The sequence below is a fragment of the Hordeum vulgare genome, chromosome 2H, assembly GCF_904849725.1.
Source record: "Hordeum vulgare subsp. vulgare chromosome 2H, MorexV3_pseudomolecules_assembly, whole genome shotgun sequence".
Lineage (NCBI taxonomy): Eukaryota > Viridiplantae > Streptophyta > Magnoliopsida > Poales > Poaceae > Hordeum > Hordeum vulgare.
The window spans coordinates 34,165,637-34,237,725 of NC_058519.1; the positions used below are offsets into that span (position 1 = coordinate 34,165,637).

General features: G+C 44.8%; 2 protein-coding genes and 1 non-coding gene across 5 annotated transcripts; all 3 read left to right on the top strand.

Annotated features, from left to right (window-relative positions):
- Window positions 1–870: 870 nt before the first annotated feature.
- Window positions 871–1,012, top strand: LOC123433777. The gene has a single exon (XR_006625091.1). It is a non-coding gene; the product is annotated as a small nucleolar RNA Z247 (small nucleolar RNA).
- A 30,543-nt stretch (window positions 1,013–31,555) lies between these two features.
- On the top strand, window positions 31,556–36,556 carry LOC123424675 (centrosome-associated protein CEP250-like). Of its 3 annotated transcripts, none has more exons than XM_045108335.1 (6): window positions 31,556–31,732; window positions 32,255–32,668; window positions 33,136–33,159; window positions 33,258–34,966; window positions 35,499–35,705; window positions 35,872–36,556. In XM_045108335.1, exons 2-6 carry the CDS (start codon window positions 32,509–32,511, stop codon window positions 36,187–36,189), a joined length of 2,418 nt encoding a protein of 805 aa, XP_044964270.1. In that variant the 5' UTR covers window positions 31,556–31,732; window positions 32,255–32,508; the 3' UTR covers window positions 36,190–36,556. The 3 variants fall into 3 exon arrangements, with proteins under 3 accessions (XP_044964270.1, XP_044964268.1, XP_044964269.1); XM_045108334.1 differs by having other exon boundaries at window positions 31,602–31,732; window positions 33,298–34,966; XM_045108333.1 differs by having other exon boundaries at window positions 33,136–34,966.
- A 753-nt stretch (window positions 36,557–37,309) lies between these two features.
- LOC123425220 (E3 ubiquitin-protein ligase ATL41-like) lies at window positions 37,310–38,385 on the top strand. The gene has a single exon (XM_045108893.1). The coding sequence runs from the start codon at window positions 37,310–37,312 to the stop codon at window positions 37,826–37,828; it is 519 nt and encodes a 172-aa protein (XP_044964828.1). The 3' UTR covers window positions 37,829–38,385.
- Window positions 38,386–72,089: the final 33,704 nt, after the last annotated feature.

A 72,089-nucleotide genomic window follows, 5' to 3' on the forward strand; every position in this document is an offset into this window, starting at 1 on the left:
GCGTGATGTTGTGATCCCTTCTCGACGACAACGACGATGGACGTACCCGTCCGCTGACGCGGAGCGCGGGTCCAAATGCACGTTCCAAACACGACCAACCGCGCTGGGCAGGCAGTGTTAAACATTGTATCGGTATTGTATAAACCGATTCCTGTTAGGATGCGTGCGTGTGTTGTAAACGTGTTGGGTTGTTAGGATTAGATCTTCTTTAGCTGTTTATATTTCTTGGAGATCAATCTTAATCCCAACCACCTTGTATCTATGTTCTATATAACACGTATCGCGTCCCTGCACATCGCATACGCTTCTAGCCTTTATTTTTTACATGATATACAGAGCCTTCTCTTTCCACCGCATCTACTAGATATGTCATCCTCCTCCTCGGTTGCCATGGCCGTTCCTTCCCTCGCCTCGCTAGGGCATACCGTAACAGAGAAGCTAACCAGGGACAACTTCTTGGTGTGGAAGACCGAGGTCATGCCGCATGTTAGGGCTGCCGGGATGACCGGCTTCCTCGACGGCGCCATCAAGGAACCAGTCCCAATCCTGATGGTGGAGAAGGAGGTTTCCGGCAAGAAGGTGGTCGAGGAAGTTGTCAACCCAGAGCATGCCATCTGGGTGACCCAGGACCAGCAGGTTCTCACGTTTCTCCTCGCCACCATGACTAGAGAGGTATTGCTTCTGGTGAACAACCTTGACACTGCAGCAGCTGTTTGGGCGGCTGTTCTGCAGAGTTTTTCATCCCAATCTCGAGCCAAGATAAGTCAACTCCGTTCCCATATTGGTCGCACCCGCAAGGGGGATCTCTCTGCTGCTGCATACTTTTGCAAGATGAAAAATATTGCTGATGAATTGGCGGCTGCTGGTAAGCCGCTTGACGAAGATGAAGTAGTCTCGCACATCCTGGAAGGACTGGATGCAGATTACAACCCTTTCGTCTCTGCCATATCTATGCGTGTAGATCAAGGCGTTGGCCTGAATGAGGTCTACTCTCTTTTGCTCTCGGCCGAGGCACGCGTCGAAGCCTAGAGCAACTACAGCAACCCCAGTGCCAACCTGGCCTCCAAGGGAGGAAATCGTGGCGGTTTCAGCCGCCCCTCTGGGAGCAATTCCGGAGGAGGCCGCGGCAACGACAACTCCGGAGGAGGTCGTGGCAACAACAACAACATCCCCAACAACTCCGACACCCGCCAAGGTGGAGGAGATGTGATCAAGTGCCAGCTCTGCAAGATCGAGGGCCACGGAGCTTGGCGCTGCAAGAAGAGGTATGATCGCAACTTCAACAAAAATTATCAGCGCCAAAAGGGAGGTGGAGGTGGTGGTGATCGTTCTGCCAACACTGCTTCAAACTACTACGGCGTAGATACCAATTGGTATCTTGACACTCGAGCAACAGATCACTTGACAGGTGATCTTGAAAGACTTGCAGTGCGTGATCGCTGCACCAGCAATGAACAGATTCACACTGCAAGTGGACAAGGTATGGATATTGCACATGTTGGTCATTCGGTTTTAACTACTCCCCAAGGCTCACTAAAATTGAACAATATTCTCCATGTCCCATGTGCATCCAAAAATCTTCTTTCTGCATATCAGCTTATGGAAGATAATCACGCTTACCTTGAACTTCACCCTCAATTCTTCTCTGTCAAGGATCAGGAAACACGGAGAGTCCTCCTTCAAGGCAAGAGTAAGAGGCGCTTGTTTCCTGTCACGGGTCATCATGTGGCCCCTAAGCGAGAAGTGCTTGGCGCAATCAAACCCTCTACTTCTCGGTGGCACAAGCGTTTGGGACATCCTGCTTTTCCGGTGGTCCAACAAATCCTTCGCACCTTTAGTCTTCTAGTGTCAAATAAACAAGATCATCTCTTAGTTTGTGATGCATGTCAGATTGCTAAAAGCCATCAGCTACCATACCCTCGATCTACTAGTGAGTCAAAAGCTCCTTTAGAGCTCGTTTTTTCTGATGTTTGGGGCCTTGGGCCTCTCTCTGTAGGCAGACAGAAATGTTATGTCAGCTTTATTGATGATTTCAGCAAGTTTAGTTGGATTTATTTACTTAAACATAAGTCTGATGTGTTTGAGAAATTTCATATTTTCCAACCACATGTTGAACGTCTCTTTGATCGCAAACTTATTGCTATGCAAACAGATTGGGATGGTGAATACCAAAAGCTCAATTTCTTTTTTGAGCGTATTGGGATTACTCATCATGTCTCCTGTCCCCATGCTCATCAACCGAATGGCTCTGCAGAGCGTAAGCACAAACACATTGTAGAAGTAGGCCTATCCCTTCTTGCTCATGCATCAGTGCCATTGAAATTTTGGGATGAGGCATTCCTTACTGCAGTCTATCTTATTAATCGCACACCCAGTCGTGTTATCAAAAATCGGTCTCCTCTAGAAAAGCTTTTTGGCACTCCACCAAATAATCAGTTCCTTGGCATTTTTGGGTGTGTGGTTTGGCCTAACCTTCGGCCTTTCAACAAAACATAAGCTTGAATTTCCTTCCAAGCAATGTGTCTTCTTGGGGTATAGTACACTTCACAAAGGTTACAAGTGCCTAGACGTCTCCTCTGGCCGTGTATACATTTTCCGTGATGTGGTCTTTGATGAGCATGTTTTTCCCTTTACCAGTCTCCACCCTAATGCCGGTGCTCAACTTCGCAAGGAACTAGCTCTCCTTCCATCACATCTCCTACCATCTGCTCATATTATTTCGGGAGTAGGGGATAACCGTAATGATCACATGTTGATATCTCATAATGCCTCTGACCCTGTTTATGAAAGTGTATAGGCCACAACAAGTCACACGGAAGAAATAGGCAAAAATTCCCGTGATTTTATGCAGGATCCAGCGCCAGGAGCCACGGCCACAGAAAATCCGAAGTCTGCGGATCCCGGAGCTGATCTGGGCGAGATTCCTGCCTCGGGATCACAGGCGTCAGGGTCTGAAGGCGGATCCCCTACGGGATCTGTGCGGGCCGACACGCCCCGTCTGTCTCCCACCCCGGGCACTGCGCACACTCCACGTGCGGACCACAGCGGCGACGGGGCCCGTGCGGGTCCTCCTCGGTCGGCCGACCCAATTGGTGGGGAATCCTCCTGTGCGTGTGGCCGAGGCCCTGGGGCCCGCCTGTCTCCCTCCCTGGCCGACAGCTCGGCCGGCAGTACCCCACGTTCCAGGCCTGGCTCCCTGCCGTCACGCCACATGGCAGTTTCTGATTCGGTTGACCTGGCTGGTACTGAATTTCATGAACAGGAGTCCCCTAATACTGCTATTTCTGCTGCATCTGATATTTCTCCTGTAGAAAACCGTATTCAGCTCCAGGTTGATCGTCCGGCACAACCTCCACCTGTTCGAGCTCATACCAGGTCACGTAGTGGTGTGATTAAACCCAAAGAGTATACCGATGGGTGTATTCGATGGGGTTCTTTTTGTGCCACAGGTGAACCAGAGAACTTAAAGGAAGCACTCAGTGATCCCAAATGGAAAAAGGCCATGGATGAAGAGTTCCACCTGTCAAAGGAAGCAATATCATTGACTGCAAGTGGGTATATATGGTGAAAAGAAAATCTGATGGCTCCATTGACAGGTACAAGGCTCGTTTAGTAGCCAAAGGTTTCAAACAGAGGTATGGCATTGATTATGAGGATACGTTCAGTCCAGTGGTTAAAGCTGCTACTATTAGGATAATTCTTTGAGTTGCAGTCTCTCGTAACTGTTGCATGTGCCAATTAGATGTGAAGAACGCGTTCTTGCATGGTGTTCTGGAAGAGGAAGTCTTTATGAGGCAACCACCTGGGTATGAAGTTTTGGACTCACCTCGACAGGTTTGCAAGCTGGATAAAGCAATTTATGGACTGAAACAGGCACCTAGAGGTTGGTACTCTAGGCTATCCTTCAAGTTGCAGTCACTTGGTTTTGTTCCCTCCAAAGCAGATACCTCTTTATTCTTTTATCGCCGTCATGGCACTGTCATTTTTATGCTCATCTATGTTGATGATATCATTGTTACAAGTTCCTCCACAAAGGTTGTTGATGCTCTCCTCAAGGACTTGCATATGGACTTTGCACTCAAGGATTTGGGGAATTTGCACTTCTTTCTGGGCATTGAGGTAAAACAGGTAGATCATGGACTTGTGTTATCTCAAGAAAAATATGTGCAGGATATTCCTCAGAGAGTGGGTATGAACGGTTGCAAACCATCACCTACACCCTTGTCCACCTCTAAAAAACTATCCCTCCATGATGGTGCATTACTTGGTGCCATTGATTCTACAAGATATTGAAGTGTGGTTGGAGCATTGCAATATTTGACCCTTACTAGACCAGATATTTCCTTCTCAGTCAATAAGGTTTGTCAGTTTCTTCATGCTCCTACTAGTTCTCATTGGACAACTGTCAAGAGAATTCTTCGGTATCTTCAAGCCACAAAAGGTGATGGACTCAAACTTGCCAAATCAGACTCTATGTTGGTAAGTGCTTTTTCTGATGCAGATTGGGCAGGATGCCTAGATGACAGACGGTCCACAGGTGGCCTTGCAGTCTTTCTTGGTGGTAACTTTGTTTCTTGGAGTGCACGTAAGCAACGTACCGTTTCTCGCTCAAGCACTGAAGCTGAGTACAAAGCACTTGCCAATGCAACTGCTGAAGTTATTTGGGTCCAGAACTTGTTAACTGAGTTGGGTGTTCCTCATCCAAGGCCGCTTCGTTATGGTGTGACAATCTTGGTGCTACTTATCTCTCTGCTAATCCTGTATTTCATGCGAGGACTAAGCATATTGAAATTGACTACCACTTTGTTTGTGAAAGGGTAGCCAATAAGCTTCTTAATATTCGTTTCATCCCTACTGGAGATCAAGTAGTTGATGGATTTACTAAACCATTGTCAGTACGGCAGCTAGAGGTATTTCGTCGCAATCTTAACTTGGACACTCGTGACTGAGGGGAAGTGTTAAACATTGTATCGGTATTGTATAAACCGATTGATGTTAGGATGCGTGCGTGTGTTGTAAACGTGTTGGGTTGTTAGGATTAGATCTCCTTTAGCTGTTTATATTTCTTGGAGATCACTCTTAATCCCAACCACCTTGTATCTATGTTCTATATAACACGTACCGCGTCCCTGCACATCGCATACGCTTCTAGCCTCTATTTTCTAGAGGCAGATCTTCCACGCCGCCGGCTCAGGTGGCCACCCGCGGTGGACAGATTGATCCAAGCACCGGCCGCGCAGCACTAGTTCAACTGCATTTTCCTTGGACAAAGATGCTCATCTAGCTTTTCCCGTAGATTTTCCAGTAGTCTGAGTTCTCTGTAAACCAATGGTTTTTGAATATGGCACACGGACAACACTGCGCCACGGGGGAGCACACAGAGACAGAGGGCAGGTAGCGATCCATATTGTTATGCTCGTCCCACCAGAATCAGATCGATCGCCGCGCGAAAGCTAAGCAAGGTTGACGGGTTCGGCCGGTTTGTCAGCGCTGAAAAATACACCAGCAAACAGCTGCTACAACACCCAGGCCAACCACCCCAATTAAATTACAACCGCATCGCTATTCGCTACACACTACAGTAGTCAACACAGCACGGGTATCACAAATCGATCGCAAGCTTACTGACTGTACCGATGGACTAAACTACGTGCAGTGGCAGCAGCGGCAATCGAGACGACGACATGCACATATGATATGATATACAGTATACTGCCGACAATTCGGCATGGGGTTTTAGATTAATCAGATGGCGAGACGACATCCCATGAGGGCATTCCCTCGTAATCGAGTGCCCCGCAAGACTTCCCGCGTCACCCCGATGGCGATGGGCTCCAGCACGCACTCGATTGCCTCCACTAAACACTCTGCAATAATCTACTCCTAATATATTGGTGATGGAACTATGCATGGATCATGGATGGATAGGAAGATCTTTGATCTGTTCTTTTGCATAGGTCAGGGTCCACTGGAAAGTTGAAAAGGGCTTGAAAGTTTATGCTGCCGGTTCAAATGATCTTCTTTTAGGGGAACCTCATTGATCTTTATAACCCAGTCATGCATCCAGGACGCAGTCTGATCATAATAAAGCAGTTTGATCACGTAGACAGTCAGCAACACTTTCCATACATGAAAAGGTAGTAAATTCAGTTATGCTAATTGGGCATAGTAATAAAAAAATTGTTTCTGTCGTTTCAACCGTCCTGGTAACATCATAGCTGAAAACGCACGTCCGTGTTCAGGTCAAATTACCCTTCCCGTCCTGCTGACTACTCTAATTTGTTTACTCTAAAAAAGGGACAATTTGTTTGGCATGAGCTGGAAAATTAAATCAACCGGCGATTTATGATGGCATGATGGTCTCACCTTGCGGTAAGCACCCACCCTACATTTGTTTAACAGTTCCACGCCAGATATAGAAAAAAAATATAAAGCTCTTCATGTGATACTACGCCGTTTGACTTTATCCCACCTGCTCCTCCCTCATCCACTAGCTCCCTTTATCTGTACCAGCATGCATCGGTCGTACACGATCAGGAATAGATATACCACGAACTGGTCTAGCTAAGGTCCAAGGACAACGACGCAGTTGAGTTGAGATTAGCTAAGCGGGCACAGTTAATGGAAATAAACTAAACAGTTTGTTCTCATCGCATGCCACCATCACCATGCACGAAGACGGATTCCTACACGGAATAGTTGTATATATACTCCATTTGTTCCGTGATATGAATCATTTTGGAGATTTCAATATAAACCAATACATACGAAATAAAATGAGTAAATCTAAACTTCAGAACACGTCTACATATTCAGGGACGAAGGGAATAGTTAATAAATCATCTGACGATCGAGGCTCTTGGACCATCTCCCTCGTCGCTTACTTAATTCCCTTTGACATCACGGGGAACAACATCCCCATCGAACCAATTGATCCTACCCTAGATAGATAGATAGGTCAATGCTCGCTCGCTGGGTACGTAGGGTACGCCCCGGGGCTTTGTTCTCTCTGCATGCCGCTGGCTGCGCATCTCGCTGTCCAAAGCCGGCTAGTGTTCAAATTTCGAAGCCCCTTCTGTCCTGTGCAAAGCACCGTGATGCAAAGTGCACCGCAGTTCAAGCGTTAAACTGCGCCTGGTCTCTTCTTCTTCTCGGATGCATGGAGATGGTGAGAAAGGGAAGGAGCATCGATCCACCGCCGTGGAGAGGCATCATTGCGAGCAGAGCGCGATGCAAAATGGCGGCATGTTTCAGTGGGCTTTTGACTTGGGCCATGGGACTGAGCTGCCGTTTGTCCTTGCCCATGGATGCATGCATGCCTCCTAGTCCTACAGAGTCAGGATCCTGCTACCGTACGTAGGTAGCTGGACGTGCTTGTTGGTTTCCCGGAGGTCAGATTCGTGCCTCCGATTTCCTCCCGGTTTACCTATATAATAGTCGCAGGCAGGCGTAGCTAGCTAGAGCATCTCCAATAGTTCGAATGTTCAATCGTTGGTATAAGTGTCCACGTCAACAATCAACAACACATCATACAATCTCTTTAATGGAGTGTATGTTAATCGTATGTAAAATAACTAAACGAGTTCATTAAGTATTGAAGAAATAACCATGCTAGCCTCGGAGCTTATGCGTGAACCGTTGCTTCAAGTTTATACGATGTCATTCTTTCTCTTCTTTTGTTATACGTCATGTCATTAAAATCATCTACGTGGCAATTTTACCAACGATGGCCATCAAAGATGCCGTAAGAGCCAAACTGTGGTGGCAGCGAGACTCCATTCAATGCTAGGCTGACCGGTTACTGCTCAATTTCATGCATGCGTATGCGTACGTGCCGTTTGTTAGCCTGTCAACCGTGTCTAATGTCAACGGGTTGAACGTTTCACCTGCCCCATCTGACGGATACGACACCGTATGCCACGCCATCTCCAAGGAGATAAGATCGCACAGTGCTGAGTTTTTATTCTGGCATATACATAGTTCCATACACGGAACAGTAATTAATTTGGAGGATACCTGTTACATTTTTACCTCCTCAGTTCTTAAATACAAGTTTTTAAAAAGATTTTCACAAAAAACGGAGGGAGTAGCTGATTACATCTCTCTTGGAAGATCACCATTTTAAACCATGTTTCATCGGCCATGGGGCTTGCCAAGAATCGACTGACGCGAAACAGAAGTTCAGTTGCTTTTGGAATAGCAAATATATGCATTTTAAAACGTGCTGCCGTCAGACTTTACTGTCTCCGTTGGACGGAGAATGACATGTTGTACTGATGTACATATTTTGGTCACGCCGAGCAGGCTATTTACACGAGGAGCAAGCATTTATTTACTTTCTTCACTTGCAAAGAACTTGACAAGGATGAAGTTGCTGCGTTCACCCAGCTGAGATGCTTGCAGTCGCAGTCGCAGTCGCTGCTTCAAGCCTCTTTCAGAAGCTTTTTTTTAAACAAGGCAAAAGACTTGCCAATTTCATTGAATAAGGAGAAGGTTTAGACATATGCCGTCGCACGGTAAAGAAAAAAAGAAACTACTCTCACGACATAAGACTACTGAGATGCTTTGCTCCCGCTAACTTCCAAAGCTGGGCCTCCTCTTTGATTCTCGCGACGACGACGGTGGCTAGGGTGGCGGTGTTGCTAAATACTCTGGCGTTTCGCTCCTTCCATATTTCCCATGAGACCAACATCATCACCGAGGCAGTGGCCTCTTTTATTTGGCCTCCAGCCTCCACTGAACGGAGCCACCAGTCGTGGAGTTTTCATGCTGCCAAGTCATCGGCGAGTGGCCGTGCAAGCCAAGCCAAATGACAATCTCACTCCAAACTCGGGCGGTGAATTGACACTAGAAAAGGAGGTGAGCGGCAGTCTCCGGGGCCTGCTTGCATAACTGGCATAGCCCACAATTTGGCCACCCTCTCCATTGCAACCGATCTGCTGTCCACACACGATTTTGTAGGATTAACCACGCAAAAAAATTGCACTTGGGCGGCGCCCACGTCTTCCAGTTAACAGTAGAGGTGGCACTCAGAACCAGCCCTGAAAATTGAGCCATGTATGCCGTGGAGGCTGAATAATTCCCGCTGGTTGTGAACTTCCACGAAATCATGTCCTTCCTATCAAGGTGGAGAGTGACACCAACCATCATCTCTGAGAGAGTGGCAAATTCCTGGATATGTGTCAAAGTGGGGCCCTGTGTAGTGTTGATCCGATGGATGCACAAGTTGTTGTCAAGGGCCTTGCTAACCACACACTCCTTTCTGGAGATCTTGAAAATGTTAGGCGCGATGTCTTTGGGCCGGAAGCCATTTGGCCATGGGGATTCCCAAAATTTAGCCTTCATACCATCACCTAGTGTCACTGTTGTGGCCACCACAAAAAGATCTCTGTCACTGTCACAGCATGGCGTTTCCATTCCCACCCAAGTCTTGGGAGGATCAGCCCAGTCGAACCAAAGCCAACGGAGTCGCAGAGCGGTCGCAAATTTCTCCAGATTTAGCACGCCCAGTCCTCCAAAGATCTTGGGTTTGCAGACAAGGTCCCAATTCACCTTACATTTACCTCCAGGAACTTTATCACAACCAGCCCAGAGGTACGCACGTCTCAATCTGTCAATTTTCTCTCTCACTTCGACAGGGAGCTCAAGGGGCGTGAGGTGATAAATCGCGATGGCCGTGAGGACCGCCTTGACCAAAACAATGCGTCCATGGGTAGCAACGTGCAGCGCCGACCAGGGCGGAAGCTTGTCCGCTACCTTGTCCTCAAGGTACTGGAAGTGAATGCGCTTAAGTCTCATGACCGACAGGGGTAGCCCGAGCTATCGCATAGGGAATGAGGTCCGAACCGCTGGGAAGGCCTGCAGGATGTCCTCGAGGTCAACATTAGTGCAACGGATTGGGGCCACCAAGCTCTTGTTACAGTTGGTGACAAGCCCTGTGACCTCACCAAAGGACTGAAGAGTCGCAGCCAAGAACTGAATATCCTCCTTGATAGGCGCAACAAAAATAGCCGCATCATCGGCATATAGGGATGCCCGGATAGGTTGGCCACGCAGCGGATGGAGTTTGCCTTGTTCAGTAGCCTTGGCAAGGATCTGATGGAGAGGGTCAATAGCAAGGACAAAAAGGAGGGGAGAGAGGGGACCCCCTGCCTAATACCACGTCCATGTTTGATCGGGTCTCCTGCAATCCCATTAAGCAAAACTCTGGAGGATGTCGTTGTTCGAAATATGCCCTAGAGGCAATAATAAAATGGTTATTATCATATTTCCCTGTTCATGATAATCGTCTATTGTTCATGCTATAATTGTATTAAGATCACAATGTGTCCCTAGCAAGTCTCTAGTTGGCTAGCTCGTTAGTCAATAAATGATCATGGTTTCCTGGTCATGGGCATTAGATGTCATTGACAACGGGATCACATCGTTGGGAGAATGATGTGATGGACAAGACCCAATCCTAAGCGTAGCACTAGATCGTATTTTTCGTATGCGAAAGCTTTTCTAATGTCAAGTGTCTTTTCCTTCTACCGTGAGATTGTGCAACTCCCGGATACCGTAGGAGTGCTTTGGGTGTATCAAACGTCACAACGTAACTGGGTGACTATAAAGGTGCACTACGGGTACCTCTGAAAGTCTCTGTTGGGTTGGTACGAATCGAGATCGGGATTTGTCACTCCGCGTGACGGAGAGGTAACTCTGGGCCCACTCGGTAGAACATCATCATGAGCTCAATGTGACTAAGGAGTTAGTCACACGATGACGTGCTACGGAACGAGTACAGAGACTTACCGGTAACGAGATTGAACAAGTTATAGGTATACCGACGATCGAATCTCGGGCAAGTTCTATACCGACACACAAAGGGAATTGTATACGGGATTGATTGAATCCTTGACATCGTGGTTCATCCGATGAGATCATCGTGGAGCAAGTGGGAGCCACCATGGGTATCCAGACCCCGCTGATGGTTATTGGCCGAAGAGGAGTCTCGGTCATGTCTGCCTGTCTCCCGAACCCGTAGGGTCTACACACTTAAGGTTCGATGACGCTAGGGTTATAGGGAATTGTTATACGAGGTTATCAAAAGTTGTTCGGAGTCCCGAATGAGATCTCGGACATCACGAGGAGCTCCGGAATGGTCCGGAGGTAAAGATTGATATATAGGACAGATGGTTTCGGACACCGGAAGTGTTTCGGGCATCACCGGTAACGTACCGGGACCACCGAAAAGGGTTCCGGAGGTCCACCGGGAGGGGCCACCAGCCCCAAAAGGTGACATGGGCCAAAAGGTGGAAGGGAACCAGCCTAGAGTGGGCTGGTGGGCCTCCCACCAGGGGCCCAAGGCGCAGGGGATAGGGCAGGGGGGCAAACCCTAAGCCAGGTGGGCCAAAGGCCCACCACGGGTGCGCCACACCCCTCCTCCCCTCCTGGCCGCCACCTCCTGGCGCAGATGGGGGCTGCCGCACCCCTTGGGGGCGGGAACCCTAAGGGCTGCGCCCCTCCCTCTCCCCCTATATATAGTGGATGTTTTGGGTTGTTTTGAGACATAGTTTTCCCTCTCCCTCGGCGCAGCCCTGCTCTTCTTTTTCCTCCTCTCTGTGGGTGCTTGGCGAAGCCCTGCCAGGAGACCTCGTCTCTCCATCGACACCACGCCGTCGTGCTGCTGGATATCTTCCCCAACCTCTCCCTCCTCCTTGCTGGATCAAGGTGCGGGAGACGTCACCGGGCTGCACGTGTGTTGAACGCGGAGGTGTTGTAGTTCGGCACTAGATCGGAATCACACCGCGATATGAATCGTCGCGAGTACGACTCCATCAACCACGTTCTAGTAACGCTTCCGCTTAGCGATCTTCAAAGGTATGAAGATGCACTCACCCCTGTCTCGTTGCTGGTCTCTCCATAGGAAGATCTGAATATGGCGTAGGAAAATTTTGAATTTATGCTACGTTACCCAACAGTGGCATCCGAGCCAGGTTGTGACAGCCCGATGCCGACGTTCGAGAAGATTCCCTTTTCTTTCCGTTTTTGTCGTGGGGGTATTTTCATTTGTCGCATCATTCACATCATCTGCATTGCATCGGCGTCTCCGTTGCCGCCCGTTTTCAAAACTTGCATCCGTTGTTAGTTGCCGGTTCTCGTCGTTGTTCGTTCCGAGCCTGACCGCACACGCACGCGCCCGCGGCACCGTCGTAACTCTGTTTTTAAAGCGTGTATAAATCTTTCTCCGATTGAGCTGGAATTTGTCGTGCGGTATTATTTATTTATAGCTAGGCCGCCTGTCGAATTTCGTCGCGATCGGAGTCCGTCTGGTACCCGAACGGTCGACCATAGCGGCACCGTATTTGGTCTACCATCGGGCGTCTTTTGGTGTGTTATAAATCGTTGCCGCGCCGCCCGTTCTCCCTCTCGTCTCCGGATATCCCCTCTACACGGCCGCATACCCATACCCGCGTTCGGAATCGTCCGAATCCGGCCCCGCGGTTGGATCCGGAACACGATTCCGGTTAACCGAGCCCCTATTTTCTCTATAAATACCCCTCCACCTTAATTTTAGACAGCCCCCTCCCTGTGCCTCAAAATCCGTGCCAACCCCGAAACCCTAGCCAGCCTCCTCTCTCCCTCTCCAGCCGCCGGGCCCGCGAGGCCCATCTGGAGCCCGCCGGACCCATCTGCGCGCCGCCTCCCCCGCGATCCCGCAGCTCCTCCTGCATCCCGTGCCCAGCGCCGCCGGCCATCCCGAGCCGCAGCCCCGCCTCGCCCCTTGCCGCCGGGAGCCTTGCCCGCCACCGGCCCGGATCCGCCTTCTCCGGCCGCCTCCCGCCGCCACCGGAGCCTTGCCCTCGCCGCAACCCGAAGCCACCACCAGGACCCCGAGAACCTCCCCATGGTGCTGCAGCCCGAGCTCCGAGGAAGGCCGGCCCTAGTTCCTCGTCGCCGGGAACGACGCTCCTCGGCGAGATCCGGGCAGCTCGAGGCCGGATCCGCCGCCGGCTGCCGCGGCCTGGCCGCCCCCTCGCCGGTGCCGCCTCGTCTCCTACCTGTTGGCCGCGCCGCCATGGCCTCTCGACGGGAGGTCGTTGCCGTCGCGAGCAGCGCTCGCCTGCGCCTCTTGGGCCGCCCCGCGTCGAGGCCAGGAAGCCGCAGCGGCCCATCTCCACGCACCCCCGAGGCCCAGTCGCCCCAAAGTCGGCCCGAGTGCCTCGGCCTCCTCTCCTCCGACCGGCCAGGCCAGATCCGGCCCAAAGGTGAGCCCCTGCCCTATCCCACACCCATGGCGTAGCTTAGTTTTGCTGCGCCCCCTGTACGGCCCGTTAGAATTTTAGGTTGTTTTTTCAGAATTATTTATATTCCAGAAAATAGGCATATCTTAGAACGTCCGTAGTTTTTAAACCGTAAATCGGAACGACGCGTATTATATATGGTTTTGTGGTAGTTTCGCGCGTAGAATACGAATTTGAAACATGCATAATTGTTTGACGTCGCTTGGCGTGCCGGATGCCTAGAATAACGTGCTTTTTTTTATTGGTTACGTCTCGTATATATATTTTCGCGCGTGTTCGGATAGCCCGTATGCCTTAGATAAAATGCCTATGTTTTAGGGACCATTATTCCAGGTATTTTAGAGCGGTCATTTGTATTTTTTTGTGTAGGGATTTGCCGGTAGTTTATTTTCCCGTATATAGGTGATTATCTCGCATTAATGTGTGGCATTATTTGTGTTGCAAACCCCACATATTTTATATGTTTCCGGGGTAGAAAAATCCCATGGATTTTTCTGTGCAATTAGTTTTAGCATTTGAGTAAATTAGTTCACGTGATATTTTGCCGTGATGCCCTTTTGTTTATTTCGTAGGATTTATTCCGTGCGTCGTTTGACGGAGTTGTCAACTAGGAAGTTGTTCTTGGGTGTTTAGACTAGCCTCGGGTATTTTTAGTTGCAATAGAAATGCATGTTTAGGTGTGTTTTGTTTGCTCTTAAGTTGCTAGAAATAGTGCTGTTTTAGAGGAGCTGAAATATTTCTAAGTCTGGAATTTGTTATTATTTTGTTGCTGTCTTGTCTTGCTTGCATCTTGTGATGTGTAGATCTTGTGAGGTTGGTCCAATGGAGTTAGTTGTACCCCTTGTGTTTCTCTAGCATGCTGTAAATTTTCATGCCATTTGGAGTCATGTAGTTATAGGTTTTGCTGCTGTCAATATTGCTTCAGATCGAAAACTGCACTTTCATGAGGTGTAATTTTCACTAAGTCTGAAATAGTGAGTGGGATGCCATTTTGTGACTTCTTTCTCTAGTGATCCTTGCTGCCATGTTAGTTGTTGTTAGTAGTTTGTAGTAGTGCTTCTTGCCCTCTTCAGTGACATGCCTTTCTTGAGCATATCGGAGTTGTGTAGCCATAGTTGTGGGGCGTAGAAAATGCTATGTGGCTGATATTGGCAGATTGTAGTCATTTCTTGTTTTGCTCGTAGTTGTTGAACCGTAGCTCCGATTTGATTGTGTCCTACATGAAACTTGCTTAGAATCTCGTGTAGTTTCATTTTCCCTTGCTGGTTGGATGTTTTGAAGTGCTCGTGACCGTCATTGCACACATATTGCATTCATGTCGTCATATCTTGCGGTGTCCGTATCTTTTGATCTGTAGCTCCGTTGGAGATGTTCTTTATGTGTAGATTGCTTGTCTTGACGCGTAGATTCACGTGAACCTATCTGTTTTGCTGTTTAACAATCAATTAAATGCATTAGTTCAGATCTGGACAGAATTGTAAATTAACATGTGAGGTCGTCTCGGAAATGCTATATGTCATTTCCGACCTCACTTAAAATGCCTAGATAGGTAGTTTAATTTCCACTTCACCTCTTGCATGTTTGACAACATTAATATTGCCGTGTAAATAACCGGAGTGAACTAAATAATTAACGTGGAATTTCGTCAATATGCAACTCGTTGCATATTGAACTTCACTTAATGTGTAGTGTTTGATTGTGTGGATTGTCATGCCGTGACTTGCATGTTTTCAGTACCTCATGCATCATATGTGTTGTGCATCGTGTGGTGAATTTCGTGTGTTGACTTGTGTTTCCGGTTTGCTTCATCTCGATAGAGTTCCGCAGCGTGTCGGATTGTGAGGACCCGTTCGACTACGTCGGTTCGTCTGCTTCACGGAGGCATTCTTCTTCCAAGCGGGATCTCAGGCAAGATGATCATTTCCCTAGATACCATTACTATCATTGCCATGCTAGTTTTATCGCTTCTATCGATTATGTCTCGTTGCCTACCACCTGTTAAATATCAGCCTCTCAACAATGCCATGAAAACCTTCAACCTGCTCAACCTAGCAAACCACTGATTGGCTATTTTACCGCTTGCTTAACCCTGTTGTTCGTGTTGCTAGTTGCAGGTGCAGTTGCTTCCATGTGATAACATGGGTTCCTTGTCATATCACCATATTAATGCTATTTAATTTAATGCACCTATATACTTGGTAAAAGGTGGAAGGCTCGGCCTTTCTAGCCTGGTGTTTTGTTCCACCTTTGCCCCCTTTAGTTACCGGCTATCGGTGTTATGTTCCATATTTGAGCGCTCCTAACACGATCGGGGTTGTTATGGGGACCCCCTTGATAATTCGTTTTAGATTAAAGCTGGTCTGGCAAGGCCCAACTTTGGTACTACATTTGCCTAATAACCTAATAATAATGCATAGGGACCCGCCGGCACCCGCGGACTATTTTAATCAACCCCCGGGCCAGTGCTCCTCATGAGTGTTGGTCCAAAACAGAGCACCGTGCGGGGCCACCGCGAGGAAACTCGAGGTTTGGCACTCGTACGCTTCGCTTATCCGTCATGTCCTGAGAACGAGGTACGCGACTCCTATCGGGATCGTCGACACGCCGGGCGGCCTTGCTGGATTAGTTTTACCTTTGACGAAATATCTTGTGCATCGGGATTCCGGTGATGCTTTGGGTAATCTCAGAGTTGAGGTTTTCCACTAGGGAATCCGACGAGATCACGAGCTTCGTGATTGAGGATTTCTATGCGGCTTGTGGTAATTTGTGATGGACTAGTTGGAGCACCCCTGCAGGGTTAAATCTTTTCGGAAAGCCGTGCCCGCGGTTATATGGCAACGTGGAAACTTTGTTTAACACTGGTTCTAGAAAACTTGAAGTTAACTTAATTAAAATATGCCAACTGTGTGCGTAACCGTGATTGTCTCTTTCGTGAGTTCCTTCTCCGATCGAGGACACGGTGGGGTTATGCCTGACGTAGGTAGGTGTTCAGGATCATTCATTTGATCATCAGTAGAAACGTCCGTTATCCGTAGATCTTCCCCCTCTTATTTCTTGTACTCGTAAGTTAGCCACCAAATATATGCTTAGCCGCTGCTGCAACCTCACCACTTAACCATGCCTCACCCATTAAGCTTTGCTAGTCTTGATACCTCTCGAAATGAGATTGCTGAGTCCCATGTGGCTCACAGATTACTACAACACCAGTTGCAGGTACAGGTAAAGGTTACTTGACGCGAGCACGTTGATTGTTCATTTGGAGTTGCTTCTTCTTCTTCTTCTTCTTCGATCTAGGAAGGGTTCCAGGCCGGCAGCCTGGGATAGCAAGGATGGACGTCGTTCTTCTTTTCTCGTTTGTTTTCGTCCGTAGTCGGACCCTGCTCTTACGCTTGATGATTATGTAATGTACTGATGTGACTCTGATGTAGCTTGTGGCAAGTGTAAGCCAACTCTATATATATCTCTTCTTTTTCAGTACATGTACTTGTAACGATATCCATTCTTGCGACACGACGAGATGCGCTTCTATCCCTGACGAGGCCCTCGTGCCAAATTGAGGATAGGGTCGCGTCTTGGGCGTGACACAGGTTTTCCATGTGTAGATTCTATGCACGAGTAGAACACAAAAGGTTGTGGGCGATGATTTGTCAATTTCTTGCCGCTACTAGTCTTATTCTTTTCCGGCGGTATTGTGGGATGAAGCAGCCCGGACCGACATTACACGTACGCTTACGTGAGACTGGTTCCACCGACAGACATGCACACCGTGCATAAAGGTGGCTAGCGGGTGTCTGTCTCTCCTACTCTAGTCGGATTGGATTTGATGAAAAGGGTCCTTATGAAGGGTAAATAGCTTTGGCATATCATCGTTGTGGCTGTCACATAGGTAAGAAAGCGTTCTTGCTAGAAACCCAAATCAGCCACGTAAAACTTGCAACAACAATTAGAGGACGTCTAACTTGTTTTTGCAGGGTTTGACATGTGATGTAATATGGCCAAAGTTGTGATGTTGCATGTATGATGTGTGAGATGATCATGTTATTGTAATAGGTTTCACGACTTGCATGTCGATGAGTATGACAACCGACAAGAGCCATAGGAGTTGTCTTAATTTATTGTATGAGATGCAACGCCATGTGCTTACTACTTTTACTTCATTGCTAACGCTTAGCTATAGTAGTAGTGATAGTAGTAGTTGGCGTGACGACTTCACGGAGAAACGTTGATGGAGATCATGATGATGGAGATCATGGTGTCATGCCGGTGACGATGATGATCATGCGATGCCTGAAGATGGAGATCAAAAGAGCAAAGATGATAATGGCCATATCATGTCACTATATGATTGCATTGTGATGTTTATCATGTTTTTCATCTTATTGCTTAGAACGACAGTAGCATAATAAGATGATCCCTCTTAAAATTTCGAGAACGTATTCCCCTAAGTGTGCACCGTTGCGAAGGATCGTTGTCTCGAAGTACCACGTGATGATCGGGTGTGATAGATTCTAACGTTCGCATACAACGGGTGTAAGCGAGATTTACACACGCGAAACGCCTAGGTTGACGCGACAAGCTTAGCATGTACAAACATGACCTCGAATACAAGAGACCAAAAGGTCGAACATGAGTCGTATGGTTGAATACGATCAGCATGAAGTTTCTCACCATGGTGACTAGTCTGTCTCACGTGATGATAGGAACACGGGTTTAGTCAACATGGATCATGTATCACTTAGATGACTAGAGGGATGTCGATTTAAGTGGGAGTTCATACTTAATTTTATTAAATGAACTTAATTGTCATGAACTTAGTCTAAAAGTTGTCTTTATAAATATTGTAGATGGCCAACGTCAACCTCAATTTCAACGCATTCCTAGAGAAAAACAAGCTGAAAGATGATGGTAGCAACTATGCGGACTAGGTTCGCAACTTGAAGCTCATCCTTGAAGCAGCTAAACATGCTTATGTCCTTGATGCGCCGCTAGGTGACCCTCCCGTTCCCGCAGCAGCCTAGGACATTCTGAACGTCTGGCAAACGCGGAGTGATGACTACTCTCTGGTTAGGTGTGGCATGTTATACAGTTTGGAAACGGGGCTCCAAAGGCGTTTTGAGCAACACGGTGCATATGAGATGTTCCAAGAGCTGAAGCTAGTTTTTCAAGCTCATGCCCGTGTCGAGAGATATGAAGTCTCCGACAAGTTCTTTAGGTGTAAGATGGAGGAGAACAGTTCTGTCAGTGAGCACATACTCAAAATGTCTGGGTTACACGGTCGTCTGACTTCACTTGGAGTCGAACTTCCGGATGATGCTATAATTGACAGAATCCTCCAGTCTCTCCCACCAAGCTACAAAGGTTTTGTGCTGAACTACAACATGCAAGGGATGGATAAAACCATTCCCGAGTTGTACTCGATGCTCAAGTCTGCAGAAGTAGAAATCAAGAAAGAGCATCAAGTGTTGATGGTCAACAAGACCACTAGTTTCAAGAAGGGCAAGGGTAAGAAGAACTTCAAGAAAGACGGCAAAGCCGTTGCCGCTACCGATAAGCTAGATACCGGGAAGAAGAAAAAGAATGGACCCAAGCCCGAGACTGAGTGCTTCTATTGCAAGGGAAAAGGCCACTGGAAGCGGAACTGCCCCAAATACTTAGCGGACAAGAAGGCCGACAACGTTAAAGGTATATGTGATATACATGTTATTGATGTGTACCTTACAAGCGCTCGTAGTAGCTCTTGGGTATTTGATACCGGTGCTGTTGCTCACATTTGCAACTCAAAGAAGGAACTGCGGAATAAGCGGAGACTGGCCAAGGACGACGTGACCATGCGCGTCGGGAATGGCTCCAAGGTCGATGTGATCGCCGTTGGCATGCTACCTCTACATCTACCGTCGGGGTTAGTTTTAAACCTTAATAATTGTTATTTAGTACCAACTTTGAGCATGAATATTGTATCACGGTCTTGCTTAATGCGAGACGGCTACTCATTTAAGTCAGAGAATACTGGTTGTTCTATTTATATGAGTGATATGTTTTATGGTCATGCTCCGCTGGTGAATGGTTTATTCTTGATGAATCTCGACCGTGATGTTACATATATTCATAGTGTGAGTACTAAAATATGTAAAGTTGATAATGATAGTCCCACATACTTGTGGCACTGCCGCCTTGGTCATATCGGTGTTAAGCGCATGAAGAAGCTCCATACTGATGGACTATTAGAGTCTCTTGACTTTGAATCATTAGACACATGCAAACCGTGCCTCATGGGCAAGATGACTAAGACTCCATTCTCAGGAATAATGGAGAGAGCAACCGACTTATTGGAAATAATACATACTGATGTGTGTGGTCCAATGAACGTTGAAGCTCGCGGTGGCTATCGTTATGTTCTCACTCTCACCGATGATTTGAGTAGGTATGGGTATATCTACTTGATGAAGCACAAATCTGAGACGTTTGAAAAGTTCAAGGAATTTCAGAGTGAGGTCGAGAATCAACGTGACAGAAAAATTAAGTGTCTATGATCTGATCGTGGAAAAGAATATTTGAGTCATGAAATTGGCACACACCTAAGGAAGTGTGGAATCGTTTCACAACTGACGCCGCCTGGCACACCACAACGCAACGGAGTGTCTGAACGTCGTAATCGCACTTTATTAGATATGGTACGATCTATGATGTCTCTTATCGACTTACCGCTATCATTTTGGGGATACGCATTAGAAACTGCAGCATTCACTTTAAATAGGGCACCGTCTAAATCCGTTGAGACGACACCGTATGAACTATGGTTTGGCAAGAAACCTAAGTTGTCATTTCTTAAAGTTTGGGGTTGCGATGCTTATGTGAAGAAACTTCAACCAGAAAAGCTCGAACCCAAAGCGGAGAAATGCGTATTCATAGGATACCCTAAGGAAACTATTGGGTATACCTTCTATCTTAGATCTGAAGGTAAAACCTCTGTTGCCAAGAACAGATCCTTTCTAGAGAAAAAGTTTCTCTCGAAAGAAGTAAGTGGGAGGAAGGTAGAACTTGATGAGGTAATTACACCCCCTCTCGAACAGGATAGTAGCGCAGCGCGGGAAGTTGTTCCTGTGGCGCCTACACCAACTGAAGAGGAAGTTAATGATAATGATCATGAAGCTTCAGATCAAGTTACTACTGAACCTCGAAGGTCCACAAGGGTACGCTCCGCACCAGAGTGGTACAGCAACCCTGTAATGGAAATTATGTTGTTAGACAATGGTGAACCTTCGAACTATGAAGAAGCGATGGCGGGCCCGGATTCCAACAAATGGCTTGAAGCTATGAAATCCGAGATAGGATCCATGTATGAGAACAAAGTATGGACATTGGTGGACTTGCCCGATGACCGGCGAGCCATAGAAAATAAATGGATCTTCAAGAAGAAGACTGGTGCAAACGGTAATGTAACCGTTTATAAAGCTCAACTTGTCGTAAAGGGTTTTCGACAAATTCAAGGAATTGACTACGAAGAGACTTTCTCTCCCGTAGCGAAGCTGAAATCAGTCCGAATCATGTTAGCAATTGCCGCCTTTTATGATTATGAAATTTGGCAAATGGACATCAAAACAGCGTTCCTTAACGGGAACCTTAAGGAAGAGTTGTATATGATGCAACCAGAAGGTTTTGTCGACCCTAAGGGTGCTAACAAAGTGTGCAAGCTCCAGCGCTCCATCTATGGGCTGGTGCAAGCATCTCGGAGTTGGAACATTCGCTTTAATGAGGTGATTAAAGCGTTTGGGTTCATGCAGGTTTACGGAGAAGCCTGTCTGTACAAGAAAGTGAGTGGGAGCTCTGTAGCTTTCCTCATACTGTATGTGGATGACATATTATTGATGGGGAATAATATAGATATGTTGGAGAGCATAAAGGCCTATTTGAACAAGAGTTTTTCAATGAAGGACCTTGGATAAGTTGCATACATATTAGGCATCAAGATCTATAGAGATAGATCGAGACGCCTTATAGGTCTTTCGCAAAGTACATACCTTGACAAGATATTGAAGAAGTTTAATATGGAAAACTCAAAGAAAGGGTTCTTGCCAGTTTTGCAAGGTATGAGATTGAGTAAGACTCAGTCACCGACCACGGCAGCAGATAGAGAGAAGATGAGTATTGTCCCCTACGCTTCAGCCGTAGGCTCTCTAATGTATGCCATGCTGTGTACCAGACCTGATATAAACCTTGCCATAAGTTTGGTAGGGAGGTACCAAAGTGATCCCGGTATGGAACACTGGACAACGGTCAAGAATATCCTTAAGTACCTGAAAAGGACTAAGGAAATGTTTCTTGTTTATGGAGGTGACGAAGGGCTCGTCGTAAAGGGTTACGTCGACGCTAGCTTTGACATAGATCCGGATGACTCTAACTCACAGACCGGATACGTATATGTTTTGAATGGTGGGGCAGTGAGCTGGTGCAGCAGCAAGCAAGAAGTCATGGCAGCATCTACATGGGAAGCGGAGTACATAGCTGCTTCAGAAGCAGCTCATGAAGGAATTTGGATGAAGGAGCTCATCACCGACCTTGGAGTGGTTCCAAGCTCGTCGGGTCCAATGACACTCTTCTCTGATAACACTGGGCCATTGCCATAGCCAAGGAGCCTAGGTTTCACCGGAAGACGAAGAACATCAAACGCCGCTACAACTCCATCCAGGACCATGTACAGAGTGGAGTAATAGAGATTTGTAAAGTACACACGGATCTGAATGTTGCAGACCCGTTGACTAAACCTCTTCCACGAGCAAAACATGATCAACACCATAATGCTATGGGTGTTCGATACATCACAATGTAACTAGATTATTGAATCTAGTGCAAGTGGGAGACTGTTGGAAATATGTCCCAGAGGCAATAATAAAATGGTTATTATCATATTTCCCTGTTCATGATAATCGTCTATTGTTCATGCTATAATTGTATTAACACGAAACAGTAATACATGTTTGAATAAATAGATCACAATGTGTCCCTAGGAAGCCTCTAGTTGGCTAGCTCGTTAGTCAATAGATGATCATGGTTTCATGGTCATGGGCATTAGATGTCATTGATAACGGGATCACATCATTGGGATAATGATGTGATGGACAAGACTCAATCCTAAGCGTAGCACTCGATCGTATTGTTCGTATGCTAAAGCTTTTCTAATGTCAAGTGTATTTTCCTTCGACCGTGAGATTGTGCAACTCCCGGATACCGTAGGAGTGCTTTGGGTATATCAAATGTCACAACGTAACTGGGTGACTATAAAGGTGCACTACGGGTACCTCTGAAAGTCTCTGTTGGGTTGGTACGAATCGAGATCGGGATTTGTCACTCCGAGTGACGGAGAGGTAACTCTGGGCCCACTCGGTAGAACATCATCATGAGCTCAATGTGACTAAGGAGTTAGTCACACGATGACGTGCTACGGAACGAGTAAAGAGACTTACCGGTAACGAGATTGAACAAGGTATAGGTATACCGACGAACGAATCTCGCGCAAGTTCTATACCGATAGACAAAGGGAATTGTATTCGGGATTGATTGAATCCTTGACATCGTGGTTCATCCGATGAGATCATCATGGAGCAAGTGGGAGCCACCATGGGTATCCAGACCCCGCTGATGGTTATTGGCTGGAGAGGTGTCTCGGTCATGTCTGCCTGTCTCCCGAACCCGTAGGGTCTACACACTTAAGGTTCATTGGAGCTAGGGTTATAGGGAATTGTTATACGAGGTTATCGAAAGTTGTTCGGAGTCTTGGATGAGATCCCGGATGTCACGAGGAGCTCCGGAATGGTCCGGAGGTAAAGATTGATATATAGGACAGATGGTTTCGGACACCGGAAGTGTTTCGGACGTCACCGGTAGCGTACCAGGACCACCGGAAAGGGTTCCGGAGGTCCACCGGGAGGGGCCACCAGCCCCAAAAGGTGACATGGGCCAAAAGGTGGAAGGGAACCAGCCCAGAGTGGTCTGGTGCGCCTCCCACCAGGGGCCCAAGGCGCAGGGGAGAGGGAAGGGGGGCAAACCATAAGCCAGGTGGGCCTAAGGCCCACCAGGGGTGCGCCACACCCCTCCTCCCCTCTTGGCCGCCACCTCCTCACGCAGATGGGGGCTGCCGCACCCCTTGGGGGTGGGAACCCTAAGGGTCGCGCCCCCTCCCTCTCTCCCTATATATAGTTGAGGTTTGGGGCTGTTTTGAGACACAGTTTTCCCTCTCCCTCGGCGCAGCCCTGCTCTTCTTTCTCCTCCTCTCTGCCGGTGCTTGGCGAAGCCCTGCCGGGAGACCTCGTCTCTCCATCGACACCACGCCATCGTGCTGCTGGAGATCTTCCCCAACCTCTCCCTCCTCCTTGCTGGATCAAGGTGCGGGAGACGTCACCGGGCTGCACGTGTGTTGAACGCGGAGGTGTCGTAGTTCGGCACTAGATCGGAATCACATCGCGATCTGAATCGCCGCGAGTACGACTCCATCAACCGCGTTCTAGTAACGCTTCCGCTTAGCGATCTTGAAAGGTATGAAGATGCACTCACCCCTCTCTCGTTGCTGGTCTCTCCATAGGAAGATCTGAATATGGCGTAGGAAAATTTTGAATTTATGCTACGTTACCCAACAGCCATGGATAAGAGCCCAAATATCCAGTCACGAAAGCGGCTCTGGAAGTGGTGGTGACGCAAGAGATCCATGGGATAATCACATCTAACAGAGTCAAAAGCTTTCTTTATGTCAAGCTTGAAAAGCAAGGTTGGAGATTTGGTACGGTGAAAGCGACGGGCCATGTTTCAAACATACATGAAGTTATCGTGAATGCTTCTTTTCTTTATGAATGCACTTTGTGTATTGGAGACAAGCGCAGCCATGTGAGGCACAAGTCGAGTGGCCATCATCTTGTCAATGATCTTTGCTATCGCATGAATGAGGCTGATGGGTCTAAAATCAGATATGCCCTCCGCGCCATCCTTTTTCAGAATGAGGGCTATGTTGGCTGAGTTGAGCTAGTGTAGGTCCGTGACATGAAGGTTTGAGAAATTGTTGATCAGTTGCATGATCTCTGGCTTTATGATGTCTCATCATTCTTTGAAAAAAAAAACAGTGAAACCATCTGGGCCCGGAGCTTTGTCGCCTGGGAGGTCGTTGATGGCCGCACGGACCTCGTCCTCCGAGAACAGGGCACCTAGGTCCGTGAGGTCACAGATCGACGGCGGGATACAATTCCAGTTGAAGTCCTTGGAGCGTGGGTGGCCCTTTCCAATTGCTTTGGCAAAGTGGCGTTGGATGATATCCTTCTTCTGCTCATGGTTCGTAAACCAGCCACTATTATGCTTAAGGCGGTGGATGAAGTTTTTCCTTCGGCGATGGTTTATACGGATGTGGAAGAATCGCGTGTTAGCATCGCCTTCTTTGAGAAGTGTAATTCTTGAACTTTGTCTTTTCCTCGCCCGCTCAAGAACCGCCAAAGCCACAACTTTCCTCTTTAGTTCTTTACGAAGATTCCATTCGCCGTTACTAAGCGATCTTTGCTCATGCGCGACATCCAGTCGAAGAATGATCTCTAGGGCCATGTGGAGCTGGACTTTGTGGTTAGAGAAAATAGACTTGCTCCATCTCCTGAGGCGTTGGCTTGTTTTTTTTAAGCTTATGGAATAGCACCTGGTAGGGCTCCGAGTGGCTCGTTCTCTCATTCCAAGCATCCTGGACAACCCTCTTGAAGTGAGGCATCTTGGTCCAGAAATTTTCAAAACGGAAGGATTTGGGTCTCTTTGGTCCCTCGTCGCTAGCTAGAAGAAGAGGGCAGTGGTCCGAGAGCGAGGACGAGAGAGCATGGAGGATGTGCGTGCCGAAGTCCATATCCCACTCCTCATTGCAGAAAAAGGAGTCAAGCTTGCTCAAGGTTGGGTTGGCTTGTTCGTTACTCCAAGTGAACTTTCTGTTCTGAAGGTGGATCTCTTTCAGCTCGCAGGAGTTTAGGGCATTTCGGAAGCGCACTAGACGACTACGATCAACATTCGTGTGGTTCTTGTCCCGGGCACGGTAGATTTGGTTGAAATCTCCCATCACAAGCCATCTTATGCCCTGCTGGGGCTTTAGATTCACTAGCTCCTGAAAGAAGGTATCTTTAAGGTTGCCTCGAGTAGGGCCATACACAGAAGTGAATTTGAATAGAGTGTTGGTGCTGATCACTTTGATATTTGCAGAGATGCAGAACGTGCCAACAATAATATTATCCACTTTAAGGGAGTCTTTATTCCAGAGGAGCAGGATGCCCCCCTTGGTTCCATCAGCAGGCTTCACAGCAAAGCTCTTTAATCTTTGGCCGCCAAGGAATGAAGCCGTGAACTGATCAACAACAGCTAGTTTCGTTTCCTGTAGACAAACAAGGCTGCAGGGAGTGGCGGCAATGGTCTCATGAACGGTCGCACGACGGCTTGGGCAATTCAGACCGCGGACGTTCCAATTTAAAATGGACAGATTTTCATTCATTGCAAACCAGAGTTACATAAGTGATAACAAGTAACACACACACTGTCCTGGCCAAGGCAACATATCGCTGAGGAACTAAGCTACAAGCAGGCCTGGGTAGATCAACTAAGGACACTTTAAACTGAAGGTAACTAATCACTGGAAGTGGTCTACTTCATCAGTTGGACAGAGCAGCGGCATCAGGTCGCCGTCGCATCTTCTTCCATGCCTTGGCCTTGGAGTTCCAAGCCAGTGCCTCCACCATGAGCAATAAGGGCATCCTCCACAGCCGAGGCAAGGTCACAGTCCAGCCTAAAGAGGGCCCGAAGAGCAGCGACCGCGATGTCCGGCAGCTGGCCTTGGAAGAGAGCAACAAACTTAGCAATGTCAGCTTATGTGACCATCTCTCCTTCTTCAATCACCCCCATGCGTTGGCAGAGCAACCTCTCTGAAAGTTGCGTTATTGGCATCTCTCTGTTTTTTGCTTTCAGTCTTGGGCTGCTTCGGATGAGGTTCAAACCTGTAGCTCCATCCAGAGTCTTCCTCCTGTTTGCTGGCGGCCTCGGAGGGGTGGAATTGGGCGCTTGCAAGATGGCTTCTGGACAGGGAACAAACAGGGATGTGCCGACCGAGCCATTCTGGTCACTGGCTGCACCTGTCGCGGGGCTCGCTGCAATGTGGTCGACAACAGAAGAGGGTGCAGCAACAGCAGAAGGAACATGCAGAGGTGTGCACGGGCTAGGAGGCAGGGAGCCCGAGCGCTGTTGGGGATGGGTTGGGGAGGTCTTGTTTGGCCGTATCGACGCCTTTCTGCAGACCAACGTATTTCTGCACTGAAATTTCCGGAATGGCCTCAAGCTTCTCCGTCAATGGGGTGCCAAGAGGCCTGACCGTAAATCACCAGCGGCATCATCTCGAGGAACCTCTTCGTCCGTTCCACCATTTAACGTCTCCTCCAGGTTTCGATCTAAATGGAGCGGCAGATGGCGGCTTATACCCGCGACGAGGCAGCCGATGGCCTCTCTTCCAGGTCCCCGTTCGGCAAATCGTCCACGTCCAGCAGCCTTAGAGCAAGTCTAGTAGAACCCTCAAACCCTTAAAACAAAAACCAGTTTTAAGGGTCGAGAGTTGCACATTTTTGACACTTTTAAGGGTTAAAAAATAGGGGCGAAGACTAGAACCCTCAAACCCAACCCTTATAACGGAATATTCTGTTATAAGGGTTGGGTTTGAGGGTTCTAGTCTTTGCCCCAACCCCAAACCTTAAAACTGTCATTCATATATCACACATTTCATCATATGACATATCACAAATTCAATCACATTTAACATAAAACAATAATCATTCTAGTTATTATTACAACACCGAATAAAACAATAATCATTCAAATCATTACAACAATGTTTGAACAAATAACAACATAAAACAATGTTTCAGCAAATCATATGCAGGACCCTCCACCAGGCTCCTGAGCAAGTCATATGAACTGAATTTTGTTCACAGAAAAGAGTACTCGAGGAGTACATGGAGTTGATACACTGAATTTTGTTTGCAGTAGATGCACTGTGATGATCTCTGCATCACCACAAAAGTGCAGATACAAAGCCAGATGATTTGCTTATTATAGTGAACTTTTCCTGAGTAAATCAGTGTAAACTGAATTACTGTCAAAGAAATTACTGAACATTTGTTAAATCATTTGTACAACTAAATGATTTTTTTCAGTGCTGTGTATTTAAATGAATCTTTTGCTGTTACTTTTTGGAGTATTTAAATGAAAGGGGAGTATAAATACTGTTTAGTTAAAACTAAAACAAATCTTTTGCATTAAATAAATCTGAATGAGACCTTTTCAGTTCATTTTAAGAGAAATATTGCAGTAGCTTAAAATGAAACTTTGCTGTTTTGGATTTTCCGGTAGTTTAAAATTCTTGTTATGTGCTTTGCTGAATTTAAATGGAGTAAATCAGTGTAAACTGAAGATCTTCTTGTTATGTGTTCTGGAATTTTCAGAATTTAAGTACACCAGTGCATATTTACTGGTTAATTAGCCATATTTAGATGCCTGATGGAACATGGACACATTAATCACGATTTGCAGTGGTGGTACCTCGTCTTGCTGGAGCTGGTCGTTGGAGCTGCAGCTGCTCGTCGGGCAGATCGGGCTGCCGTGCGGGTGTAGCTGGAGCGCAGCTGGAGCTGGAGCTGGGCTGCCGTGCGGGTGCGGGGGCGGGGCCGGGGCCGGGCGAGGCAGGCACGACGGCGGGCGGGGGCGCGGCGGGCGGCGGAGGCGGGGCCGGGCGAGGCAGGCACGGCGGCGGGCGGGGCCGGGCGAGGCAGGCACGGCGGCGGGCGGGGGCTCGGCGGCGACGGAGGCCTCCATGGCCGGAGGAGCTGGGGCAGCGGGGCGGCGGCCGGAGCGCGGAGGGCGGCGGGCTGGCGGCGGCCGCTGCAGATTCCTCCCGCGCGGGGGAACCAACTGCCTCCCGCGCTGGAGAGGAAGTGGAGTGCAGGTCGGGGACAGTTTCTTCCCCCAACCCTCACTTCTAGAGGCTGCGGTGGCGTTTGCGGGTTGGACCTTTAATTTTTTTTACGGGTTTAAGGGTTTAAGGGTTCTAGTCTACGTCGTTTTGTCAACGAAAACTGTAAAAAAACAGTTATTTTCCAGAATTTAAGGACGAGGGTTCTACTAGACTTGCTCTTATCCAGGTCTCGCAGGTGGCGAACATCGGCGCGACGGGGCACTCCGTCAGCAAGACCTCGACGGTGGCAGCGTTTTGCTTCCTGGAGCTCTTCCGCTTCCTCATAGGCTTCATGCACCTGTGCAGCCACGGGTTCAGGGTGTGCAGGTAGGCCTTGTGGGACGCGGCCCAGTTTTGGAGGTTCGAGCGTAGTTTGCTCATCCAGCCGTGGTTGAAGCTCACATCCAAGTGCAAATTTTCCTATAAAAAATTGAAATGGACAGACATACCTCTCAATTAGCTCATCCAGCCGTGGTTGAAGCTCTTTATCCCTTAGATCTTCTATCTTGTTCGAAATGAAGTCTATTTTTCTGAACAGCAACTAGGATTCTTGAGTGCAAGTCTTTTACAGCAGCACGGGTAAATAAAATCGGCGATGATTTGATTTTTCCCTCGCGACTCCTGGTCCCTCAGCTGTTTACATACTTACTGCAGATAGAGCCGCTGGCCTGAAAGCAGAATGACACTTAGGATTACCAAATGGCACTGGGCCGCATAGCTGCAAGTCATATATGGAAGCTCAGTAGTTTCAAGCTTTTTCGTTTCAGTATAGTAACAAATTTTGGCTGCGTGCAATTGTCGCTTCCACTATCAAAAAGGAATCAAGTCACATCTCAAAAACCTATATACAATAATTTTGTACACGAAATGCAGTAGAGAGTTCCAGTGAAGGCAGTCACAACTCACTACAATAAGATATATTTCATTATGCTCAAAAGGAAGGGGAAAGGGGGCTGCTACGGGCAAACAGAAATGGGGAACATGCACCAATATTCAAAGCGTGCACATTGAGTAACAAGCTATTACCTTGACTTCACCATAAAGCTTTATATTGAAGTTAAGGTAATACCTTGTTCATGATTGAGTAGCAAGCTATTACCTTAACTTCATCATAAAGCTTTATATTGAATTTGACATTTGTTCAGGATTGAAAATTCATTCACAATTTGAAAAATGTTCTCAGTTACAAATTATGTTCGCAGATTCAAAAAAATATTCATAATATTATAATTTTGTTCACAATTCGAAAAATGTTCTCATTTTCGTAATTTGTTTGCAGATTCGAAAAATATACACAATTTTACAAATTTGTTTACAAATTTGAAATGTATTCATGTTTCAAAATTTGTTCACAATTCGAAAATTGTTTATGGTTTCAAAAAAATCACAATTCGAAAAAAATCAAGGTTTAAAAATTTGTTTGCAGATTCGAATTTTTTCACAATTTTATCATTTTATTCACGAATTTGAAAAAATATTCTGGATTTTCAAAAAATATAATTTTTTAGAAAATGTTATTGCTTTTCAAAAAAATCAGCTGGCAGTTCCAAAAAATGTAGAAGTTTTCAATTTTTTTTCACAAATTCAAAAAGTTTTCCTTTTCAAAATTTGTTAACAAATTCAACATTGCTTGCAATTTATAAGAAATGATTTTGAAATCTTCATGGTACTGTATGTTCTTGTAGTGTTTTGAAATAATATGTTCATTAGATGCTGTGTGGTGGAGTGGCGAGTGACGAGTCATGTAATCATGAGGTCGCGGATTCAATTCTGGAGCTTTGCTGTTTTCCAGAATATTTTTTTCCCGACACAAAATACGAAACTATCAACGAGTTGATGGAACGACCAGCATGGCCACGTCCATGTGCGTACGTGCGACTTTCTGATGCAACAAGCCAAACGGGCCAGGCTAAACCAGGTACGCAGCCCGTCTTCGGCCGTGGCTGGGCTTGCTGGACGGCACATCACTACATCTTTACATTTTTTATTTATATAAAATAGCCCAACGGAAGCCAAAATCGATCTAAAAACAGCCCAAAATTAACCCAAAATTGGGTTTGGCGTGCCTACGGGCCAACCCGTATAGCTCCCGTGCCATGTCAAGGCCTAGAGGCTGCGCACCTGGCCCGACACGACCCTACTAATATTCATGCTTGGACGGGCCGTGTCGTGCCGGCCGGTTTGGTCAGGTATGGTGGGCCTAGTACATGAGTCGCTAATCCCACGGCTCCCACATTTCTTTGTGGGGTCACTAGTTAGCGAGCGCTCCTTAAGGAGCCTTCCAGAAAATACTCCCGCACGCTGTCACTTGGCGCGTTTTCAGCCGCCGTCACGTGTCATGCTCTGAACGCTTCCTCGGGATTTCGTTTCGTTTTTATTTTTTTGCACGCGATTTCAGCTTTTTAGATTGATTATTTATTTATTTATTTTTGGTGTTTCGTTTTTCACCGGTCGTTCTTAATTTTTTGACAAAAAAAATCATTTTTTTTTGCGAAAAAACACATTTTTTTTCATGAGAGGCACGTTTTTGTTTTCGCGAGAGGCACGGCCATGCCTCTCGAAAACGAAAGAATAATATGTTTTCTGTTTTCTTTGGCGAGAAGCATGGTTTTGTTACCGTGAGAGGCACGGCCGTGCCTATCGGAAAGGCGAAAAATGTGTTTTTTGTTTTTTTAAGAGGTACAGTTTTACTTCCACGAGAGGCACGGTTTTTCCTTTATGACACGCACGTTCATGCCTCTGGGGAAAGGAAAAAACATGTTTTTTGTTTTCTCTTATCAGGGGAGGCATGGTTTTTATGGTCCCTTTTTTTTGAAATTTTTTTTTTCAAAACCTATCAGCATGAGATCTAGTTTTGAAGAATCTCGACTCAAGAAATCAAATGATGAAAACGTTTCGATATTTGGACGCATAGTTTAGAAGATAAAACATTTTGAAAAAAACGAGTCTACAAAAAAAAACTCAGGTTACGACAAGTGACACGCATACAGTGCGTCACTTATCGTGACCTAAGGGTTGGGGTGATCTTTAAAAAAATATCCGTCAATTAGTGATTTCGCATTTCTTATGAAACATGCGGTCCATCCGTAAGCAACCCGGCCGCGAGGCCGCAGGCCCATAAGACCAGCCCACCAAGTTAACCAACCCTCTCGACGGGCTCGACCGCGCCAGGTTCCGGCCCAGAAAACCCCGCTCCCATCCCATCTCCCCCCACTCTCTCTCTCTCTTTCCCAGTTTCGATTCAAAACCCTCCCTCGCTCGCTCCCCCGGATTCGCCGTCCGCAATCAATCATTCTCTCCCCCACCCCACCCCACCCCCTTTCCGCCCCCTCCCCTCCGCAAATCCGCTGCGATCAATCAGCGCGCCGGCCGAGGGTTTCCCGACCGTTGGCGGCGCCGCAGGCAGGCAGGCCGCCCTCCGCTCCTCCCCTCCGGTCCGTCCTTCTCGCAGGTGCGCGTCCTGCCCCCCACCCCGCTCCTCCTCTCGCCGCCTGCCCCGTTTCTTGCCCCGGTCAGTCCCCTTCCTTCCCGGTTCGTGGATTACGGGCTGGGTTTGGTGCCTCGCTGCTCCGAGGGTCCGAATCCCGGGGGGTTCTTGGCTCGGTTCCTGCTCTGCTGCTCGTGCGTGTACGCGACCTGTTCGACCGATTTCCTGGCCCGGCCTCGCTAGATGCGGCGGCCGGCGAGGGCACGCCCGTTAGGTTTCCGGCAGTGGGCGCGCCTAGTTCCTGCAACTCAGTTGCCGTTAGAGATCTCTCGCGGATTAACATCCTCTGGTGCCTCGTTCCGAACTCCCCTGTTGATTCGTTCCTGTCCACTTCCCGAAGAAGAAAACAAAAATGATTCGGTGCAGCGTCTGGCTTCTCTACCATTTGTTCGCGGATTAACCAGTGTTTTTATGTCAGCAGGTCAACTTGCTGTCAGACTAATTTTCATGTTTGCCTCTTTACTGAGCAAGATCCGATCCATGCAGGGGCTCGTCGGCGGGACTCCGATTTTTCAAATCCCAACGGCCCCGTTAAAAGATGAGAAGGTTCTTCTTCTTCGGGTCCCCCACGCCGAAGGACGGGGATGGCGACGGGACTCCGCCAGGCGACGATGCCAAGAGCAAGAACAGGGGTAAGAAGGCGCTGGAGGAAGGCGAGGGTAGCTGCAACTCTAGCTCCAGGTCCCATGACCACGGCGCCAGGATGTCCAGGTCGAGAAGCCGCCGCGGAAGGCTGAACAATGAGGAACCAGCCAATCCGAAGCAGCTCAGGAGGTGCATGTCGTTCTCGTCCGCTGCCGGCAACAGTGCCCTCAAGGAACGCAGCTTTAGCTTCTCGGGTGATGTTCCTGGTTCTTTCTATGATGAATCTGATGTGCCTCGCCACGCCGAAGATGTCAAGTAAGTTTTTTCTGATTACATAATACTTGATTGTTATCAGTACTGCCATATATCTAGGCTGTTGTACCGTGATTCAACTAGTTTTTGGACACCCCGTGGCCTTGTTGATCCATGCTAGTAGTAAAGAGAAGAAAATGGAAAATAAAAACTCCTCAGAATATGTTTGATTGTTCGTTATGTGAATCTATCAAGTTTACTGATTTTAGCTCATGAACTATCACTCTAAATATTTGGCAGAGGCCCTTCTTACAAATTGTTCAGTTTCAGTGAACATACAGCTTTTTTACTCCGTTGCTTGTACTAGTAGATATAGCCTCATGCCCCTTTGTTTTGCGATCTTTACTTCACAGTTAAAAGATTTGGCTTCTGTTTGATCTCCATTTTATCTATAACAGTTCTCTGGTTATCTTTATCATTTGTCTGATAAAAAATGTTCATCCTAACTCATTATGATTATTTACTTGCAGTCACTACGCCTGGTCACCAGAAAGGTATCCAGTCTTAAGAGAATCCTCATTAAAGGTTCCAAAAGCATGTTCAGTCCTGGAAACTGATTCTCCTCGTTCGAGATGCTATTCATGCTCAACAGGTCACTCTCCTCCTACCTCTCCTGTTGCCCTACGATGCAGGTCTACGAGACTAGGCAGTTTATTGAACAAGAATGAAGTGCTAGACCGATACATTGATGGGGAGCAGGAAGTTTCCATCCAAAATGAGAAGCTGAGGCAGAACTCTCCTACTAGATCTGTGGTTTCGAATTCAAGACGCCCGCCTCGACCCCATTATTCAATGCCATCTTTGCAAAAATCAATGAAAGAGAACATTGAGACCTACCCAAATGTGGATGCGAAGGATGCCTATGGAAGTAAAAACCATGCAAGTGTTCTGGATGATTTTGGGAGGTTTCCACATGTAGAAGATTACAGATCAGAAAGTATTCCATCTGTTGAAGATATCTATGAGGATTTCCAAGATATGCAACCTTCAAAAGTTATTCATGATGCCCCCCAATATTTTCATGTTCATGACTTGGATTTCGCCCCAGAAGGGCAAGAAACTGATGATAAGTTGCTTCAAAGGGCAAAAGAAGTTGAAGAGAGGTTTATAACTCCTGGAGACAGTCACCAGCTTAACATGTCCAGATATAAGCGATTAAGCTCAAATGAAATGTTCCAATTGATTCAGTGTTTGACTGAAGACAGGAAACAGCTAGCAGATGAATTGTCTTCACAGATTAAGGCACGCCTTGCAGAAAGGTTTAATGCCAAAGAGAAGTACAAACAATCAGTGAAAGAACTTGAGATCAGAGCTCGGAGGCTGGAGAAGGAGAAGACTGAAGTACAGAGTACTTTGGAGAGAGAGATTGACAGAAGGTCAAACGATTGGTCAGCCAGGCTGTTGAGATTTCAATCTGAAGAAGAGAGACTGCGTGAACGGGTGAGAGAACTTGCTGAGAAAAATGTCTCATTTCAGAGAGAACTCACTTCTCTTGAAGCATACAAAGTTGATGCATCTGATAAGGTTGCAAGTTTGGAAATGCAGAACATAAAATTAACTGATGAGCTCGAGATAGTAAAAAATGAGCACAACAATCTCCACAATTCTTCAATAGAGTTGCATGCTCAATTTTCTAAGGCTGCAGAGGAGAAGGAACATATCAGGGGATTCTTGAAAGATAAGGAGAGTGATAACAAGGCATTGCACCAAGTGGTTGCAAGGGTACAGACAATATGCAATGAACAAGAAAAAACAATTGCTGGCTTGAGACAGGGATTCAGTGCTGATCTGGATAAGGAATCTGTTTGGTCCAGCAGCGAGAGAAAGAATAGGATGCAGATGGAACTCATCAGATTGTCAGGAGTGGAGCAGAAGTTGAGAGGTGAAGTTCAATCTTGTCGTCTTGAAGTAGAATCTCTTAGGCAAGAGAACATTGCACTCTTAAATCGTCTACAAAGCACTGAAAATAGATCAAGCATTTCCTCAATTCGTCTTGGCCAGGCGCTTCAGGCCAAAGTGGACAACTTGCAGACACAAGGATTGTCGTTGCTTGATAAGAGTAGCCAACTCTGCACCAAATTGTTGGACCTCGCGAAATGCAGGAGGCATGAAAGTGAACATGACAGAGATATTGATGCATTAGATTACACACTGGAGTTCCAGAGCATCAAAGGAGGAATCGAGAATCTGAAACGAAGCTTGCGGGCAACCAGTGCTGTGCTCACCGAAAAGCATAATTTGGAAGAAAAATCTGGAGAGGCTGCGGTTGGAGGTAGTCCTGTCACGGAGCAGGCGGATGAGGTATGGAAGCACACATCCAGTGAGAACTTATTTTTCATTATATGCCGTGTTTCTTTCTCTGTTGGGATTAGAACCATGGATTGATTTCGAGGGTCACATGTCATTGTAATGTTTTTCTCTGAGCAACTATTAAGATTGTTTTTATAAGGAAACCGCGGCTTGTGATTTTTCATATGACATCTCTAATGCGATGAGCCAAATCAGTAGCTGCTTAAACTTTTACGAAAACTTGAAATGTTATGATATCTGGTACGAAAGCACGCCATGAGACTTTTTTCTCGTTAAGCTGATGTGTTTCTTTCTGTGTCTGGATAAAACAAGAACCATGGATTGATTTCGAGAGTCACATGTCCTTATAATTTTTTTATCGAGTAACTCTTTAGAATGTTTTTATAAGGAAACCATGACTTCAGTTTTTTATATGATATCTCCAGTGAGACCAGCCAAATCAGAAGCTGCTTCAACTTTTATGAGAACTCAAAATGTTTCAGTATCATCGATCTAATATTCCTATTTTTTGTTCTTAATGAAGGGTAATTTTGAATTCAAGCTTAAAGAAGAGGCTCTTCTAAATAGAGTACTGAAGGAGGCACTTTTGTCAAAGGAACTTGACATTGAACAGTTGCGGTCAGATGTGGCATCTTTGCTTCGTATCCAAGATGTCATGAGGAATGAGGTCCAGAGAGTCCAAGATGAACTATCCTGCATCACCCACAAGGCTAAACATTTGGAGCTTCAGGTAACATCCTATCCCTATATATATTCCCTAACAAGCCAGTACCTCACCTTTTGCCTGGTAGACGGTGGATTTGGAAAATATCTTATGTATTACTGATGGATGTTGAAGAGCTTGAGCATCTGCAGGCCGTATATTTTTTGCTTACATATTCTTTTGCAACTAACAGGGTTCGAAGAAAGACGAGTCCATCGGCCAGATCCAGCAGGATTTCCAAGAATCTGCCAAGGAGCTAAGCGCACTTAGAGGACAGCTGAAAATCGTGACCGACGAAAGGGACCTGTCATGGCAGGAAGCGAAGCAGCTCCGCAAAACCACCAGCATGATGCAGAACGAGGTCGCGTCGCTGAAGAAGAGGATCGAATCCCTCGAAGAGGACATCCTTGTCAAGGAGGGGCAGATCTCGATCCTACAGGACAACGTCTACAAACCGCCGCTCGACTTCATCTGCAGCCCCAGGACGATGAAGCAGTTCGGCATGGAGTGAAAGGTTTGCATGCACAGAGGAAAGAAGAAAGCAAAGGGGTTTATTACAGCAGAGCCCTTGGGGACATATATAGCTTTTATACCTGTTATTATGGAGAGAGATATAGATGGCCTGCGCCTAGGCTGTGTTCATATGCTTTTATCACATTGTCTATTTTTCGAACCCGTGCGGGCCCCCTACATGGTTCGAAAAAACGATGATGTGATATGTTTTCGCGACCGAAGTTTACTGTATCTTCTGTAAAGCGATGATGCGTACATCACAACCTGTGATGGCCTTGCCGCGCCTAGTTAAGTTTATGTAGTACTATGAATCTGTGATGTGGCGATGATACTGTGAATGGATCGTCCCTTTCTTTGGTTTTCGATTTCTTCTTGTTCGCTTGTCATTGTGTCTACATGGCATGTTTTCCAGCTGAACGCTACGTTGCACCTTTGGTGAAGCAATGCACACACCTGTCACCGACTGTATGAAAACTTCGGTATAACAGTTCTAGTGCCTATCATCCCTTAATTCTTGGTCAGTTTTTTCTTGTTCACTTGGCTGGCTGTAAACTCTCCATATGTCACGATTTATTGCCCACTGGAGGTCAATGCCTCGCTGACTGAAAGTTACATGCTTGGACTGCATTTACATCCTGCGTTTGCGATTGAGAGGTACTAGACGCAACTTGCACCTGGCATGCGTGATTGTGAGCAGCAGCTTCACTGTTGTGGATAATACGATCTGTGTATCAATCCATCACCACATGGAAAATATCTTTGAAAAATCAATTGCATTGAAATTGAAGCGCATGATCACTCGAGGCCTGACCAATACGTAGAGCATTAGTATCTTTTCTCTTTGGGCTTGGGCTGGCGTACGTCCTTGTCAATGAGAGGAGCCCGGATTGAATGAATGCCGGCGTCGTGTCACGCCCGGTTGATCGACCTAAAGTCAAATCGACGCTCCCATGTCTCGGTGCTGCACGCGCGCCCTCGGCCTCTAGCTACTTATATCATGACTCACGAGCCTAGCTAGCGAACTCTGGCCATTGCCGCAGGCACGCGTAGAGCGACGAGGCGACACGCAGAGCGCGTGGGTGGACACCCGAGAAGAGGGAGAGAAGATACAGGAGACGATGGCGAGCGTGTGCGCGCTGCTGCTGGCCGCCGTGCTGCCGCCCGTGGCCGCGCTGCTGGTGGCGGTGGTCGGACGGGCGGCGGCGCGCGGGGTGGGGGCGCTCGCCCGCGCGCACTACGCGTGGCCGCCGGCGGCGGCGGCGCCGTCCGTGCACGCGCGGAAGTGCGGCAGGCGGGCGGCGCCGGAGCAGCCGGACCGCGAGCTGCGCGTGTCGCGGCATCGTGGGGGCGGGGGCGCGGCGGTGGAGTGCGCGGTCTGCCTGAGCGGCGTGGAGGAGGGCGACGAGGTGCGCGAGCTGCGGTGCCGGCACGTGTTCCACCGCGCCTGCCTCGACCGGTGGCTCGCGACGCCGCCGGCCACCTGCCCGCTCTGCCGCTCCCGCCTGCTGACGGCGCCGCCGGTAGAGGAGGAGGGGGAGGAGGAGCTGGACCTCGACTCCGACCTGCTTCTCCTCATGGCGTACGTCCACGGCGGCGGCGGCGGCGGCGGCGGCGGCAGCTGGTTCTGGTCGCCGTGATCACCGCCCGCGCCCGTGACCCATGCCATGCCCGAGGATCACCTGTACGGCGTACGGACGCGTGTGGGTGCGCCGGCACGTACGCAGAGCACGTACGGTGGCCTGGGCGCACGTTCCCGGCGTTTTTTGTATATTGTTTTTCTCTGAGATAGATGGTCCGTTCGTTTCGTCTGTCCTTTCTTTTTTTGGTTGTGGCTCGTGCACGGTGTACAGTACGTACGACGGAGGCGGTGGACGGTATGGAGCTTAGCTGGGTTTTCTCGCAGTTTGTTAATGGCGCGCATGCATGGCGGATTGGAAGATCGTGGCGCCTGGCGGTCGCCACGTACGCGTGCGAATGAGCACGTTGTTCCCTCTTTCCTCGACGTGTGTCTCACTGGGCGACGTCCCGCTCGCTCACGACTCACGAGAGGGCTAGAGATCTCCCTGTCTGTCTCCTGCGCGCGCAGGCCGCAGGTCGCATCTCATCCTCTGGGTCTGGGACTTCATTTTCTTGTGCTGATAGTGGCCGGCCTTAAGAGCAATTTCAATCGATCGAATCCAAAGCTTTTCGTTTATTTGGGTTGGCCGACGGACATTGTTTTTTATTTGGGTCGGCGCATCCGTCCGCTCGTAAATAAAGTTGTAGATATTTCTAAAAATAAAAACAAACATAAATTAAACATTAAAACCGACTACGAAGGTCGATGAAGTTCAACGCGTTTCCATTACGTTATAATTGAACGCCTAGGTGTATGCTACCCTAGGTGTCTTTGTTGTCGGCATCGTGGCCGGCGCGGGAACAGGATGTGCCGACGCGGGGGCGGGTTGGTGGCGGCGGTAGCGCAGCACGGGCGGGCTTCTTCGCCATGCGCAGCGTCGTCCTATGCTGGAGGTAAGCGACCTCCTCCACGTGCAGCGCGCGGGGATAGACGACGAGGGGCTTGCCCTTCTTTCAGGCGGAGCCGGCCATGGTTGTTGGCCAGGGTTTGAGTCGACGAGGGGCTTGTCCTTCTTTTAGGCGGAGCCGACCATGGTTGTTGGCTAGGGTTTGAGTCGACGAGGGAGCAGAGAGGTGGCGAGATGGGGACGGGGACCTGGAAGCAGATGAGGCCGAACTCCGTTGCACGTTCGGATTAAAAAAGATCGATAACGGTCGCTGAAGCATGGGTCCATAGAGGATGACCGTCATTAATTAAGTTGACCGCGGGTAGTTGGACGATCGGCGGATATGGATGGGACGAACACCAAGAGGACGCGTTCGCGTTCGCGCCGACGCATTTCTATTTTAAATTTGAATCGAAATGGATCGACGCGGACGCGAAACGAACGTGTTTTGACAATAAATCCACGCGTTGAACCATCATATTTGTTCGTATGGATATAAACGGACGACGATGACGGACAAAATGGATTATCCGTTGAAGTCGCTCTAACTAACTAGCTTCACCTATATCGATCACCGTATCATGGTCATGAGACAGCAAAAACGTGAATGAGAGCCGGGGGTTGATGAGATGTGTTGCACCGGAAGTCAAAAGCCTCCGAAGGAACTAACGGTTGCTGCCATGCAAGGAGCAAGGGATCCCAGGATCCTGCCATGTCTTGCTTGCTAGCTCGACGGAGTGCCTGCGTGCATTCTGCCGCAGCCCGCCACCGGGCACAACGAGCAGGCCATGCATGCATGCGTGGTCCGCGAAAATTGACGGGGGATGCGTGGTCCGTCGAAGCAATCAAACGATATTCATGCAAACACGACCAGATTTCATACAAACGAACAAAAATGATTATATTTTAAATATATTTTAATTAAAAGCTAGTAAAACTACGGAGTGGAAGCGATAACCCTTAGTGATTGAGTGTATTGAAGACTTGTAGGTTAAGAAACTAATGTGTTTGTGAGTGTACACAGTCTTTATAAATTGCTGAGGAGTTTTGAGTTATTTGAAGAATATCTACCCCTAAAAAGTGAATGTCTTCAACTGAAGACTTTGATACTTTCATGAAAATTTTGAAAGTGAGAAAATTGATGTGTCCTTAAAGATATTGAAGCAGAAACTTTAAAGTGTGAACACTTTTGTTTTTGTAGTTTCATTTGCTTTCTTTTGAGTCATAGAAACATCATACTGTTAAAGGAGGTCGAGGTAATACTAAGAAAAAGTTTCCAAGTAATGCTCATCTCAAAGTCTACACACACCCAATCCTTTGAGTGAAGCCTTTCGAAATCTTTTACAGTTTAGTCAATTTCTTCATTGACACATACAAAAATCTTCTAGTCTCTCAGCAAATTGCTCTAACTGGAAAGTTAGGATTTCGTCAATGCGAATTACCTATAAGTGAGGAACATGAGAGACATGAGGACTTTCACAACTTGAAAGTTCCAACCGTTGTTGCGCTGTTGTAACGACCAAGATGCGGTCCTATCCTTATTTTGGCGCAAGGTCCTCGACAGGGATAGAAACGCATCTCATCGTTTCGCAAGAATGGATATCGAAACGATAAAAGAACGACGTCCATCGTTGCTATCACAGGCTGCCGGTCTGCAACCCATCCTAGATCGAAAAAGAAGAATAAACTCCAAATAACACAATCAACGCGCTCACGTCAAAGTAACTCTTTACATGTACCCGCAACTAGTGTTGTAGTAATCTGTGAGCCACAGGGGACTCAGCAATCTCATTTCCAAAGATATCAAGACTAGCAAAGCTTAATGGGTGAGGTATGGTTAAGTGGTGGGGCTACAACAAGCGACTAAGCATTTATTTGAGGTGGCTAACTTACGAGTACAAGAATAAGAGGGGGATGATCTACACATAGCGGACGTGAACTACTGATGATCAAATGAATGATCCTGAACACCTACTTACGTCAGACATAACCCCACCGTGTCCTCGATCGGAGAAGGAGCTCATGAAGGAGACAGTCACGGTTACACACTCAGTTGACAAGTTTTAGTTAAGTTTACTTCAAGTTATCTAGAACCAGATGTTAAACAAAGTTTCCACGTTGTCCTATAACCGCGAGCACGACTTTCCAAAAGATTTAATTGTTGGGGAACGTCGCATGGGAAACAAAAATTTTCCTACGCGCACGAAGACCTATCATGGTGATGTCCATCTACGAGAGGGGATGAGTGATCTACGTACCCTTGTAGATCGTACAGCAGAAGCGTTAGAGAACGCGGTTGATGTAGTGGAACGTCCTCACGTCCCTCGATCCGCCCCGCGAACAATCCCGCGATCAGTCCCACGATCTAGTACCGAACGGACGGCACCTCCGCGTTCAGCACACGTACAGCTCGACGATGATCTCGGCCTTCTTGATCCAGCAAGAGAGACGGAGAGGTAGAAGAGTTCTCCGGCAGCGTGACGGCGCTCCGGAGGTTGGTGATGATCTCGTCTCAGCAGGGCTCCGCCCGAGCTCCGCAGAAACGCGATCTAGAGGAAAAACTATGGAGGTATGTGGTCGGGCAGCCGTGAGAAAGTCGTCTCAAATCTGCCCTAAAAGCTCCATATATATAGGAGGAGGGAGGGGGACCTTGCCTTGGGGTCCAAGGGACCCTCAAGGGGTCGGCCGAGCCAAGGGGGGAGGACTCCCCCCCCAAACCGAGTTGGACTTGGTTTGGTGGGAGGAGTCCCCCTCCCTTCCCACTTCCTCCCTCTTTTTTCTTTTCTTTTCCTTTGATTTCCTTCTCTTGACGCATAGGCCCCTTTGGGGCTGTCCCACCAGCCCACTAAGGGCTGGTGTGTCTCCCCAAAGCCTATGGGCTTCCCCGGGGTGGGTTGCCCCCCCCCCCCGGTGAACTCCCGGAACCCATTCGTCATTCCCGGTACATTCCCGGTAACTCCGAAAACCTTCCGGTAATCAAATGAGGTCATCCTATATATCAATCTTCGTTTCCGTACCATTTCGGAAACCCTCGTGACGTCCGTGATCTCATCCGGGACTCCGAACAACATTCGGTAACCAACCATATAACTCAAATACGCATAAAACAACGCCGAACCTTAAGTGTGCAGACCCTGCGGGTTCGAGAACTATGTAGACATGACCCGAGAGACTCCTCGGTCAATATCCAATAGCGGGACCTGGATGCCCATATTGGATCCTACATATTCTACGAAGATCTTATCGTTTGAACCTCAGTGCCAAGGATTCGTATAATCCCATATGTCATTCCCTTTGTCCTTCGGTATGTTACTTGCCCGAGATTCGATCGTCAGTATCCGCATACCTATTTCAATCTCGTTTACCGGCAAGTCTATTTACTCGTTCCGTAATACAAGATCCCGCAACTTACACTAAGTTACATTGCTTGCAAGGCTTGTGTGTGATGTTGTATTACCGAGTGGGCCCCGAGATACCTCTCCGTCACACGGAGTGACAAATCCCAGTCTTGATCCGTACTAAATCAACTAAGACCTCCGGAGATACCTGTAGAGCATCATTATAGTCACCCAGTTACGTTGCGACGTTTGATACACACAAAGCATTCCTCCGGTGTCAGTGAGTTATACGATCTCATGGTCATAGGAATAAATACTTGACACGCAGAAAACAGTAGCAACAAAATGACACGATCAACATGCTACGTCTATTAGTTTGGGTCTAGTCCATCACGTGATTCTCCCAATGACGTGATCCAGTTATCAAGCAACAACACCTTGTTCATAATCAGAAGACACTGACTATCATCGATCAACTGGCTAGCCAACTAGAGACATGCTAGGGACGGTGTTTTGTCTATGTATCCACACATGTAAATGAGTCTTCATTCAATACAATTATAGCATGGATAATAAACTATTATCTTGATACAGGAATTATAATAATAACTATACATTTATTATTGCCTCTAGGGCATAATTCCAACATTAACCCTGGAGGGGTGCTCCATCTAGCCCATCACGAACTACCACATGTTGCGACGGAATGACCTCGATCAGGGAAAACTCGTGATCTCCTCGGGTTCCTATTGGAAAACCTCAACCTCGAGATAACCCAAAGCATCCTCGAAATCCCTCGCACAAGACACTCGAGAAAGGTAAAACAAGTCCAGCAAGGCTACCCGTCGTGTCGACAATCTTGATAGGAGTCGTGTATCTCGTTCTCAGGACACGACGGATAAGCTAGTGTACAGGGCTGATAGACATCATCCGAGTTGCCCCGGGTTGGCCCCGCACAGTCCTCTATTTTGGACCAGCACCAACATCACTGGCCCTACCTATATTATGTTGAATTACTCCGCGGGTTCATGACGCCCTATGTTTTTTAGTATTAACAGAATTATTATGTTGGGAAAATATAGTACCCACATGAGTTTTATCCCAGAACTAGAATCTAGGGGTTCCCATAACAACCCCAAGCATGTTAGGAGCGCTCATTTATGGAACATAACACCGGTAGCCGAAACTAAGGCAGCAAAGGTGGAACAAAACACCAGGCTAGAAAGGCCGAGCCTTCCACCTTTTACCAAGTATATAGATGCATTAATTAATTAGCAATAATATGGTGATATAACAAGGAACCATGTTGGCACATGAAAGCAAATGCACCTGCAACTAGCAACGCTCTCAAAAGGTTGAGCAAGCGGTAACATAGCCAAAGAGTGGTTTGCTGGGTTATGGAAAAGGTTAGAGGTTTTCATGGCAATGTTGGAAGGCTGATATTTAACAGGTGGTAAACAGCGAGACATAGTGAAAGAAACGAGACAACTAGTATGGCAATGATTGTAATGGTATCTAGGGAAATGATCATCTTACCTGTGATCTTGCTTGGAAAAAGAATGAATCCGTGAAGCAGACGAACCGACGTAGTCGAACGGATCCTCACATTCCAACACGCTTGCGTAATTCTATCGAGACGAAGCAAACTGAAATGACAATCAATACACGATATTCACCACGGCACATGCACGACATGATGCACAACACATATGATGCATGCTCGGTTGAAACATGCAAGGCACGACATGACAATTCACATCACGCAAACACTACACATGAAGTGAAGCTCAATATGCAACGAGTTGCATATTGACGAAACTCCACATTTACTTATTTAGTAAATAATGTTTATTAACACAACAATATTAAAACGTTGTTAAACATGACAAGGGATGAAGCACAAATTAATCTACCTATCTAAGCATTTTAAATGAGGCCGGAAACGACTTATAGCATCTCCGAAATGGCCCCATACGCTAACTTGGAAATCTGTCCAGATTTGTCCTAACCACATTTTTTGTTTGTTAAACGGAAAAACAAAGTGGTTCACGTGATTTTACTCGTCGTTCTAGTCCATTTACATATATGGCTCATCTCCAACGGATCTACGGTTAATTAACTACGACCTAAACCGTTTCTATCATGTTGTCATGCAAACCAATGCAAACAACACACTAAACAGCTTTAAACATGCATGAGAGCTGGAAGATATTAATATATGCAAAATTCTACACGTTCTACATATATAACTTGTCGCGATCCGACGCACGGTTTAAAAACTACGGACGTTTGAAAATATGCATGTTTTTCGAAAATTAATAAATTCGTTAACCGAAAAAAAACAATCAGACCGATTTCTCTCTACCAGTACGAAACGGGGCTGGTCGCTAGGTAACTAAAACGCGCGCAGGGGTGCTGGATAGAAGGGGTGCTCACCTGCGTGGCCACTTGGGTCGGCGGGGCGCTGGTCGTGCGGTTGTAGCTACAAGGCTGGGCCTGGGGCAGAGCCGACCCACGTGCCAGGGCGAGGGGGCGAGGCTGCACGGGCATCGTGCTCCCGTGCTCACCACGAGCACGAGGACAAGGCACCGGCGGCGGTCCTGCCAGCGACAGACGGAGGCGAGGAGGCACCGGCGAGGTCCGGAACAGGCGGATCCGTGCGGCTCCTCCACGGATCTGGCCGGAGACGCGGGTGGCGACCTTGGGGTGGTGGACGGCGGCGCATATCGGAAGCTAGCGACATGGGGGTTGGCGACCGGAGGGGCTGGCGGCAGCTGACGGCGGGTCTCCGGCGGTCAACGGCGAGCTGGCCGGGTCCGGTGTCCGGCATGGGCGCGGGTTAGGGCGGCTCGAGTGACGGGATCGAGGTTTCCCCTCGATCTGTTGCGGGCGCTGGGAAGCTCCAACTCCCTGGAGCGCGGTGGCGCAGTTGGCCGGCTCGGGCTCTGGATGGCCTTGGGCGGGCCAGATCCGAGCCTGACGGGCGTGGCGGTTGCGGCTGAGGAGAGAGAGGTGGGAGGTGGCAGCGGCGCGAGTTTCGAGGTGGAGGAGAGGTTGCCTATTTTCGAGGAGGAGATTATCTATTTATAGGCATGGAGGCTAGGGTTAGCATTTTGACTGTAATTTTGACCGAAAAAACGTGTGAGGATAAACTGATGCGCGTGCCGCTAGAGTCGACCGTTCAGGTATCAAACGGACTCCGATTGCGACAAAATTTGGGAGACGGCCTACCTACATTAAAACAAGACTGCACGCTAAGTTTCAACCCAACCCGAGAATATTTTGTACACACTTTAAAAAAAATATTTTAACAATGTCGCGGGCGCGTGCGTGTGTGGTTGGTCTCAAAACGGTCTACGACGAGAACAGAGAAAACCGACTACTAATAACGAATGCAAGTTTTAAAAACTGGCGGCAACAGACTGCCGATGGAATGCGAATGATGCGCATGATGCGATGATGAATGCGACAGACAATCTAATCACACGGCGGCAACAGAATAAAAGGGGAATCTTCTGGAGCGTCGGTCTCGGGCTGTCATAATTCTCCTACACTAACAAGAGATCTCGACCTGAGATCTAAGAATGAGAAGGGAAGAGGAAGAGAAAGAGGTAAAACTTAGTCGCTTCTTTGACAAATGAGTGAAACCAACGATCCTTGAAGGTAGCAAAGAGATAAAGAATGATAAGAGAAACAAGCAAGAATTCAATCAAAATTTCGGCAGCACTTTGATAGGAAAAAGGGCAAAATTCGATAAGATTGGAAGATATTGACAAGATTCACAACAAACCAACTAAACTGAATAAGCAAGGAGAGAATATGATCTTGATAGAACAAAATGATAGATCGAAGAGAGCAACATCACAACAACTCCGTAACAAGAGAATAGAAACTAGATCATTGGGAAGAAAAGAACGGATAAGAAAATGACAACTTCTACCACAATTGAATTTGAAGAGCCACGGGACAAGGAGAATTGAATGTAGTTGCTGGAAAAAAAATATAACGAAAAGAACAAGTTTGTTGTGGACTTATCAAAACCATCTCAGCAATCATGAGGTGACAACCAGCCACTAACAGAAACAAGGATTGATTGGATGCAACAAGAAAGGCAAAAGTTCTTACACCAAGAGGAAACATAGAGAACTTGGATTAATGACAAGCGCCATGATAGCAACAATCCTTAGACAAAGTTTTAGGTGAAGTCTAAACCAATATAGCTCAATGAAGAAACCATGGGTTTGAAAATATCTCATGATCACAGAATCGGTGGGTGAACATATTTCATTCTTGAAACAACTTCTCTTCGAGACTCCTCCACTAACAAGAATGCTATAACACCACCTCAAAGGATAAAGGAGTGAGAATTGCACTTTGGAATTGAAGAGAAGAATACTTGAGGTTCTCCAACAAGAATCTCGAAGAACACCTTGAGAATGAAGAGATCTTGATCCGCCTTACACAAAACTTCAACAAGGCACCGGAATAATTGAGAGACGAATGAAGAGACGACAATTGAGAAGAATTGAGGATGAAAGCTGAAAGCTGAGAATGAAGAAATCTTCTGAAATGATGGCCTTCGAAGGATCAAGAAATGAAAACAAATCTGAAATGCACCGGATAGATATGGAAGGACTTTCTCATGATTGGAAACAATTGAGAAAATAGCACGAACTGAGATTACAGTCTTCAAAGAGTGGAAAAAGACTTGAGAAAAATACCCCTTCGGTCTTCCAAGTTGAGAATGAGGACGAGAATACCACCAAAATTACCGAGACACTCCGGAACAATGAATAAGAAATGGTTGAGCCAACACAAGAAATTAATTTGAATAGATCTTGGAGAAGGGATATGACTGATGGAATCCATACTTATGTCACAATGAAAAGGTTAAGAGATCTCCGGAAAAGATTAGAAGAGCCAGGTAAGATCCTGGAAAACCTATGGGTTATGGGCCCACTGAAAGAAAACAACGAATGAATGGATTGCTAAGAAAGAGAGATATTTCATCGATACAGATGAAACTAGATGAGGTGGGAACCTCGAAATAATTGAAAGGATTGAAAACAAGAAGCTCTGAGATATCTAGGACACTCCGGATAGAACAGAGAGAGATGAAAAACAAGAAAGACTTGATGAGGATTTGAACATGGAATATTATTTACAGGATGGAAAGAACATGATGAGCACTGACAGCTTGAATTGAATCCAACGAAAAAGAGAACAAGAATGATGAACTCGGAACTCCTGAGAATCTTCACAATGTATCACCGGATAAGAGAAAAAAGAAAAGATAGCGGAAGAAACAATGCACTTGTATGATAACTGAAACATTGAAGAAAAAGGGAGGGGGCGGGGAAAAACAAAGACAACTTGGGACGAATGAGATGAACTCCGAAAAGAAATGAGAGATTGATCTTGCAAAAATGGAGAGGATTGAATTGACGTGAAGAGAAGCACACCGGTTGAAAAGAATCGATAAGACGACTCCGATTGAGAAGAATTGAAAAGACAACTTGATTGAGCAAAAGAATCAACATTCCCATACAAATGTGAGAACACCACTTAGGAAAGATATGAAGTCGGAGCGGCGGCTCCGAAACTCGTCGTCATGGAGGGGTGATGACACTGGTCATGTGGGTGACAGTGTCATTGGCCAGCCTGGTACGCGGCCTCGGGGTCGACGTCGACGTCGGTGCGGCGGCTCCGGAACTAGTCGTCATGGAGGGGTGCCGACATTGGTCATGTGGGTGACAATGTCGTTGGCCAACCTGGTGCGCGGCCTGAGGCTCGGCATGGAGATCGGATCGGCGGCTCCGGATTTGGTTGCTGGGCGTCGACTCTGGTTGCTCGGGTGACGAAGCCGGTGGCTCGTCTGGTGCGCAGCCTCAGGGTTGGTGTGTGAGGTTTCTTTCTGTATATCGGAGTGGCGGCTCCGATGATAGTTGTAGGGTGTCGGCTTTGGTTGCTCGGGCGACAGAACGGACGGCTCGCCTGGTGCGTGGCCTCGGGGTCGGGGTGGATAACGGAGCGGCGCCTTCGGTTTTGGTTGTAAGGTGTCGGTTATGGTTGCTCGGATGACGGAGCCGGTGGCTCGCTGGACGCGCGACCCCGAGGGTCGATGTGTTGATGGTGCCCTTTTAAGGACGTGTTGTAACGGTTTTCACCCGGGTTTTCGTTAATTAATCGGACAACTCTCTTCTACTCCCCCCGTCTTAAATTAAATAATTCAAAAATGACTCAATTTTGCATTAAAGTAGTTAAAAATTAAATCAATGTTAAGTCACTTATTTTAGGACGGAGGGGTACTTTTTGAATGGATCGGGCCACATGGCACAAATCAAGCAAATAAGCTTTACTAAAAGGATCATAAGGTCACTCCATGTCTGCATCTAGCAAGCGGCCCCACATTCTCGACGCCTTGGCACTGCTACCTCGGCTACCTGGTCCTGCACCATCCGCGGGTCCAGCCCCAGCCCCAAGACCAGCGCTTCCTTCGCCTCGCCCAGCCGCGACCCGCCTCCGCGGGTGTTGGGACTTGGGCGACCGATGCTTCTCGTACTTCAGGGGAAGTTCAGGCACCATGTCTCTCACTCCTAGACATCAGCATGGGGTGTGGCTGCATTGCAAAAGGATACACCGTTAAGGGCAAGTACAATAAGGTACAGTCAGCAGGCTGTAAGGATTAAAATATTATATTTTTGCTGAGTTGGATGAGAGAGAAGAGGAGAGAGAAGGGAAGCGGGCTCTTCGTGAAGAGCTAGCTCTAGCACGTGCTCCTAGGTACTTTGTGAGAATGAAAGGTGGACCATATATGATAAAAGTAGTACTCTTTTATAGTTAACTATTGTACAAGCTAGCTATAAGATGGGTTATAAGACTCCTTATAGCCAGCAGTTGACTATACTATTAACCATGCTCTAAGTGGACATAAATTGTTCATAATTTTTAATTGTCTGACATCTTCACTTAACATAGGGGTCTTCCTTTTTTGAGGGGCCCAAAAGGTGCATCAGGATTTGTGATGGGACATGGGAATGGTGTGTTGTATATTGCTTTCATATTATTGTTGCTCCTTACCGATTGGGAAGAGAAACAAGATGGAAGGCATAGATCCTATTGTACTCCTTCCGTTCCGGTGTATAAGTCATTCGCGTAGTTGGAAAGATTATTAATGTGGGCATTCCATCGTGATACGGACAACTACTTCCTCCGTTCCTAAATATAAATCTTTTAAAAGATTTCACTAGGGATCTACATACGAAACAAAATAAATGAATTTATATTTTAAAATATATTTATAAACATACGTACATAGTTTTTTAATGAAACCTTAAAAAAAATATTTAAAAACGGAGGGAGTAGGACCTGCCGTGTGCAACTGTGCACGCACAAGGTCACGACTCCAGGTCAGTTTCTCGTAGTTCCGGACTTCAGGCATCCGTACAGCGTCCCCCGCTTCCCGGACATCAGCATGGGGTGTGGTTGCATTCCACAAGGATACATCATTAAATGGATTTATTGTTAAATTTCAGTTGTCTGACATCTCCACTTGCTGTTGCACACTAGCAAGGCTTAGCTTACTCTTTTTTATGGTGTGCAACCTCTCTCAGTTTCTAAATATAAGTTTTTTAAGAGATTTCATTGTAAACTACTAGCAAAAGGGCACGTGCGTTGCAACGGGAGAAAAAATACCACACGCTTTTAATCTTTTTATAATCATTTTGATTTATTAAAATAACTAGCAAAAGGGTCCGTGCGTTGCAACGGAAGAAAAAAAACACCATTTTTTTTATGACGATGACCACATTATGTTCATATCTCATCGCTTGATTTCGAAAATTTGTTCATAAATGCAAGAAAATATTTCTTATTTTAATTTTATTCACAATTCACAAGTTGAAACAATGTTCATATTTTTTTAAAAATATCATGGTTGTCAAAAAACATGGTAACTCAAAGATTTATTCTGAATTTTAAGAAACACTTTTAAAATATACTATAATATTTCGATCCACCCCGACAATTTATTCTTCAAAATTCACCCTGGTATATAATCGAAAAGACTCATAAGCATTAGAGTTAAACTACATACATTCGATCATTCGTGAACATGTTTACAAATTTGGGAACCTTTTTAAAATCAAGAACATGTTTTACTATTTATAAACATTTTTTAAAAATTTCAAACAATATTTGATATTACGAACTATTTTCAAGTATTTTCTTGCGAATTGGCGAATAATTCACTTTTTGAATTATCCAACATTTTTTAATTGCATTAAAGAAATTGCTCAAAATGATGGACTTTTTTTGATTCACGAATGTTTTCTCGAAAATTACGATTTTTTTAATATACAAACATTTTACAAAATTCCAAACAATTTTTGAATTTGCAAACATTTTATGTTTTATAAGAAATTTATGTATATATAATTTTTTGAATTTCGAAAGTTTTTTTGATTTAATATAATTAAAAAAAGGGAACAGATAAATAATAACTAAAAAAAGGCCCCCGCCCATGGGCTGGCCAAATGGGCGTTCTGTTGCTGGCAGAGCGTAGTATAGCTGGTCCCTATGCTTGGGCCGGCCCATGCGACGATTCCCTGTAAAATGTTTTTTATAACTTATAGGTGGCATTGGTGAGTAATTTTAAACAATTTTAAAGACAAATTTAATGACGTACCACAGAAGCAATAGGTGCTTTATTAATAGGTAAAGATAAGCTAACTAACTAATGTAGTCAGTCCTATCTTATTTTGTTGAGAAATCAACCCATCCATTGTTAATTCCACCATGATGAGAAATTGAGCGGGACAAGCAAAACAAAACAAAGAGGCTACGTGAATTGATCAATGGACTGTTATCTTATTTCACTCATGGGGTAGAGAATGTGGGATCAGATGACAAACTGAAGGTGGTGTTCCATTCTCTGTCTCTACAACAATACAATCTTACATTCAATACATACATTCATCAGCAAACAAATCCCCACAAAACAAAATTTCTTGTCGGTGCTTGGCACACAGTTGGAGGCATGGGGAGGGGATCTCACCAGATGATGAGTTCCTGCCAGAGGAGGGGATACGATGAGGGGAGCAAGGGTTAGGCGCCTCTATCTGGCCAAAAGGAGTCGCCGTTGCCGCGCCATAACCTCGGAGTTCCCCGTGTGAGCCATAGAGGCCCGCCTCCACCTGCAAGTACTTCGCTTCGCCGCCTCACCGCCGTTCTGCATCGAGCAGACGCATCATCCCCAGTCACTGTAGCTGTCGCATTGATTTGATCCAGAAGCTGTGCTCGAGCGCCAAAACGGGGGCAGCAAGCGGGCAGAGGTACGACCGCAGAGGCGGGTGGGTTGAGATCGACAACAGTGGTGGTTGAGGTCATAAGGAGTCGTCGTTGTCGCGCCATAACCTCGGAGTTCCCCGTGTGAGCCACGGAGGCCCGCCTTCACCTGCAAGTACTTCGGTCCGCCGCGCCGCCGCCGTTCTGCATCGAGCAGACGCATCATCCCCAGTCATTGTAGCTGTCGCGTTGATTTGATCCAAAAGTTGTGCTGGAGCGCCGAAACGGGGGCAGCAAGCGGGCAGAGGTACGGCGCGGAGGCGGGTGGGTTGAGATCGACAACAGTGGTGGTTGAGGTCGGTCGCGGCAGCGAGTGGTGTGGCAGCGGCCTGGCCACACGCCAGGGTGAACCAGGGTCGACGCGATGCGCTCGAGCGCCGCAACGGGGGCAGTGAGCGGGGAGAGGTATGGCCGTGGAGGCGGGTGGGTTGAGATCGGCAGCGGTGGCGGTTGAGGTCGGCCGCGGCGGCGAGTGGTGTGGCGGCGGCCTGGGCACAGGCCAGGGTGGCCCAGGGTCGACGGGAGGAGGCGGTGCGTACGGGTATAATTTTTGCAGCGAATCGATTTTTCCTTTTGCATTGCAGATAAATGATGGAGCGCGGGTTGAATAACAAAAATTACAGGAGCTTTTTTTATAAAAATGTTACGGTGGGTTTTCCGACGGAGGCAATAGCCTCTTTATTATTATTAGGTATAGATATATATCTATATATAGACATACTTTAAAGTATAAATTCATTCGTTTTGTTTCGTATGTAGTCTTTAGTAAATCTCTTAAAAAACTTATATTTAAGAACAAAGAAAGCACATGAAGTGGCCTTGAGATGATAATATGGTTGTCTAACCTTCAACAGGGGGACGGAGCTCGGGCAGCCGTTGCAACAAAAGGTCCTTGCACACCTCCAAGGTCCGTTTCTAGTAGTTCAGGCACCGGCACGTGATCCCCCGCTCCTAGGACGTCAGCATGGAGTGTGCCTGCGTAGAGAAGGATACACCATTAAGGACGTGTTTGTTCGTTGTATTGTATCTGGCTCGCACCCATCATGTAATATATTGATTGTTTATATGTTGTATGTCTAGTTGAACCTGGTCTGACAGATGCAAAAAACGCCTCCAGGCCAGGCTGAGGGGAAACACAAGTTCGGGCCATTTCCGCGAGCCTGCACCCGCGCGTGCAGCGACCCAGCGACTCCCACACCCACGCGAGGATAGGGTTCCCTCCCCGACGCGTCGCTCTCGTCCCTGACGCGCCGCTCTCGTCCCCCACCCCGACGCGCCGCTCTCGTCCCCACCCCGGCGAGCCGCTCTCCTCCCCCACAGGTTGGTTCTCCTCCTCCCTCCACCCCTTTCGGATCTGATCAAGTACGCCGCCGCCACAAGCGCACCTCCGCCTGCACGGGAGCAGCTGCCAGCCCTCGCGAGGGAGCGGAGGTCCTGGCCATGGTCGTCGTGGCCATGGGAGCTGCTTCTGTACAAGCTGCTCCCTGCTTACCAGTGTAGGTCCTTCGTGGCCGGTCATGGGTCTGAAGGTTCCTGTAGGTCTTTCTTAGTATGGATCTGAACCTGTGCTAAATGTTGACCCCTGTTTACAATTTTTGCACATATTTTATTTTGTTTTGATGTAAATATTATCAGTGTTAATTTATCAGTATTAAATCTGTGCTAAATTTATATAGATGGATGACAACAGCAAGACTCGAGATATTGATTTATGATCCTGATGAATTTATGTAGATATAACTATGTATCATAAGCTGCTTCTATACTGTACAAACAAACAAGATGCTGCCAATTTTTTAATTACTTCAATCATATTCTTTCATTATTTCAATCATCAAAGATATCATCAAAACTATCTTGTAGTTATTTTATATCTGTTGGACATCATACAACCCACCAAACAACATCTATTGTATGTTGCATCTCTCATACAACCCAAGATGCAACAATACCAAACAAAATCTGAGCTGAACCCGGCTCGTATCATGCACCCAACCAAACACACATCTCATTTTTATTTTGCATCAGCTCAACCAGGCCAGGACCACCCAAATTCCTTCATGCAATGCACCCTGGATGCACCCAGGCAACCAAACACGCCCATGTGATTGCTCATTTTTGGTTGTCCGTTCACTTAATGTTGCGCACTACTAAGGCTGAACTTGCTCTCTTTTATGGTGTGCAACTACTAGTCTGTAGCTAGGTTATATATGAAGTGAACTTCAGATGAGAATGGTTAACGGTGATTGAAAAGCTTAGTAATGTGATTGAGAATTAAGAAAGTTGGGGGCAACTTATGAAGAGAGAATCCAATACTAAATCCAGCAATCATGTAGTCACAAAATTCAACCAAGTTTTGTAAACATTTCTTGTTAATGATATTAGTATTAGTACAATCAAGCTCAATCATGCTGCAACCAGGGCAGTTTTGTAGTGATCGTCAATTTGTGTGTTTGCATGTTTCAAAGGAAGGTCGTGGGCTGAGAAGGAGACTAAAAAAAGAGCACATGCATAAGCATAAAGGAGGCGAAGGTGACTAAAGGAGGGAAGAAGAAAAACAAACATTTGCGCATAGAAATCACCAATGGCAATCCGGCATAAGAGTCATATGTTCCATTGCAACAGTACACTAAACAAAGACGATATCCTGGTTGTAAAATGAACAGACCGAAGAAGAGTTGATTAGACAGACTAATGACAGCATGAATCACAAAAGTGCAGTGCCAACATGAAACAATGTAAAAGGTTACGTCTACATGCAGGCAAACAAAGTTAGGTTTTTGAAGGCCATGGCAGAAGAAAGTGCCACACTACATGTGAATTTGTTTTTGTGTGGAACCTTAGTAACTTACTATAGGTGAAATAAAGTGCCATAACTTATGGAGCTGCAAGCCTGCAACTCAAGATAGATGTCATGCAGAGGAGATATACACATGTGTGAGATGGAAACTATTTGGGATTTCAAAGGAAATATTTTTTTTTTGCAGAAAAGGATGCCAAAATTCAGAAGAGTAGTTCTCTGAGAAAAGTGCATTAGTTCAGACATCAAATTTCAATAGGTTGTATAGATTGGCTTGATGACTTGGAAAGAACTTCATTTATGCAGGATAGGATGAAAGGATATGGCCGACTCACAAGGTTGCAGATGTAATGGACAAAAACAGAACAATCCCCCCTCACTCCATCGACCTAGTTTGGGAGACTACTACGCCGGTCGGCCTCGACATCAATATTTGACCCACGGTCGCCCTCGCCATTCTCTGGAAGCTATGGGACTCTAAGAATGCTCGTGTCTTTCGTAACGAGCGACACTCACCCTTTGATACTCTTCGCAACATTATCTTGGATTTTACGTTTTGGTCCTTCAGATTTAAGGACCCCGTAAGTAGGGAGGCTGCCATGTCATGACGCTTGTACCTCTTCTTTTGATGTAACCCTTGATGTAACTTGCCATCTCGGCCTTTGAGTAGTATATAGAAGGTGGGGAAACTCTCCCCTTGGTGATAGTTAAAGAAAACAGAACAATGCATGTTGCATAAAGGGTTGAAGGCATGGCGATATGCTGAGATAAATTTTGTATCTCATAGGACTTTTATACCACAGACCAAATAGGACTTTTGTACCTCATCATATAAATTTTCACATGAAACCAATATACTGAGACAAATTTATTGGTGTGACGGTAACCAAAAAAGAACAAGTGGACATGATAAGTCTAGGTTGACTGGAATAAATGTTTCTAAGGTTAATTGGTAGAGAAGTCCTAATTTAAACTTGTATTCCTTCATTAGCGTTGCCATAAAAATCAAAACAATTGTTGTAATTTAGTGTTTTCACAAGTTCGTGGTAATACTAAAATGCTACCACTGGTTTTCAGGATCATTTTATTTCAGTTGTATAATTACCTTAGAATGGTAAACAGAACGGACAAAGAAATAAATAACAATTAGCTTTATCAGCTTTTGCACAAGCACAGAAAAGGCAACGCCCAGTAAACCATGTAAATAATAATTGTGATCACAACGATGAACTGGCAAGCATCAGAAAAGATGTGTGATAGTGATAACTATGAAGGGATGGAGGTACTCCCTCCGTTCCTAAATATAAGTCTTTCTAGAGTTTTCATTAATGGACTACATACGGATGTATATAGACATACTTTAGATTATAGATTCACTCATTTTGCTTCGTATGTAGACACCTAGTGAAATATCTTAAAAGACTTATATTTAGGTACGGAGGGAGTAACTGGCATGCAACAGAAAATTTACCTCTTGACACTGTCGGTGACAATAATAAAGACAGTGGAAAGTTGCAATATAATCCTTCTATATTAAAATAATTATAATTGGAAAGAACTAGTTTAGTTTTCCCAACTATCATTATTTATGTACGGAGGGATTATGTGTGAGGGTTCATGAAATGCGGCACACACCCTCTCACGCTGAAATGAGTTGATGTCCCGCGTGAAACAACCTTGGTCGACCGACGAGCTTCCGCAATGATATAGCAGCAAGTGCCTCCCCACTGCATGCACCTGTGAGTGTGAGGTGGAATTCAGAATCCAAAGAGAACGTCTTCTCCATCTGCCACTGGATAGAACACCCATCGTTGTTTCGCCAAACATTGTAGGTAACGGGAGATGTGTTAGTGTTATGTGTAGGTAGGCACAAACATGAGAGTCGTGGCTTGGTCTGCCTCCAGGATGGCTACATCATCGCTCGGATTTCTTTGAGGGCTTGTTCGGTTATGCAGGGTTTAAAGAGGTTGGAAAGGGATTGGAGGGAATACAATCTTTTGCTAATCAAAACCCCCCTCAAACCTCTCAAATTCCCTTCAATCCCTTTGGCAAGGGGATTAACCGAACAGGGCTTCATAGAGTGGGTGGTCAGTGATACGTCCAAAATGCATCACTATTTTGTATTATATATAATTTGTCTCCATTCATTGATATATCTCACATTATGATGATGTACTTATAATATTTGATTTATTTTACACAGTTTATAACTTTTCAGTGCCGAAACAGCAGACGCGGGATTCATCGGAGAAAATAGCATGAAGAGTTACCATATCAGAACATCTCCAACTACGCTGAAATTTCGAGGGAAGGAGTTTTCGAACAGATCACGAAGACTGGCCGAAGGAGGGCCGAAGGGGGGCCACAGGTCACCCAGGCGACTTGCTCGCCCCAGGAGGCCGCCTGGATGGTGAGTCCCGCCTCTGGCGCTCTCCTTTGGCTTATATCACCCTCTTGACCTAAAAGTTACGGAGACAGAAGAGTTTTCGCAGTTCCGCCGCCGCTCCGCGGCGGAAACCTATAGAGAAGAAAATACCTTTCCGGCGGGCAGATTCCGCCGGGGAGAACTCCTCCCGGAAGGGGAGATCGTCCTCATCGTCATCACCATCGTCACGGGCATCTTCGAGATCATCATCACCATCATCATCAACACCAGCACCATCTCCACCTTCATCCCATCTACTTCACCATTGCAATCGGAGTTGTACCTTGCACTATTCATCCCCTCTACTCTACCGGTGTTGATTACTCCTTTGTGGTGAATGCTATTGAGTTTTGTTGGAGGATTATTGTTATGACCAGATTGTTAATCATATTTTCATCACCTCTTATCATGATCTATTTTATGTCTCGTGAGTAGTTCCGTTAGTTCTTGAGGACATGGGAAAAGTCTAGATGCTAGTAGTCATATGATGTTGAAGTAATATATGTTGATTGGTATTTAAGTTATGGTGTAATTCTTCTAGTGGTGTTATGTGAACGTCAACTACATAACACTTCGCCTTTTTAAGGACCTAGGGGAATGCATCTTGTATAAATAATTCTTATGGTGGGTTGCGAGAGTGACACAAACCTGAACCCCAGTTCGCATACTATGGTTAGGCTTTGCATGAGGGAGTATTGGATCCTAAAGCTTATTACTATGGTTAGGCTTTGCCTTAATTTCTCTCTTGTATTTGCGGATGCTTGCGAGAGGGATTAATCATAAGAGTGTACTTGTCTTAGCCTAGACGGTGCACTAGTTAAGATCCACCCACATAACACTTATCAATACAAAACATAGTACTAGACGGAATATGGCGAAAGCACTTGACTATCTCTCCCGTGTGTCCTCAGGAACGCCTTAGTCTTTATAAGTTTACTCCCCCGGCTTATCCTTTGTGGTCAAAAGGATTGGGCCACTTGCTGTACCTCGGCACCATTTACTTTCCTTGCATTTATTTCCTTGTTGCTATTACTAGAAAACCCATAAAAAGTTACCTTTCAATAGTTGCAGTTATTCCTTGCTCAAGATCACTTGTCAATACCTTCTGCTCCTTGTTGGGTTCGACACTCTTACTTATCGAAAAGGCTACGATATATCCCCTACACTTGTGGGCCATCAGTCAGCCACGAAGAAGTGCATCCTCCGGATGTCAAACACGAACAATTCCTCGATGGAGCGTGGAATCCAGTAGAAGCAGCCATGGGCGTAATAGCGCCTCGAAAAGAAAAGCACATGAAGCCAGGTGACATATCGCTCCAAGTCAGTGATGGAACGGTTTGGCGCCATTGCCCTGTGTCAGAACAGAAGACATCGATCACGCATTAGTAGAAAACAGACCTTATGTTTGGATTATTAGTCCCGATTTTCTTTTGAACCGGGACTAATGTGATCATTAGTTTCGGTTCGTGAGGAATGCTTTTAGTCCCGGTTTATTAGTAACCTCTAGTCCCGGTTTGTGTTATGAACCGAGACTAAAGGGGTGGTGGCAGGGTTTTGTCACGCTGGGGCCCCTGCGAGTGCGAGGACCATTAGTCCCGGTTGGTAATACAAACCGGGACTAGAGATAGATCTTTAGTCCCAATTTGTATCACCAACCGGGACTAAAAGTGTCCCTATATATACTGCTTCATCCAGCCCGAGCCCAAGCTCTCTTTTCCCCCTTTCTCTCATGTGTTTTCTTCCCTTGCTCGAGTTCATCCTCCATTTTCCCTAGATTTGTCAAGATTTGAGGCACCCCATCCAATCCAAGTGTTCACAAAGGTTAGCAATTTTGTTCTTTCATCTCTCACTGCTAAATGCTCCATAATTATATAGTGATTTGTGGGTTTTAGTTTGGGAGAAATTTTGTGGGAGTTTATTTGATTTATATGCAATTTGAGCTCAAGTTAACTTCTTTGTTTGCATATGTGTAGGTGTGGTTTACTTAGCGCCTTCCCGTCTCCGTCCTAACTACCGTCTATCGCCCGCACCATCTCTTCGCCGGCACCACCTTGATGATCCTATTGTTCTTATCCTTTTTACTTCAAAAAAAATCTTATTTTTGTATGATTTAGATAGTTTTCTAACTATATGATTTTTTTATACATAGTGTCATGGTATTCATATCCGTCCTCATCGGCCCTTGTCCGGTTTATGATTCAGATGTGGTATATTCTCTTTTATAACTATTTGTTGCATTTCTCGTTTATATGACAATCATGCCCATCAAGTTGACATAGATATTTTTATCTAGGAGGTATGTGAAGCACAAATTGCAACCGACCATCTTGTCGAGAAGTTAAATTTAATTGAAAAAATGAGTATTTGAAAGAAAAATTAAAAAGAATTGAAGAAGAGAAGATGAAATTGGAGTTGTATGTTGTCGATGTCGTTGATGATCACAAGATCAAGCTGGATGCAATGCACTTTAAGATTAGAAGGATTAGAAAATATGCCCTTAATATAGAGGCTTGGTATCACTATGCTGTTGGATCAATTGTTACCTTAGTTGCGATCTTGATCGCATTTGTTGTTGCATTTAAATGCTTTAGCTATAAACTCTTCTATGTTGTTTTATGAGAATAAGTGTGTATAAACCTTATGTGTGAACCTGTATTAATTTGGTCTTTTCGGTCTTGTGTAATGAATATGAACCGGCAATGGAAGTACGATGACCGACGCTCTCCCCAGTTCCTTAATGGCTTGCAGAGTTTTCTGCGTACGACTGAGGCAAACCAGCGGGATGATTCTATGTGTTGTCCATGTGCTATCTGTAAGAATGATACACTTACTCTAAGTCAAGAGTCATTCACGTCCACCTGTTTACGTCCGGTTTCATGTCCGGCTATAACAGTTGGACCAAGCACGGAGAAAGAGGGGTTCTAACGAAAGAGAATGAACAAGAAGAGGATGATGACGGCTATCCTTCGTTCCCTGTATACGATGGTATTACAATGGAGGAAGAAGCTGAAGTAGAGGCACCACATGAGCCCGCTGATGATCTTAGTCGGGTCATTGCTGATGCAAAGAGAAACTGCGCAAGTGAAAAGGAGAAGCTGGAGTTGCAGTGCATGTTAGAGGATCATAAGAAATTGTTGTACCCAAATTGCGAAGATGACAAGAAGAGGCTGTGTATATCACTGGAATTGCTGCAATGGAAGGCAGAGAATGATGTATCTGACAAGGGTTTTGAAAAGTTGCTGAAATTGTTAAAGAAGATGCTTCCAAAGGACAACGAATTGCCCGACAATACGTACGAAGCAAAGAAGGCTATTTTCCCTCTAGGATTAGAGGTGCAGAAGATAAATGCATGCCCTAATGACTGCATCCTGTACCGCGGTGAGGAGTACGAGAATTTGAATGCATGTCCGATATGCGGTGCCGAGCGCTATAAGATTGGTCGCGATGACCCTGGTGACGATGTTGACGTCGAGCGCCCCAGGAAGAGGATTCCTACCAAGGTGATGGTGTATGCTCCTATAATACCATGGTTTGTTCCAAAACAAAGAGCATGCCAAGTTGATGCGATGCCACAAAGACGAGCGTAAGAAAGACGTGAAGTTGAGAGTACCCGCAGATGGGTCGTAGTGGAGGAAAATCGAGAGAGAGCGGCCGGACTTTGCAGATGACCCAAGGAACTGTTGGTTTGGTTTAAGTGCAGATGGTTTTAATTTTTTTTGGGAGCAGAGCAGCAATCATAGGAACTGGGTTGTGACCCTATGTATCTATAACCTTCCTCCTTGATTGTGCATGAAGCAGAAGTTCATTATGATTTCCGTGCTCATCCAAGGCCCCAAGCAACTAGGTAGCGACATTGATGTGTACCTGAGGACATTAGTTGAAGAACTTTTACGGTGTGGGATATCAAAGGTGTATGTGAGTGGGATGAGCACAAACAACAGAAATTTGACCGATGAACGTTGCTGTTTCTAACCATCAATGATTGGTCTGCTCTTAGTAACCTTTCAGGACAGACAAACAAGGGATGTCACGTATGCACGCACTATCTAGATGATACCAAAAGTATATACTTGATAAATGTAAGAAGAATATGTACCTACGACATCGTTAATTTCTTCCGATCAAGCATCTCTTAAGAAAAGAAGGCATGCATTTCAAAGGTGGGGCAGATCACCGGAAGAAGCCTAACCACCGTACTGGTGATCATATACTTCATATGGTCAAGGATTTAAAAGTATTTTTTTGGAAAGGGTCCTGGCAGACAATCGGTTCCGAATGACGTTGACGAACACGCATCCATGTGGAAGAAGAAATCTATATTTTGGGACCTACCTTATTGGAAAGTCCTAGAGGTCCGCTCTGCAATAGACGTGATGCATGTGACGAAGAATCTTTGCGTGAACCTGCTAGGCTTCTTGGGCGTGTATGGTAAGACAACAGATACACCGGAGGCACGGGAGGACCAGCAACTTATGCACGAAAAAGACGACATGCATCCAAAGCAGTATGAAGGTCCTTCAAGCTATGCTCTTACCAAAGAAGTGAAGGAAATTTTCTTTGAATGCCTGCTCAGTATGAAGGTCCCATCGAGCTACTCGTCGAATATAAAGGGAATAATAATTATGGCATAGAAAAAAAATTCAGAACGTAAAGTCTCATGACTGCCACGTGATTATGACGCAATTGCTTCCGGTTGCATTGAGGGGCTTCTACCGGAAAACGTCCGATCAGCCATTGTGAAGCTATGTGCATTCCTCAATGCAATCTCTGAGAAGGTAATCGATCGAGAAATCCTGCCAAGGTTACAAAATGATTTGGTGCAATGTCTTGTCAGTTTTGAGTTGGTGTTCCCACCATCCTTCTTCAATATCATGACGCATGTCCTAGTTCACCTAGTCAAAGAGATTGCCATTCTGGCCCCTGTATTTCTATACAATTTGTTCCCGTTCGAGAGGTTCATGGGGGTCTTAAAGAAATATGTTCACAACCGTGCTAGGCCAAAAGGAAGCATCTCCAAGGGCCATGAAACAAAGGAGGTCATTGAATTTTGTGTTGACTTTATTCCTGATATTAAGTCCATTGGTCTTCCTGAATTGCGGCATGAGGGAAGAGTGGGTGGAAAAGGCACGCTAGGAAAGGATTCAGTAAAATGTACGGACGGGCATTCTTGGGTGCAAGGACATGACACAGTTCTACAAAATTTCACCTTGGTGGCTCCGTATATCGAGGAACATATGGATATTGTACGCTCCAACAACCCAAAGTAGTCTGATACCTCGATCAAACATACACACATGGCGTCATTCGGCGGTTGGTTGCAAACACATATCATGCATGACCCTGAAGTTGGAGATGACGTGTACTTAGTGGCCAAGTCACCATCTTCGACTATATCAACTTTCAAAGGGTACGAGATAAATGGGAATACATTTTACATGATCGCCCAAGATAAAACGAGCACCAACCAAAACAGTGGTGTCCGCTTTGATGCAGCAAACACCAAGAATAGGCCAAAGGACACATATTATGGTTACATAGAGGAGATGTGGAAACTTGACTATGAAAACAGTTTGAAGGTCCCTTTGTTTTGGTGCAAATGAGTCAATCTGAAAGGAGGTGGGGTAAAGGAAGACCCGCGGTACGGAATGACAACAATGGATCTCAACAATCTTGGATACACAAATGAACCATTCATCCTAGCCAATGATATGGCACATGTTTTCTATGTGAAGGACATGTCTACCAAGCCAAGAAAAAGAAAAGATAATAAAGCGAATACATTATACGATGAGCCAAAGCATCACATAGTTCATTTAGGAAAAAGAAACATCATGGGAGTGGAGGACAAGACACACATGTCACAAGATTATAAAAAGTTTCACGAAATTCCTCCCTCCAAAGTGAAGGCTGACCTAAGCATCTTGTTAAATAATGAAGATTGTCCATGGTTACGGCGCAAAGGGACACACGCGAAGAAAAAGTATTATACCCCAACATCCCAATCTCGGATGTGACCGACTTTCACTGTCATCACTTTCTTCTTAGTGAGTTTCCGGGTATATATGTGTGTGTGTTGGCATTTGAAACGCGAAGAAACATTATGTAGCTAACTGGACTATAACCTTCGAAGTATGAGGGTTCCGAACGAATACTCATCTCTTACAAAGGCATTTCATTTTTTAATCTTATTTCAACTCCAAACTTTTTGTGCCCTCAATATGCATCATTCAAAGGCACCTCATAAATTTTCAACTATTTCTCACCCCATTTGCTATTTTCCATGCATTTAATGATTTTTTTGAGCTAAATGACCCTGAAATTGAAAAGCGGTACAAATAAACTCTCGAAAAGCTGAAACTTGGCATGGTATCATCATTTCACCCACATAGCATGTGCTAAAAAGTTGAAAGGGTTACGCCAAAAACAGGATGCACTTCGTGTACAAACTGAACTATCTCTTTTGAAGTATAAAGTTTCCGGACGAATACTCATCTCTTAAAAAGGCATTTTATTTTTTAATCTTATTTCAACTCGAGACTTTTTGTGCCATCAATATGCGTCATTGTGAGAACCCGGAATTTACTTCCAGACCCTCCTGTGTATATTTGTCAACCCCAGGATCATTGTTGACAACACAGCGAAATGTTATCATTGCACAATACGTAAAATTATTTTATTACATATTGCCCAAAGGCATACATTGAAAAATGTCTCATGACATTTATTACAATCAGAAAACAGCGGAAAATACAATACGTAGCGACTCCATCTCAGCCACATGCAGTCGATGTAGTCCACGTGACCTCACTCATACGGATCGCCATAGTGGTCGTAGTCATCACCTTCATCTTCATGTAACTCTGTTGTCAACAAAAGTATTGCCATGAGTACATTATGTACTCAACATGCCTCCCTCGGAGAAGGTCCTAATAGCTACATGTGGCTTCAAGGAAGGCTATATGGCTCATTTGCATAAAAGCTAGTTTTATTTGAAAACAATAGCATTTGGATAAAAGCAGTTTTTGATGAGAACATGTTTATATCCAGTGTAACTTTCATCAAAGTGAGGATCCTCGATCAACTCACACTCATCATAGGTTCCAACAATTGGGGCAAAGAGGGAATAAGCAAGACATGTCCTGTATGTCAAGAAAGATTCATGTGTCGTCCATGATCGTGGACATGGCTATTCGAATAGTTTTACACTCTGTAGAGGTTATACACTTTACCCACACGACACAATCCCGACTTGTTGCCACTAGCCGTCGCTAGCGTAGTACACCATTTGGTATACCGGCAGGGAGATTGTGACGAGGTCTTTGGACTAGATCCCCCAAAGATGTGACATGCCCACCGGGTCTGGCGCACGGAACTGAGAGTATGTCCTCAAACCGGTCCCCCCATCTGTGCCGAGGATACTCCTCACAAGGCAGCTATCCCATCTGCGGTACGACGACATCGACACCTAAGGCTGACTAGCTTACTTGACCAAGCCAGTGCCCATATAGCATGTGGTTGTACTGTTTACACAATCTTCAAATCCAAGACTTATTAGACCTCATGCGGCACGGACGACTGATTGCTCCTTTCACCTTGGGCAGCCAATCGCTCCTTCAATCCTTGATTCAGCTGTCGCTCGCGCCAGTATTCAGATGGTAAGTTTCACCCAGAGTAGAAGAGGATAGAGCAGGTCACCAAGGCCAACTGGCCAGCTCAGCTATAAGTTTCAAGTGTCAATGACTCAAAGTTTATTCAACAAGAACCTATAGGTAATAAGCATGGCTAAGCATTTCTGCTCTACCGGATTACTACATACTTCTACTCAGGTGTCAAATGGATAGGCGACAAGCGAATCAAGGTAGTGTGTCAATCGACACGCTAGATACAAGATTATAAACATGCATCGTGTAACCATAAAACTCAATGCAATTTATAAAACATAGGATAAGTATGATCAAAGAAGGAGGCATGCCTTCGTTATTAAGTCCTTCTTCAGTAACATGTTTCTGTCCATGTCCAACATCGTCACTCCCTACTCGTCGTAATGATAGAAATGGAAAATGAATAAATACCGAAGCAATAGTAAATTCAAAGAAATCCAAATCAAACTGAGAGTGGATGGATAGCAAGATATGTATCAAGATGAAGATTCCGAAATGGGATAGCACGATAGGGATGTAAGAGAGATGATTCAATGGGGTGACATGGTTTAGGTTGACGATGACTAAGGAACGCTTGGTGATCAAGACTAGCGTTCTAATGGGAACTACGATACTGACGATTAGTACTGTCCACTACACAACTCAGTTAATTATATAAGACTACTACATGATGAAGCCGATGAAGTTCAACACACATGGAATGGAATCAACATACGTATTTTTACTACACAATCTCAACATAACATAGTAGATGTAAAGGTTAACCACAAACAAATATTTAGATAATCTAAATATTTACAATGGTAACCACAAGCAAAGTAAAACATCAACCATAACAAACAACGTTTTCTAGAACAAAAGATAAACCAATACTAACGACCACTAGCAATTATATTATCACCACATGATCAAAATAATAAAGCATGATGTGCACACTAACTGTATGATCAAAGCACGATTCTATTAACACGACATATGATTCATCCTAAGCATGGGATGAACTATTGCATCAAGTATAAAACACTAACATGTGACAAGGGCAATCACCTATAAGAAGCACACGGATTAAGTACGCTACTATAACACATGGAGCATAATAAGACATGAAAGATCACTATCATGACAAGATGTATAGGCTTAAGCATACGATAATGCAATAGATAGATAAGTAAATATACTGACTAATCATGGTGGATCATCACATGAGATACCACACTAGGCTACCAATAGAATACAACTCGTAACTATGAGATAACTTAGTTGATATCAACTATCATGAAGATCAAGCATGGCACTAGCATGCAATCTCACATTCTAGTCATGACATGTAAGAACACGAAATCATGGAATAAGCACAACCCTATCATGTTAGTTAATACAGATAAGCACGTTCATAAATAGTAATGAGCATGTAGGCAAGTAAACAGCTAGATCATATAATCAACTAATCAACGTGTATTATACAACACGGATAACATGATGGCATGCGTTTCAAAATAGTACAACCTCACTTGCAATACATAGAAGCACAACCAAGGCATCGTACAATACACGTATTGGTACACACATGACATGTAAGTCAACTAAAATAATAAAGTAGAACCGAATTGGTACAACACACGGGTTGGTACACACATGACATGTAAGCTACCATCCTAGGTAAACAATACATCTAAGATAATTAACAAGAAGTAATAAAGTATAGGTTACATGCTACAACCTAAATCATATGTAACAATACAAATCTGAAAGTGACATGAAACAACCAACCATGAATAATGGATAGCAAACATCTATAAAACTAAATGATCAACTAGGTGGTATATCTATGCAATAAACTATAAGGTAGTCACCTCCAATAACGAAGCATTTCATTTGATATCTATCGTAATTAACATATACAAAACACATGAAATAATACAACTAACCTATACTAGACATGCATGACTAAATGTTAGCCGACCAAGATAAATATTTAGATAATTCTAAATATTTGTAAAGATTAAATGACAATTAACTATATGCAACAACCAATGATTAACCTTGGCTTCGTTTAGCTTATAGAAACTCTACAACAATATCAACTTACTCTAAAATTTAATGTAACATAACATGCTCATGATAACTAGTAAATGAAAATTAAATATATAACACATATGATTAGATAAGCGCTAACCTATAACATCATGACTTCACACATAAACAAATCGCATAAGCAACATGATTGAAAACGAATATATGAAACAAAATAATATATTTGCCATGCTAAACAAAATAGATTAAATCAAAAGATAAATTGTTCTAGGATGAAACAAAGCAAAACAATGAAAATTCTATGCAACTATAAGCATGGCGAACATTGTCAAAGTTGTGTGCGCATGCACAAGTGAGGACTACAGAACTAAAATAAATAAATAAATAAAATCCTTACAAACATGGTAATAATTCACAATACGTGTACGTGCATATATCCTATGACTAATTACAGCATAAAAAATAACACATGAAATAATATGCTCAATAATTTTCAAAAACTATAGTCGGTAAAAAAAATGATAAATCAAACAAGTCACTTGCCACATCAGAAATTGTAAGACATTTAGGATACACTCCTAGGCATATCACAGTATAATAAAAATAATAATAGATTCACAAGAAATTTTTACCAAACTCCAAACACTATATGATATTAGGCGTAAACGATTACAATAAAACATACGGTAAACCGAGTTGTCTAAACAAGTAATATAACGCCTTCACTAGGTTTATATGCTCATAGAGAAGATTGTATATGTTGGACAAAAAGCTCTACGATGAGTAGAACCTAAGTAATCATGTTGATGTCAACGGATGGCCTCGTTCATTGAACGCACGCGACCAACTAAAGAAAGAGGCCGAACTATGATGTCTAGGAGATAGGATAAATGTGGTTGAATTCAGGTGCAAAAGGAATTGAACAGAAACTCACCGAGCGCGACGAATGGATGCGACGAACTTGATGAACAGTATACACGGACATTCGAAATTCTTCGTGTGTGGTGGACCGATCGCGTTCTTTCTTTTCTGAATGGTTTCACGGCATGGATGATGATCTTCTCGCGCAAGGACACGAATAGGGGTGGCTTGAGTCGCCGGAATCGGGCACCGGCGTCCATGGAGCAGCAACACTTCGGAAAGAGATTGTGGAAGAACAAGGAAGGTAGAGGGAAGGCGCTGAGTGGAATGACACAGGAGGTCGGTGTGCACCTATATGTACTCGCGGAATTTGAAACGATCAAGAGTTACAGGAATTAGTGGGGAGGCTGTTTCACTGTTGTAGGTATGTTCGTTCCTGTTGAGAGAAAGTAAGGAAGAGGAAGAGAAGAGGCGCTCGTTGGGAGAGAAGCCAGTGGTGAGAATAGGAAGGGAGGAGGAATTATAGGAAGGCAATCAGACAAGGATACATGCCGTTTCATTTCTTTTGTGGATGTTGTCTGATGGTTTCTCTCGTGTATGCATGTTAACTGAGGAAGAATACTAGCGCCTCCCTTGATCGGCTGGTTCACTGGGCTGGTCAGCTGTGCGCCACGCTGGGCCTTGGGTCTTGGTTCGCTTAGGTGGCTGTCCAGAATAGTATGGGAAAAAATAGAGATGAATAAGAAATGCCATGATTTGGTATGCATATACTCACACGTGAGTGATGTAGGCCAGGAATTAACAAAATGTAACTACCTATAGTAGTCTAGAGAGAACTATAAGAGAGAGTGTGTGTGCGCGTGTGTGTGTGTGAGAGAGAGAAATGAACTATATTTTTCTAAAAGATTATCCCAGAACACAAATAGAAGCTCAACCAAAAATCAGTTGGATTTTAGAAAAAAAAACAAATTAAACTCAAAGGTGCATATTTTAGTATGCCTAGGAAAAGAAAACAAGGTCTGACTAAAGGAAAAGAAAAAAACTCAAATTTGATTTAAGTTGGCATTGACTCAAAATAACTCTCAAAATTATGAAAACTAAATTTAAGCTTTTTTTAACACATAAAACAAACAAAATTTGCTGGCTCTAATTTATTTGAAACAGTTTTCTTAAACATTCCGAGAATCGGGATGTTACAGTCATTCAAAGCCACCTCATAAATTTTCAACCATTTCTCATCCATTTGCTATTTTCCATGCATTTAATAATTTTTCTTAGCTAAATGACCCTGAAATTAGAAAACGCTATAAATGAACTCTGAAAAAGCTGAAACTTGGTATGGTATCATTATTTCACCTACATAACATTTGATAAAAAGTTGGAAGGATTACACCAGATACACGTTAAACATTCTTGTTGAACATTTGCAAACTGCACATTGAACATTTTCAAACACAAGTTAAACATTGTCCAAATAAATCATGGCACATGCATTTTTCTGCAAATAAATCATTGTCAAAATATTCATACACAATGAATATTTTATTTGTAAAACTTGTGAACATTCCTTAAGGGTGTATATATAAATGTCACGAGCATTTTTAATATGGTATTAACATTTTTTAGAATTATCTAATTTCCTTTTACATTTCATGAACTTCTTTAACATGTCATGAATCATATTTTAAACGTGTGAATTTTATTAAATGTCACGAATAGGTTTTTAAGTGACACGAACAATTTTCGCAAATTATGCAAATATTGTTTAACATTTTTGTTGATATTCTAATCAAAGTATAATTAAAGTATGTTTAACATTTTTAAATGACACGTACTTTTACAAATGTTATAATGTTATTTTGAAATGTGTGAACATTTTTAATATGACAAATTCTTTATTCAGGGATATAAAAACATACAATGAAATTACATGAATATATTTTACACTAAATGAACATTAAAAATGCACAGTAAAAATTAAAAATTTCAATAAATAATTATTTGAATATAGTTTTAAAGTTTTCAAATATACACAAACTAATAAAATGGAAAAGAGGAAACACAAGAGGGAAGCACCTTCGTAAATCCTAGCAAGCCAGGGTTGCGCAGAGCGAACATGAGCTAGTCCAATTAGGGAGGCGCGTGAGGCGATGCTAACACGAGTCTAACATTTAGAGAGATGGAAACCCCGGGTGCTCCTATACGGCCTTGCAGGTGCCGGTTCCTGCTCCTGGCACCTACAGCGCCCAATGCTGGGCCGGCCCAATAACCTTTGACTGTAATCAAAAAGAAGAAAATAGAATAAAACTCATAAAATTAACAAGTTGATTGATTTTTAAAAATTTCATACAATGCTTATCAAGTCAGTTGAATTCAAAAAAAATTAACTGATTTTCAAAAAAAAAAATCATTAAATTTGAAAAAAGTTCATGTTTCTTAAAAAGTTTAATAAATTTTAAATACATTCATTGATTTTTGAAAAAAAGTTTATCAAATTTTATAAAAGTTTATCATTCCTGAAAAAAGTTCAACAAATATGAAAACAGTTCACATATTTTGAAAAGCGATTGATCAATTTTGAAAAAAAGTTCATCATTTTTTAAACAAAATCATCGAATTTGAAAATTTTCGTCGATTTTTTTGGAAAATTCAATGAATTTCATATTAAACAAATCATCAAAGTTTAAAAAAGTCATCCATTTTGAAAAAAGTTCAGCATAATTTATCAAAAAATAGTTCACCATAATTTAAAAAAGTTCACCAATTTTTTTAAAAAAAAGTTCATGCAATTGAAAACAAAGACGAAAAAGTGGAACAGTGAAAAGAAAAAAGAAAATAAGGGAAGAACGTATGAGGAAAGAAAATGGAGAGGAAGAATCATTACGTGAGGAGCTAACGCTGGACGATGGAGTAGTTACTCCGTCACACTATCGACGGACAGGTTCGTGGGATCGAATCGCTTTAACCCACGTGTCGTACTCCAAATGAAAGGAGAAGATGGGCCGAGCCCAACGGTATCGAGGCTTCGAACGAACGGGAGGGGAATCGGGCTGGCCTGGTCGCGAGGCTGCGTCGGCCGATTTTTGGAACCTTTTCAGCCGAGTTTTTTCGGTTTTTGGGTGTCGAGTCTTCGGCCGAAAGCGAGGGGGTTCGGGCTGGCCCGGTAGCGGGGCTGCAGTGCCTGAAATATTTCCAGCCTTGTTTTTTCGATTTTTGTTTTCACTGTTTTTTTTTTGTTTTGGAAAACTTCTAGATGGTTCCTGACTCAGTTTTTCTCATTTTTTGGGAAAGTTCTAGAAGGTTCGTGAGCCGGTGTTTTTGTATATTTCATTTTTCATTTTCATTTTTTGTTACTTTTTTCTTTTCTGTTTCTGTTTCAAAAAATGTACTTGATTAAAAATATATATTTTTGGATCTTCAAAAAATGTACTGGATTAAAAATATATATTTTTGGATCTTCAAAAAATGTTCTGTATTTTCTAGAAAATTGCTCTTGGTTTTTAAATTTGTTGTCAGTACCAAAAAAAATCTTAAGAGTCAAAAAATATTCGTACTTTAAAAAATTGTTGGTGCTTCCAAATTTGTTCAGGATTTTTCAAAAAAATTCTAGGTTTCGAAACTTGTTCTCAAAATTCAAAAAATGTCCGTGCTTTAGAAATTTATTCGTGCTTCCAAATTTTTTTTGGTGTTTTTGAAATTTGTTCTCAAGATTCAAAAAATGCTCGTGCTTTAAAAAGTTATTCGCGCTTCCAAATTTGTTCACGATTTTTCAAAAATTGTTCGTGCTTTAAAAATTGGTTTGCACTTTCAAATTTCGTCAGATTTAAAAAAAATATTCTAATTTTTCAAATTTTGCTCTCAAGATTCAAAAAATGTTCGTGCTTTAAAAAATTGTTCGCACTTCCAAATTTGTTAACGTTTTTTCCAAAATTGTTCTCGGTTTCAATTTTTTATGAGAATTCAAATAATGTTCGTCCTTTAAAAAATATTCGCGCTTTCAAAATTGTTCGGGGTTTTCACAATAATTCTCTTTTTCAAATTTTAGTTCTCAAGATTCAAAAAATGTTCGTCCTTTAAAAAATGGTCCGCGCTTCCAGAAAATTTCATGTTTTCGAAAAAAATTCTCAGTTTCAAAAATTGTTCACAAAATTCAAAAGATGTCCGTGATTTAAAAATTTGTTCGCGCTTTCAAATTTTTCGGAGTTTTCAAAATTGTTCTCATTTTCAAAAAAAAATTGTCAAGATTCAAAAAATGTTCATGCTCTCAAATTTGTTCACGTTTTTTATAAATTATTCTCGATTTCAAAATTTATTCCCAGAATTCTGAAAATGATCGTATTTTCAAAATTTGTTTGCGTTTTTTTTAAATTATTCTCCTTTTCAACAAAAATCTCAAAATTTGTAAATGTTCATGCTTTAAAAAATTGTTAGCACTTCCAAATTTGTTCATGTATTTTTAAATTTTCTTAAAATTTGAAAAAATAATATTTGAAACAAAAAAGAAAAGGAAAAAGGAAAGAAAAAAGAAACCATAAAAAAGAAAATAAACAGAGAAGAAAAAAGTAACAGAAAAAAGAAACTAAACTAGGCTGGCCAAGTCGGGGCGTCCCATGCACGGCGCAGGGTTTCCTTGCTGCAATAGGCGGCAGGTAGGAGCTCCCTAGCGAGATCTAGGCATCCGTGAAGTTAGTGAACGTGCTGGCGCCTCTGGCGTTTAAACTAGGCCGAGCCATCTAGACGCTTGTGACATTTTTTCTAAAATTATCTATGAACTTAATTGAATATCGATGAACTTCTTAAAAAAATTGAATAAATACTTTTTCAAATTGATAATTGTTTTTGACTATCGATGACTTTTTTGAAATTTGATGAACATCTTTTTGAGAATGGATGTACTTTTTTAAGATTTAGGAACTTTTTATCACTTCCA

Coding starts and splice junctions, on each gene's coding strand:
- LOC123424675 (XM_045108333.1), top strand. CDS start 32,307: ATGAGAAGGTTCTTCTTCTTCGGGTCCCCCACGCCGAAGGACGGGGAT. Junction 32,669..33,135: donor CGCCACGCCGAAGATGTCAA/GTAAGTTTTTTC, acceptor ATTTACTTGCAG/TCACTACGCCTGGTCACCAG. Junction 35,706..35,871: donor CTAAACATTTGGAGCTTCAG/GTAACATCCTAT, acceptor TGCAACTAACAG/GGTTCGAAGAAAGACGAGTC.
- LOC123425220 (XM_045108893.1), top strand. CDS start 37,310: ATGGCGAGCGTGTGCGCGCTGCTGCTGGCCGCCGTGCTGCCGCCCGTG.